Here is a 65,803-nt window from a genome sequence, read left to right as displayed (position 1 = left end):
TAGAATAACAAGACTATTTTCCTAGTGTTGAATGGAGGTTCTCATCACCATTTAGAGATTTAATGTTTGCTACTGCCCAACTTCTTACTGAGCATGGTAATTTTAGAAACTACCTGGCGATGAACCGGGCAGAAACTGCCTCTTGCTTTTGCTCTACAGAAAACCTAGACACCGTCGGCCATAAGATTGATCATTGTCCAATTTACGATGAAGATAGACTTATTCTGAAATTAGAAATCTTTACGCTTTGTTTCAAGTGGCCATACCACTCGATAAGCTTGTTCAGAAGCCACTGTTTGATGCTTTTTACAACTGTTTAAAAAATATGGAAGATAAGACTCTAATTTCTAGTTTACATTTAGTTTCACTAAAAACCGAATACAGTAGAGCGTTGTCTATCCGAATCAATTGGGACGGGTTGTTCGGATAACTGATACTGTACGAAAAAATATATTAACCTATCTCATGTTGAAATTTTTCTCCGCTGCGTGTCGCTACGAGTTGAATTTTCGTCGATGTTAAGCCTAACGTAAATTTTTTTTAAAATAATAATCGTGGCTATTCGCTTGTGCCAGTAAATATAGGTGGCGTATGAGTCGACCAAAATGGCTGTCACAAAGGGTATAGCGTGCTTGACAACTTACAAGAGTTACTTGTATGTTGTCTTTTTAATAACTTTTCTCTCTGTAGTCAAAACGTTTTATTCGCATTTGTATCCGACATTAGTCCTAGTTGATTTCGTGGTTGTTTAAGTCACGATGATTACACTTTGTGACATTTTAGAATATGTGGCTGATCGAAAAAGATGTCTTACAGGAGAGGAAATACTAAAACTGATAACTTCACATCTATCCAGCTCTTTCTCAGCAAACAATTCACTTCAGTTTCACCACAACTAATTTTACTGAGCTTAAAATTCTTTATGCTCAGTAAAAAATTCTTTATGCTCAGTTAAAATTCTCAGTTAAAATTCTTTATGCTTAATTCTTTAGCTTAAATGTTGTCTATCTAATATAGGCCATCGTCAGGTTTAATGTTATAAATGTTCCAAAATGGAACGTACCGTTTTCGAATATTTTACATATTTAAAATTCAAAAAAATAGTTTAACTTTAAAATAAATTGAAAGAAGTGTGTATATTAAATAAATAAATAAATAAATAAAACAGAAAACAAAGCTAAGTAGAAAGAAATGATTTAAAGGTTTTCAAGTGCCATTCTTTTTTCTATTATATATTTCCACGCTGTTGGAAGCGTATTAGTATCCATAGCATTTAGGTAACGGTTTTTCATTTCACTTTTATAAATTTCCACCTTTTCCATCTCCAACGCAATGGATGGAGAGTGCACCGTTTAAATGACTTTAGCCTCTTCCCATTTTACAATCGCTCATTCAGTCTGTGCCGTAATTGCTAATAGTGTTGTGTGCTTTGTCAAAATTGTATGTGTGTTCTCGCAGACGTACCGCCAGGTTTCTTCTAGTCACACCCACATAATTTTTTTCGATTCCTAACTGTTGATTTTCAAATGGAATTTTATATACCCCAGCTTTACCTTTCTTTGTTACGCTGTCTTTATTGTTCCGTAGCAAGCTACAGGCATTAGGTGCTCTTTTATAGATCATTCTCGATTTTTATAAGAAAAAGAGCATTTGATACAACGTTGACAAACGACACAACAACACAATATTATCAATTATAGCACAGACTGAAGGAACGATTGTAAAATGGGAAGAGGCTAAACTCCTTAAGCCCTTATCCCGAGTTATCTCGGGCAAGTTTCATAGCGTTACAAACAAAACGGTACTTTTGGCCCGGAAATTTTTTTTTTGGATCTTTGGAATGTTTTCTAAGTCTCCAAATTGGGCCGGATGGCCGAGCGGTCAAGGTGGCAGCCTACCGCTCTGGGGGACCCGGAATCGAATCCGAACGACTCGAGAAATCCCCAGGAATTTTTCGAGGGATGGTCCGTTCGGATATGTCGGGCCCCGTCCATCACCACCCGGTCGCCCCATTGTGGGTCTGGCCGAACCCATAATGGGCCTACTAAAAGAGGCCCTCTTAGTGCCCACAGGGCGGTTAAAAAAAAAAAAAAAAGTCTCCAAATTTTTTGAAAAATTTTTACCCGCGCGAAAAAATTTTATTGCGATTTTAATTAACCTTCAATGACGCGCGATTAACGCTTAATTGTGTTTTTTATGGGATTTTTTTATGGAACTTCATTCATCCTTCTAAAGTTCTAGTGCGCCGATTTTACTTCGGTAAAGTTATTTAAAGCTATTTTCTGATGTCAAAAACAACATCCAATAGTTTTTTAATTTTTTTAATTAATAGATTTTATTATATATACGTTTAATTAAGTCGGGAGGTCGGAAATTTCAATTAAAATCGTAATTTTAAAAAAATATTTAGAAATATACCGCCATCTAGTATTCACCCTACTTTTTACTCTTCTCCTCCTGAGAGTTTCATGAGAATGTCCCGCGAAAGAGGACACCAGCTGTTCTCAAGGTCATCCAGCTGTGTAAACAATGACTCATCGGTGTCAGATTTCGCGGTAAGGCGAGACAAAGGAAATTGTACTTTGAAGCTTTTTCTTCAAAATTAACACATTTCTTTCGTTTTTTTCGTTTTTATGTTTAATTACATTAAAATTAAAAAGTATTTAATTAGCCAAAGTCCCAAGGAGTATACACACTTCTTTCAATTTATTTTAAAGTTAAATTATTTTTTGAATTTTAAATATGTAAAATATTCGAAAACGGTACGTTCCATTTTGGAACATTTATAATATTAAACCTGACGATGGCCTATATTAGATAGGGTGAACGCTTTCTACTCTAACAAACTACTTTATACCAATAGCAGCCGCCATTATGTGGTTCGCGCTAATACCGCTAGGTGTCAGATCTATCGTTGGCACAAGCGAATTGTATCGTTAAAAATGATTTCTTTATTTTGTACAAACAAAATAAATATATTGCAAAATATAAAAACAAAATATTATATTTTGGAAGTTCAAAATATTATATTTTGGAAGTTAATCTAGTATCAAAAAGTTCTATTCAGCAGACACAGTCCGACTGGAAAGCTTTCGGTTGACGACTTTCGGATAAACAACTCTACTGTATTTTGAAATCGAATTTCTAAAATGTAGTTTATGGAGAATTCGAATAAAACGTTTTAGTTCCACTAGTAGTTTGTTAACTGCGTAATTGGATGCAGTACCCCAACAGTTATTCTGTATAGTATGTTTGCTTCAGCACACGTATGATGTAGATTCTTCAAATGAGTGATACTCAAATATACTAAATTTATTTTGTTATTCCAGTGACCCTGGCAAGAGACGAAGCAATATTATCGATGTGCCTGTTTCAGCGGAGATTATCATTCAAAATTATTCCCAGATCCTTTATCTCACTCTGCAGATTTTATCCTCATTTATTTGGATTTGCAGGTGATGTCGACAAACAATTTTATTTCTATTAGCAAAGCAAAGAAATTTTCTCTTACTGTTATTAATTCATTTAAAATGTAAAACGAAACTGAATTTTCTACATGCAATTCTTTAATATTAAAACCGAATGCATTACAAAATTAATTTTAAAAACGACATTAAATCAACGATGTCGTTCATTTGATTTATTTTACCTTAAAATATAATTACATGTCATATTAATATAATCTAAAATCAAAATTCAAAATATTTTTAATTCAGATGTAAAAAGATACATAAATTTTTATTTTTTTAATTGATAGAACGCAACAAAGAATAACATCGTTGAATTTTATTGTTATTGTTCCATTGTTGAAACATTCGATTCAGAAGTCGAAAATTAATCCAGGTGAGATTTCCAACCATTTGGTAGCGGGATGTTTGGACTTTAGCGCAGTCACCTCAGGAGAAAGCGCCGAATATACCCAGCCAAACATCGGTATTCAGATGTGTCCGTGACACACGCTTGCTTTCTGAATATCCCGCTAGCAAAGCCATATTTTCAGAGACTTTCGCTCGCGATCATTTTCTGCCACTGCGTTGTAGCGAGGCATTGATTTAAATGTGACCCAACTGGAGAGTAACGGAAGCGATATTGCGGGCCATTTGATAGCGGGATGTTTGGTCATTAGCGCAGTCACCTCAGGAGAAAGCGCCGAATATACTCAGCCAAACATCGGTATTCAGATGTGTCCGTGACACACGCTTGCTTTCTGAATATCCCGCTAGCAAAGCCATATTTTCGGAGACTTTCACTCGCGGTTATTTCTTGCCACTGCGTTGTAGCGAGCAGTGGCGTAGCCCGGGTGTCAGCCGCCCGGGGCGGAAGAAAATTTCGCCGCCTCCTTATTTAGGTATCTCAATATAAAAGACTAAAATATATAGTAATTCTAAAGAACTTTTCAGCAAGAACAATCATCATTATTGTGTATTGTACAGGTTCAAATTTTTACAAGATATTATTTTTATTTATTGTGAAATTTTGCCGCTCCCTAAAAATGCCGCCCGGGGCGGGCCGCCCCCACTACGCTACGCCACTGGTAGCGAGGCATTGATTTAAATGTGACCCAAGTGGAGAGTAATGGAAGCGATATTGCGGGCCATTTGATAGCGGGATGTTTGGTCATTAGCGCAGTCACCTCAGGAGAAAGCGCCGAATATACCCAGCCAAACATCGGTATTCAGATGTGTCCGTGACACACGCTTGCTTTCTGAATATCCCGCTAGCAAAGCCATTTTTTCGGAGACTTTCACTGGCGGTAGACTCTTACGGAGACTTTTACTCTTGGAAGTTTCGACCTGTCCGGATTCAATCTTCAAGACCGGTAGTTGCCCCAAAGCTACTCGGACAAATTCTCATCTGCATACTGTCAAACTTCATAAGTAATGTTTTTCTACCAATTATTATTATTTTCCTAAATTATGAAATGTATATATTTTTATTTTATAAAGCAAAGACACTACCTTTAGGCCAATATCTCCCTAGATTTTTTATTCAGGTTGTCCAGTGTATTATCATTTGGACTATCGGCGCTGATTGACCACAGGGATAGAGTAACCAGAAGTCCTTCGAGTATTTCGAATCAGAACAATACGATATTTTTTGATTTTTGTGAAACCGTGTTGTATTATTCTTCGAAGTACACGAATTTGTGTTTGATACTTCGACGATATTTTTTCATTGTATTTTCGAGGTATTTTCATTGTATTGTATTTTTCATTACTATCCTTATTATTTTTAATGAATCTGTAGCTCGCAAGTAAAACTTGTTTTATGTATAAGTTACGAATTCTGTCAATTTTATCAATTTGATAGTACAGTAGAGCGTCGTTTATCCGAATCAATTGGGGACTGGGTTTGTTCGGATAAATAATTTTTCGGATAACCGATTATGTGCGAAAAAATATATTAACCTATCTCATGTTGAAATTTTTCTCCGTTGCGTGTCGCTACGAGTTGAATTTTCGTCGATGTTAAGCCTAACGTAAATTTTTTTAAATAATAATCGTGGCTATTGTATCGTTAAAAATTATTTCTTTATTTTGTACAAACAAAATATATTGAAAAATATAAAAACAAAATATTATATTCTGGAAGTTAATCTAGTATCAAAAAGTTCTATTCATCACGACACAGTCCGACTGGAAAGCTTTCGGTTAACCGACGTTTTGGTTGATCGGTTTTCGGATAAACGACGCTCTGCTGTATTGATTTTATGTTTACTTTGTATCTCTGCTGTATTTTGGTTTATGTATTCTTAGTGTTATACACCCATAGGAGTAGTGCACTTATTCTAATAAAAACAAAAACAAAAAAAAAAAAAAAAAAAACGAGAGAGAATCCACCACACGGCTTTTCTCCCATAATAAAAAATGTTTCTGCTAGCGTCATTATTCTATCACGTTACACCTGATAGCGTTAGTACAACGAGCGTTCTTAACAGACCGTTTAATTCACTTCAGCCTGATTCAAAGGTTTTGATTAGATTAAGAGGTTGGAGTGTTTTTAACATAGGTTGTGGGGTGAGAGTAGTGAGGAATTATATATTTCCTGAGAAGTTTTTGTGGGGTTTTGGATGAGGGTTTCTTAGAGGTTTTGTGGTTCATAAATAATTTGATAACAGTCCTCCTAGAATAATTAGGAAAATTCTTATGATTTTTGTGTTGGTTGGTATAGGTAAAGAAACAGGAGTGTCCAGGAGAAGTCAGTTTATTGTTGCTCCAATAATAATTGATGTTAAGGTTAGGGTGCTGATGGGAATAATTATTTTTTGGGTTTCTGAAATTATTGTTGTTTTTGGACTTAGATTATTGAATCATAGTGTTATTAAGGTTAGGCGAAAGGAGTATATAATTGTTAAGCCAAAGGAAATTAATGTTATAATTAAGATTGTTTGATTGATCTGAGATAAAAAAGAGCTTCTAAAATTAGATATTTTGAATAGAAAGCGTAAGAAAAGGGGAGGCCTATTAGTGTAATGGATGAAATTATTATGCAAGTACTAATAGTGGGAGAGGAGACTAGAATAAGAGATATTTTTCGTATATCTTGGTTCTTTTTTTACGTTATGAATGGCAAACTTCGCGCACAAAAATATTAGAGCTTTGAATAGAGCGTGGGTGATTATGTGAAAGAAGCCAAATTGAAGCCAAATTTAATACTCCACCACTGAACGAGATCAAAAAATAAGAATACTACGTAAGATGAGATCTATTACCCCCTACTCCTGAGTAAAAAATCGTAAGAAATCCTTGACCCCCACCCACCCCAAATACCTTACGTAATTTATGTCACAAACATTTGAGATACCCGGTACCAGTTACGGATTGAATAAAGAAGAGATCCCACTTTTCTCACTGTTTACTCTTTCAAGGATTTGTCGAGCTTTTTTTTTTTTTTTTTTTTTTTTTTGGTAACTCTTTCCGCCCTGTGGGCACCAAGAGGGCCTCTTATAGCAAGCCCATTATGGGTTCGGCCAGACCCACAATGGGGCGGCCGGGTGGTGAGGGACGGGGACCGACATATCCGGACGGACCACCCCCCGAAAAATTCCTGGGGATTTTTCGACCCGTCCGGATTCGATCCCGGGTCCCCCAGGCGGTCCAGTTACGGATTGAATAAAGAAGAGATCCCACTTTTCTCACTGTTTACTCTTTCAAGGATTTGTCGAGCTTTTATCGATCTCTTCTTTTTTTGTCAATACAGTTAATAATTAAATCTGGTGAGCTAGCATTAGTCCACATCTTTTTCATAGAAAAGATCATCTACCATTCTTCTTCAATTGACTACTGGGATATCTACTACTATTGGTATCGCTGTGATAACATAAGGTACAGTACCAGGATATATGGGTGAAAACAAACTCATGTATACTAGCGGTGAGGACACTTTCTTGAAAAATTCAATGCAACTGTTTAATTTATTAAACTCTTGTTGTGAATTTCTTTTCTTAAATACGAAAATTGTCTTAATAAAGATTTTACATTCAAAAATAGGTAAAAACATAATTTTAACGCTACACTCATTTTCATTTTAAAATTTAAGTTATTTATAAATTGCGCTTTTACTTTGCTTATACATAACAAGAGAAACTATTGGAATTGTGTCAAATTTGACCCTTCGAGTTTTTTGCAAATCTCTCCGTTTCGAGACCTCTTGAACCCAAAAAAGTAAAAAGAAAAATTCTGTGGATGTGTATGTGTTTATGTTAGCGTTTGTTTCGTTTAATACCTTGAGATGCATTAATGATTAAGAAACGAAATTTGGTACGATAGCCTGTATATAAGGGGCATTGATTCTATTAAATTTTGGTGGTTATAGGTCGAAGGAATAGTAAGATAGAAGGGGAGGTTACGTGTCGTATTTCGATATGTTCGAATTTAATGAAGATTTTACTCGTTATTAACGTTTATAATATTTTTATAAAACTCGTCTCTGTTCTCAAAATTAAGTTTTTTGCCCCTTTATAATAATTAATAATATAAAAAGTTTTTAATAAAAATTTTTAGAACAGATGGCGCCACACACAACTTTATTTATTAATACTGTAGTATGATTAATTAATAATTTAAAAGTTATTTTTTTAAATAAAATCGTAAGCTGGAAGAGTTATGCAATTCGTTGTGGAATTTTTTATGTAAGAGACAAGATGTTCTTAATCAATTGTTTCAGCTAAAACTTCGAACACTTCATCTTGCTTTATCGCCTGGATTTTCGTTTATAAGCAAATTAAATACAGTATATTGGGAACTACCATGTCTTTGGTATTGCGTTAAATGATGACAGCCCATCTCTTGTTCTAATTTTTGCTTTTAATTCTTAGGAAATCCAAACCATTTAACCCAAATCATCCCGATTATATTATTTTCGATATTTTTACATTTACCTGATAGCAAAAGTAAGAGCCAAAAGCAATTAAATAAATATAATAAGTACGTGAATAATTTATGATCAATCGATTATAAATAATTTATGTAGTTATCCAAATTATTTATAAAAATCGGTTATCTGAAATTGTCCCTCGCCGATTATTTCAGATAATTGAAGTTCTTCTGTATTCTTTATAATATCTAGAATAACGTAAATATTATGCAAATAGTTGTTATATTGCATTGTTTAGGGAATAATGACAAGAAAAATGTTTATACATATTCAGTACCGACTAGAACAAAAGAGGAGGACATTGCACGAACATTGAATAACAGAAGAAAATTAAGTACGGTAGTTTGTTTATAAAAATTTGTAATTAACTGTAAATTATGGAAAATTAAATAGACAATAAACAGGATTTTAAACTCAATATTAGAATTATTATCAACTGTTGCACAATGCCACCCTAATTGAATCCTAAATTTTATTTTATTTTTCTCAAACTAATTAATAACCACGACACGATTGTCACTAACTCAAAAGTAGCCGTTGAATAGCCAATAGTTTTTTTTTAATTAAAATTACACTACAAATATAAATAATCACTATTGGTACGTAGTTAATACTATTGATAATATTAGTTTGTACATGTAATAATACACATGTAATAATAAGACATTATCTGGGGGTAAATTTTTATATCTTTTGTAGTACAGTACTTATTTTATATTAGATTGTTCTGTAGATTTTTTTTTCGCTCTGAATGTGTTAAAAGATTTTTAATAGATTAATTTGTTGTAACGTATTATTAATTGTGAATAACCGACCTGAAGTCCGTAAAACTTAATTTTCGTTAACTCGTCGCGTTCTCAGTCCACATTAAGTCGAGTTTGCGAGACTTTACTGTACTGTAATAAAGTAAAATTTAACAAAAATAAAAATTAAAACTGTACCCAAAAGGGTGACATTATAGATTGAAAGAAGGACGGGAGGATAATACAGCTCAATGAAGGACAGTTGACAACCCTAGTACAGTATCGGTCATCCAGACACGGGACACCTGTTGCACCCCTGCTAGGAACAGTAAATTCAAGTTTTGTTACTTGAAACGTTGCATTATTTTTTCCAAATATTTTCGATCCGCAGTCGATTAAATCAGTAAATGCGAAATCCACGGCCTCGGAAGGTCGAACTGTATTTAATGTTGTTTTTTTATTTTTAATAATTAATCTCCACAATCATTTTTATACGAATAAGTTAGAGAAGTATTAATAATTACTGATTAAAGAAAATAACTAAATTTTTAAAACAGTTATTATAAAAAATGGATTTAAAATGTACTTTTATGTAAAAGATTGAGTAAATAAGTAAATATTTCGGCTCACTGCTTTATTTTTTATGATGTTTAGCAGAGAGCTATATTTGTTCAGTTTATATGGGATTAAAATTTTATTTTAGTATTTAATTCGATTAAACGTATCAAAAGTTAATTAAATTATTTACTTTTTTACTATTCTCTTTAGAATTACTTAAATAATAATATTTTTAATTTTAAATAGTTTCACAGAATGGATTTCAGTTTCACCTTGCTATTTAAAGATCCAAAGGATATCTTTCGATCTTTCGCATATTTTATATTAAATATTAGTTACGTAATTTAATTACACAAGTTTACAGAAGGAAAAAATAAATTTTATAAAAATAATTTTTAAAAATTATAATTCTTACTTATGAATAATAAATCCAAACAATCAACTGAATTAATCCAATATAATTTTATTAAAAGACTTTGAATGTAATTAAAACTAATGTGTTTAATTAATATAAAAAATATGCTTAATTATTTTATTAAGTTATTTTTACGTTTGAAATATATTTAATTGTCTAAATTAAAACTGAATTTAAAAAATATTATGTTTAATTAAATTAGAAAATAATTAAGTTTAAAAATATTAAATATAAATCAATGTTTTAGATGAAAATTTATTTTAAAAATAAATTACTTCCATGGGGAAAAAAATCAATATCTCAATACACCTACCTATAGAATAATATTTATAATATTAATTAAAAAAAATAATTTAAAAAAAATATAAAACCAAATTCAAAGTCAATTTAAATTATTGTAATAAATATTTACTAGAAGCGAACTATTTTTCAAGTTAAATAACTAAATAAAAATTTATTTATTAATTATATGACATTAATTTGATCATTACTTTATTATAAAATATTTAATTAAATTTTTTAATTTATTAAAAAACTTAAAAATATATTGTACAATACGGCGAATTATTTAATTTATAAAATAAATTATTTATTAAAGTTATACAAATTGGAAGTATTGATTATAAATTACTTTCTGAGTTTACGAAATGATGAGAGCATGCGTCGGGGATGAATTCTTACGATATAAACCTTCACCCCTTTAAAGGTAAAGCTCAGACGGATGATAGAGAATTCTTAACTGATCGAACAGATTCGTTTCCCTGGATACGAGTAAGTGATAATAAAATAGTTTATTTATCGAAATTTTATTGCTTCTTTTTAATGAAATGTATATATATATATTTGTTTTTCTTCCTGTTACTAGATACTTTAATAAAAGTTTAAAAAAATTATATTTAATGAATGATACTTTCGCTACTTTTTAAGTTCTTAAAACGTAGCAATAATAAGTAAAATTTATAATCTTTAAAAAAATATTTTTAAAATAAAATATATTAAATAGAAATTTAAGTGTTACGGAAGCGGAGAGAAATCTTTCCAATGTGAATGTGAATGAAGAGATGATTGATTATATAATAGAATAAAAATTTTAGTAAGAATGGCGAGAAAGAATCAAACCCTTACCGGAAAAATTTATATAAAAAGTGGCCCATAAGTTAGTTCATGAGCCTACAAGGCTAGCATCTCCATATAAACCAAAGAAGAAGAAGAAGAAAAAAAAAAAAAAAAAAGTCAGTTCATCATTGTAAAAGCTAAGCTCTGTTTTTTCAAATATACCTATTTAAATCTTTGAAGAAGACGTACGCAGAGAGTAGCTCAATAGTCTGTTAACCGTAGTTTTTATTTCATGTTTCAGGTATTTATTGATATAGGTCTATTTATATAATTATTTCTTGCATTTTGTCATTGAATCACATAGAATTGAAAAATACTTTTGTAGGTGAATATTTTCTTTATCATAAAAGAAAATACATAACTTATACCGTACAACGTTTACAACGTGTATAAAGTTTCTTAGTAGTTTTATCAATATTTGAACTTGTAACTGTTGTAACTATAAATAACAAAAGAAAGAGTTGATATTTGTTTTCTACATGTTAAAAAAATAATAATGGACATCCCAATAACAAGAAAATTATTTAGAATTGTAAAAATTATATAAGAAAATAAATTAAGAATATTTGGAGATAAACAAACTCTATATAACAGAACAACGAAATTAATAGATTTCAAGCATAAATAGTAATAACGTAGGCACTCGATCAGATTCACAGGTTTGAATAAACCTACATCCCAGTCGCATTTAAAAATTAAATCCACAGTATTCGAATAAACCCACATGTGGGTCTATTCGAGTGCGTACGGTATTTCTCGTGGGTAAATGGCACTGACATTGTAGAACCTTGTGAGTCAGTGGCTGCGTCAACATGCTTACAACTTGGAGCGCTTTTTTGCCGTGGAGTATGTTTGTTTCTTTTTTTCGTTGATAGGTACATAATGTGATACACAAATTTGCCAGAAACTTTTCAGATTTCACATACAACGTACAAACTGGCAAGAAATACAACTTATGCAGAATAGAGAGGACAAATCTACATTTAAAGGAATGATTTTGCATAATTATGGATAGATCAGTATGTTTGTTCTCTAGCGAAAATTATTCTATTATTTTTTTATTCTGTCGTGTTATGTAAATTTACGTAAGAAGCAACTCTCACTGAATAATATAACAAACTAAGTTTACCAAATAACGCTCATACAGATAACAGACAGGAATAATATTTTAGCAGTTAAGTGTTCAATGAGGTTTTACTAACGGTATTGCATTATTTGCTCTCTGGAGCATAACTCTCACATGTAAGTAAAAAACGATGGACGTCAATGTCCGAATTTATTGTATCGATGATAGGATTGTTGACAAGCAGCAATTCATCAGTTGTAGGTTTAGTGTAATATTATAGTATCCGCTTTTGAATGCGGAAAAGCATTCTTTTATAGGATTAAGCTGTGGTGAGTACGGTGGTAAGAATGTGTAATTTATGGACTACTCCGTCAAATATGCTAGAGTAATAAATTTTTACATTGTCCATTATTAAATAGATTCCCGAAAATCTGTTTTAGCTCGTCACAATGTTTATATAGAAAGGACATAAATAATTCTGAATTGTATGAGCCTTTCACGGTTTTATGTTTTACAATTCCATAGCAATCAAAATAACTACGAGACATATTCCTCCCTTTATTCGATGGACAGGTGATGGTCGCATTTATTCCATAATGTCGCTGGGTGCGCAAATTTATTTTTGTTTCATCTAAAAACAGTAACGCTAACTTTAGAATATTGGCTAAGGCCCTTGCGTAACACACTCTCATTCATTATTTTTGGAACATACTTGAGAATCTAACTTTCTTCAGTCTTTTCCAGATGATGTTTGTACCTTCATATATCTGCAAATCGAATTTTTACTTTTTCGTATATTATGAGCTTCCAGTTTCGATTTTATGCCGTTGATTGTCAATGAATTGCCTCCCTCTACGATCTCATTTAGGGTGGCATAAAGTCCTACTCTGATGGTTCTTTTTTCTGCCACGTGGCTTAAAGAAATCATCTTCGCTAATATTTTCCAGAGTAATCCTGCTCTTCTCAAATTGTCGAATATATTTATAAACAGTACTTTTGCCTAACTGGGTGGCGATAGTCCAAGATGGATCCTTATTTTAATGGTTAGTAATAGAATTTTCATCTTATTGAAACTTAGCACTTTTCATCTGTATGCAATAGTTTGGTCAGAATCTTGAGATGATAATGTCATAAAGCCTATTCTGTAATTCAACACTGTTCATTGTTCCTCCATTCTTTCCTCCTTTTATTTGACTTTGCAACTGTGATATGATACCGTGAAATATATTTATAAAACATCAAGAAACATCTGCCACATCAAACTTTATACATACCAGAATTTAAAAAAAAATAAATAAGATAATTTTCTTAAGAGTAACATACTAATTAGGAGTCTTTAATTAGGAAAAATCATTAAATGTAGGATTCATCCTCTCTCTATTCTGCATGATGAGTTGTGTTTCCTGCCACGCCATACCTTGAAGGTGAAATCCTTCCGATCATTCTTGCAATCTGTTCGATCATTTTTGCAACAAGTCTCCTCGTTCATGCAATTTGTCCATTGCTTTTTTCTACCTCACTTCTGTGAAATTAATCTGTAAATAGTTGCAAGTGTTTCTGTATTTATGATATGTTCATTTATGATATGTTCATTTGTGATATCTCTTCACTAAACTCTGCGACTGAGTGTAAAAGTAGTTGCCATTTATTTTTTAAAATTATTACTTTACAGGTCTTATTTTTAAAGTATCAAATTACAGGACTATGCATTGTTGTCAACGAGCTAAAATATAGGGCCTACCACGTAGAGTGGCTGAAGCGACGCCATATTTGAGGAAAATTGAATACACGTCCGCCATTTTCCTTTTAGTCAAGAGGGCGTGTAATTTGATTTGTATTGTGTAAAGGCAACGAGCTAGAATATTCTAGTTATTTTAAAGTTTGAACTTGGCCAAGTAGCCATCTCAAAGTACGAGCTAGAATATTCTAATCCGTTGATAAAACCCGTCGTTGCCACCAAGAGTGCTGCATCCATGGTCACAGCCAGTCTATGTAGTATATTATAGCTCAAGGATGGGCAACCTTTTTATATGTAAGGGCCACATTTTAAGACTTTTGAACTGATGCGGGCTGCATACAAAAGAAAGAGAAAAAAAATGTTGATAAATCAGAATTATTTATTCATATATACAGTAATTATAAATTAGCATAGGTATATAATTTAGCTTCTGGAACTGATGTAAATGTAATATGTTGGAAATATTTGGTTAAATATTCGTCACTGCTAGTTTTAAATTAGTTTCAATGTGTCTGTTAGCCGGTTTCTTGTTTTAATTTTTACTAAATTCATTGCGGGAAAAACTATTCACATACATATGTTGTAAAAATAACGTTTGAATTTTTGTTGCTTCTTTAAGCTGGGAAATTGATATATTTATTCACATTTTATGCGTCGCGGTCCTCATGCGGCCCGAGGGCCGCAGGTTGCCCATCCCTGTTATAGCTCATTGGTTGTTGTACTATGCTGTTTCTTAAATCCTATCCAACTCGAGATATGATAGGTAATCCTTGTCTATCTCTCCACCCTCTCGAGCCTTAATTACAAAAACTTAATAGCACCAATTCCCGTAATACACGAACCTCGCTGAAAAATTTCAGAAATTTTTGACAAAAGGAACAAGAGTTATTAAGCTTCAAATTGGATGAGCAAGCTAGTGCCCCCACACACTCACTAACACTATACATACAGAAAATATTCACAACATTTTTGCATTTCTCGACATATCAAGATCTCACGAGTACAAAAAAATGTAAAAATCTTAGGGATAATTTTTTGACTGATCGCCATACTTTCCCCTATTATGTATCACAGCCTAAAAGTAAAAATTACAGCATGCTCAATTTTTCGTGCAACGAAACTTTTGCTCTTCAGAATAGGAAAAAGAGAATTCACTTACTTGGTCATAGAGCACTAAACAATCATTAGTGCGCTAATTTTTCACTTGAAAGAAACTTTAAAAATTACTGGTAATTCATTTAGTAATTTTAAAATTGATAATGTTTTGAAAATTTACCGTTATACCTATAATAAAAAAGTCGAAAAATTTGCAATCCCTAATCAAATGCATTGCAAAAATTGGTGAAGACGAATATAAGTTACAAATATGCATAAGGTGATAAACCATAAAAAGAAGAATTTAAGAAATATCATATTTAAATATTCAAATAAAATCTTTTAAATTAATCCTGAAATCGATATGTTTAAAGATTTAAATGTGATATTTCTTAAATGTTTCTTATGTGTGGCTTATCATCTTTTGTACCCAAGTCATTGAATTATAATTCAATGCAATATAATACAATTGAAATTATAATCTACTTTGTAAGGTTTGTTGCTTAAAATAGCTTCGTTGCTTAGCTACGGTGGTGGAGCAATACATATTCAAGGTTCAACACAATTGTTCCATGCTTATTCTGAGAAATACTATAGTTATCGCTACTGGATTTTCTTCGGCATATTATCATCCAAAGAGAACTAGAGTGACATTAACTAGTAAAGCATAGACTTGCTTTAAAAAATATTTAATTTAATTTCTGATTCCTTAGGGAGTAATTTCTCTGAAACTATTAAAATAATTACGTCCAATATTGAACCGATATACGCCAACAAACGGTTTTTTCCACATTAAAGAACCATAGTCCCTTCAGAATGTAACGCAACACATGGGCTATCTTCTATGGAGAGGAGTGCCTTCTGGGAGGACTTTCTATGAGAAATTTGCAATATTTAATTGTTGGAGGATATGGAGGAAAAACCCAGGAAAATCCACTTGGCCAGCCCGAAGGGTTGGCCAAGTGGACGAACCAAGTGAACCACTTGGTTCGTCAGGCGCGAAGCCGCGACCAGGTTTTCTCCACTTGTCCACTGATAGACACAATAATTGCCAAATGATGGTACAGTAAGAAATTTGATCAGATCTGGATCGAATCTAATCATACGGCACTTTTCTAACTTTTCTTCTTATTTCAAATTGGGATTCAGTTTCTATATCTTATTTATAGAATGCCTGATGTCCAAGGGTGTTCGGGCGTCAACCTATCGCTTCGCGGGACCCGAAATCGAACCAGGCGATCAACCCAGAAATTTTTTATGAATTGTCTGCTCCGGATATATCAGGCTCTAGCTACTCAATCGCCCTTATTGTAGAAGCCGAGCCCACGACTATTACAATTAACAAAGCTCTCTTTAGTGCCCACATCTACTCAATAAAATTGTACTCTATTACGTTAAAATACACAACTCAGCAAAGATGTTGGATATTTATTAAGGAGAGTCCTAGATTACGTGCCGGAAAAGTGACTGGCACGTTTGCCAAAACTTGCACGCCTAATCCTGCTATAGAGGAAGCTTAGACTTTATAAATCTAGATATAATGGATTTCTTAGATAAACAGTTTTAATTTTTGTTTCTTTCGGAAAACAGTATAAGTTTCCTTACTTTATGTGTAACGCTATTATAGAAAAATAAAAATTAATAATCCCTGCACAAACTAAATTCTCACACATTTATAGAAAATTTTTATATGTATAAAGTGGTCAAAAATTAAATAAAATATATCTCAATTAACTAATTTATTTTAGAAATGTATATATATATGCTTGTTTGATATTTAATTACTTCTTATTTTGATATTTGTGTTTTTCATATATTTAATTCATTTATTATTTTTTAAATTATTTATAACCAATTAATTTTTTATAAATTTAATTATATTTAATCTCATCGAAAATGTTTTTATTGATCAATTAAAAACTTATTCATATGTAAATTCACGTAAGTAGAAAGATTAGATTTTATGTTTCTACAATTTTAATTTCGTCTGGACAAATTGAGTGATTTTTTAAAAAAACAATATACGTAGGTCTATATAATAAATAGTGTTATAAACAAGTTAGTGTTTAAATAAGATTTTAAAATTCTATAAATACCTTTTATTTTTCTTATATTTCAAATCAATTGAGAATTTAATTAACGTTTATTTTTCTACAGATTGGCTTGAAATTAACGTTTACATGACATTTAATATAAGATAAATTCCTATTACTGTAGTATGAAAATTCAAATAAAAACAAATGAGATGTATAAAAATTGCGCCATGTAAAAAATTATGACAATTTAGCTGATAGTCAAATATTTTCTTAAGAGTTTTCTTTTGGTAAAGATAAGCTTGGCGCTTCGAAGCGGTACACACAAGAAAAGTACAAAATGACCGACATTGAGTAATTCCGAACGGGGCATTTCGGATTTAATGCGTGATCGAATATATTCTAGTAATTAATCATAATCTAGTGCTAGGTTATAGTAAAGCACGAGTGACGCCATTTAGAGTTAACATTTTGAGTTAACGAAAATATTTGAAAGCCAATAGGGGGAGGGGGAATAACGAACAGTGAGTTCGCCATACTGGACTGTGATACAAATGCATTATTTGCACTGATGAATCCATTCTGAATACATTGGATGGGTTTTATCCAATAGTAAGACCTACATTTGTGACTGTTACACAAGAACATTAGTTTTGTGTGTTTTTGTTTGAAAGTTTTTTGCAATGTTTTTATGATACTATTTTATGAATCGATATTTTTAATAAAATGTTTTCATTTTTTACATTTATTTGTTTCAAATAGTATAATTAGACTTTTATAATAGAATCATAGCCAAAATTAACAAGCAATTACTGTCCTGGCAATTTTATCAAATGTGTATTATATTTTTTATTTGTGCCGCCACCGAAAGATTTTTGTAACATTTTGCATAGTGAGGCAGACGAGTAGCCTCTAATAAAAGATTCAATCCGTCATAAGACTATTATTTTCTTGAGGTGTGAGAAAGGACAAATAAAGACTTTTTATCGTATGATTTTTAATTGTTAATTTTACAATTGCTGTTCTGGCAATTTTATCAAATACAGAATCATGAATATTTTATTGTTTACCTACTTTAAAAATTCAGCAATGAGTTGCTTAACTTTCCGTTTTATAAAAGAACTGTAAATGCTAATAACGAATAAAATCGTCATTAGATACGACCGTACTCGAGATATGTCACACAATCTCCTTCTATCTCCCCCCTGACCTTTAACCAGCAAAATTTAATAGTATCAATTCCCTTAATACACAGACCTCCCTGAAAAATTTGAGAAATTTTCGACTAAAGGAACAGGAATTATTAAGCTTCAAATTGGGTGAGCAAGATCTCCCCAAACACACATTACACATACATACATACAGGAAAACCCCGAATTTTTAAAATTTTTTTTAATTTGATATTTGAACGTTTCAAGATTTTCCGAGTCAAAAAATGTAAAGATCTTCGGGGGTCATTTTTTGACCGCTCGCCATACTCTCCCTAAGTTATATATAACAGAGCCGAGAAATTAATAATTAATTTATATTCCCTTTTGTCATATTTTTTACATAAAAGAAAGCTAAATTTTGTGTAGAGATCATTTGATCTGTTGTTTCCCTTTATCTGAGCTTGAATGCACCTAATATATTATTGAATAAATGAACAATTTCATATGATTTCTAAAATAATTAATAAACTTGTATAACTTAATTTTTAAATTATAGAAAAAATAATTTAAAATTGAAAGTATATAATATTCAATAATATAATATAAATATTTAAAAGAAATAAATTTTATATATGCTTATTTCATTTTTAAACGGTAAATTCTAAAATGTTAAATTAAAGATGAATATACTACTTGTAAATATAATAATTAATTAATTATAAAACCAATGTAAATGTTACATCATTTATTAAGTAAAACTTTAGCTGGATTAACAAATAATGATATTATTATTGAAAATAATGAATGGAACTTTTAGTTTATTATTTAAATTTCATAAATTGTAATTTGATTGCTAATATGATTAATGCTTAAATAAAGAAATAATTACATCAAAGACATTGCTATTATTAGTTATTCTTCTTTAATGTCAATTAATTTAAATGGATGAAGTGATATTGGGCATCATCTTGCCGTTCTAAGGAGGATTCGTTCCGTGCCCGAGTGGATAAAACTACTGAATTGATGAGGCACGAACCCATGAACAATCAAAGTGCTGCCTACTTGGAGTTTCCTGGGTTTTCTTCACCTGTCTAACACCTAAATAGGGCCAGTTTCTTGTAGAAAGTCGCCTTCCAGGAGGTTTTAGGATCTACTAAAAGGGTTTTAGTAGAAAGCCCGAATGTTGCGTTTTCTTACTCCATCTATCCTATCCTTTTGATGGATTTCAGATCCGGCTTTCTTCAAGAATATTCACGAGTGAGTTAATCAGGATATATTGGACTTCTTCCCTCATCATCCGTCAATCCTCCGTTATGTATCTGACAGAATCTCTAATAACCGACTTATAACGTTAAGCGAAATAAGATAACATAATTTAGTATACTGGCACAATGAAGTGACACTTAATCAACACTGGGTGGGTTTTCCATCTTTATTTAGTTAGTTGTGCCAGTATACTAAATACAAATAACAACACGGTTTCGATAGTACCAAAAGATAAAATAAAATAAGATTACAGTCAGTAGAGTAACTATAACCAATATTAGAGGACACAAAAACGTGCAAACTTACATTCACTCCTGTATCCACAGCGCTAGTGAATAAAGAGCTATTAGATATTGTATAAATGTGTTTCTAACCCTTTCCTTGTCCTCAAATAAATGAAGAAAAAATCAAATATTTTGAAAGGGAAGGAGACCCGGTTATGCTACTGAAAACAATTACTGGATATTCTGGTTTTACTGACTGACATTAAAAGGATATATTAAAACAAAACTATATAAATCGAAGATTTATTAATTATAATTATTATTATAAATTTATGTATTTTGGATATCCCAAAATACACAAATACATAAATTGTTAATTGTGGTAACATTCAACAATTAATATTGCAACATTTATAATTAAGTAAGCGGATTCTATTGCATATACTGTAACATAATTAAAATTCGTTTTTTTTAATTTCAATTTTTACGTTATAAACTTTTATTAATTTATCAATAAATAACTAAATCATAAAATATTTATAAAGTAGATTATTAAAAATTAAAGTTTCAGTATTTATTGTTATTCTTTATTATATTTAAATGTTATGATCCATTTTAAAGGATTTTGAATTTTTAATTTCCTCTTTAATAGATTATAGTGAAAAATTATTAAATTTATTTTTTACAGTAGAAAAAATAACTAAAGAGCAAATTTTTTCATTATAAAAAATAAATTCAATAGTTTATCTATTCTTGTAATATAAATTATAAATTTAAAAAAACTTGATGTAACGTTATTATTTAATAAACTTCATATTTTATGAAGATTTATTTGAAAGAATTTATATTTTCTTTATTTTCTTTTAATGCATTTTCACAATTACAATTATAAATTTTATAATTGCAAAAATATTTTTTCTATTATTTATTATAATCTTTATTTTGAAAATGTAAATTAAATATATTTATTTTATATAAATTTAAAAAATTATTATTTAATTTTTTAGCATTTTTCCATAGAGTAATTCATTTAGAGTAATTCATAATAAAATAACAATAGTTAACAATGACAAATTTAGTATATAATCATTACTAAATTTATTCGTTTTTTAACATTAGTCTCATTTATTTAAATAATGATGTTTCATTTTAAATGAAAAACTTTCAAACAAACAATCTTATTACATTGAATACAATTATGCAAATTTTCTAAAGTTTCAATTCAAAATTTATATAAATATATTTTCAATTTATATATATTTATTTTTAGAAAAACAAAAGATAAATTTAATTTCTTCAAAAGAAAATATAAGCCTGTAACTAATACATTAATAATGGCCATTACTTAAACTGTAATTTTCTTTATTTAGAATCAAAGAATTTTAATTCCATTTTCCATGTACTTTAATTTTTTTATTTGTAAGAAAAATCTGTTTAAGATAAACTGTTTTCCAGTATTTTAGTGATAACGAATGTTTGTTATATAATATAAAGCAATCTGATAAAAATTCATATATCAAATCTAAGTGCAATTATTAGGGCTACATAATCTATTTCTTTTCTGCTCAGAAGTTATTTGTATGTTTTTCTCTACTCTTTGCACAGATTTTAATATTTTTTCTATGTTCTTCTATATAACGTCTTTCATATTGGTAAGTGGAAGTCAGTTGCTGATGCTGCTTTAAGCCTCCAAATATTTTAAATTTATTTTGGGATATTGTGAAAGAATATTCCAGTTGTGATAATTTACTTTGGGCATTCTGAATAACTGTTTTAACTTGCACTATTTCGGTAACATATATGTGTAAGCTTTATAATTTAAGCTCAGATTTAAATTATTTATTATTAAAACTTATGTTTAAGTGAGAAGATTTAAAGTTTTAAGTTTTAAATTATTTAAGTTTAAAAAACTTAGATTTAAACTATTTACGTAATTATATTAAACCCATAGGCCTTAAATTTATATAATAAAATTACTCAGTGTAACTTATGGAAAATGCCATACATAATTTAAAAATGAACAATTTGCTAATATAATTTTCTACATGTTATATTGCATTATTAATAATATTTAAGTTCATAAATTAGTCTGTAGAATTGTTAAAAATAAAAAAAACAATATAAATAATAATAAATTTATGCTACAAAAATTAAATATTCAAACATAATTAAATCCATTAAACTAATAAAAGATTTAAATTAGAATATTCTTGAATTTTTAATATGCAGAAGAAATAAAGTATATTTTAATACAAAATTTTTTTTGCTTACTTAGAAAAATATTGTATCATTTCTTATATATATATATATATACAGTATTGTCATTTTAAACAAATAAATGAAAATATAGACAATAGTCGGAAATTTTTATTAGAGTTTGTAGAAAACTGAAATTCTTTTTTCTGTTAGAATAATCTATTCGTTTTAATTTACATCAATTATAAAATTTTGATAATTTTGCCATATAAATAAATCGAAATAATGTAATTTTCGTATTGTCTTTTCCTGAAAAACTGAAAAATGTTATTGTATTTTTTCCACTTCATTGAAACTATAGTCTTTCTCGCGATAAGAATGGAGCCAATTTCATTAGAAGTAGAACATAATATATGTGTTCAAACACATATATTATCGTATTTTCTCCTCTGGTTTCGAACTTATGTTCGAAAATACATCGGATTACGGAATTCAGTCTGTTAAACTCGTCGAGGATTTCATGCTGATAATTGGTTTTACCATCAAAAGACTTGTTCCTCCTTATTCAGCGTCATGCACCTGTAAAAGAATGAACAAAGATCAATATGGTTCCAGACTTACGGAACGTAGAACACAGAAAATTATGATACAATTCAAGACCGTTGGAAGCCTGAGCCAATCAGGCAGGCTTCAAAATCATATGTTACTGTAATTCTAACGTAAAGAGAAATATCTATTGATATGAATATTATTCTTATCGTTTATTTTATTTATTTATCGTTTATTAATCAATTGATATAATGGAAATGAATTTAAATATATAATAGTTTATGTATATTAAATTTGTAATACGATTCGAAATTGTAACGAAATTTATTCAATTAAATTAAATTATGAAAACTCTCATTCGCGTTAACAAATAATTAAATAAGGCGAATGAAAGTTTTTATAATATAGAATTTAGAATAAGTAAGATATAATGAATTTTTAATAAATAAATTGAAAAATTAAGAGAAAAATTCTAGAATTTTTAAAAAAAAGCACTTGAAAATTTTATTTCGGTTTTTTATTTTATTTTATTTATTTATTTTTGTTTGTTAAGAAATAAAAGGTAGATAGATGGAATATTCATTGATGATTGTTGATTCATAAGTCGTTTGAAATTTTATAAATAATACGCAGTAGGCTTATACAAGTTAGGCCATAAAACAGTTAACTTGTAAACCGCTCGAAGAAACCATTAAAAGTTATAGCTGACTTTCTTAAAAAGCATTGCAACTTGTGTAGTTTAAACAAGGATCTCATTTCGAATAATTTTTGTCCGCAAATAATTAAAAATGGTTAAATAGGATAGCAATTTAGCTTTTACAATAGTTGACTGACATACATTTTATAAAAACAAAATCGTTTTGAATTTATAATTAGAGGTTGTAAGGGAAAAATAAATTTTGCTTGTTTAAGTAAACTAATCCAAGTTTTTTTTTATGGAATTACGTGATAAAGCTGTTAAATTTTAATTTAATCTATTCCATTAAATTATTATATCTTCTGGGTTAAAAATTATTTTATTTTTTAATTACATTATCTTGAAGATTTTATCTAACAAATCAAATAAAATACACCTCTTTACGTTGCAAGTATTTTTTCTTACTTTTTATTTTTGCTGTCGGAAATTATAATGATTTCTTTTATACTTATTCTCTTTGTATTTCATAATAAGTTATTTAATTAATTTTTTAAGCTTCTTTTATATCAATATCCACACAAACGTACATTGTTTTTTTCAGGTTTCTGTTCTTAAAAATCATCAATAAAAGTAAATAAGAATTATAATTCAATTAAATAAGAATTTAAAACCAACTTGTATTATTAAATATATATATAAATAAATAAATAAATAAATATATATATATATAATATTATATAAATATATAATATATATATATAGATGCCATTTCAGGTTACATTTTTTAAAATTTTGTAAGAATTCTTTCTAGAATTTTAAGTAAGGAATTTGTGGTTAAGTTTAAGCACTTGCTATAATTAAATGGAGACCCTATAAAAAAAATTCTTGCATGATCATTTAATTTGGTTAAGGTACCTTGGATAAAGTACCGTATCCAAGATACAAGGACCATGGATAAGGTAATGCAACATATGGGCGATCTAACAAAAAGGAGTGCTTCCGAGAGGACCTTTTATGGGAAACTGACACCTATGTAAGTGTTAGATACAAAGAAGACCCGGAAAACTACACGTTACCAACCCGTTTGTGAAGCGCTAACTCAAGACCAATGTTCAGTGTTTTATCCAATTGCCCATGTGGTTCAACGGGGGTTTTAAAACATTTATTACAAATTACTCATTTCTAGGGCTGCGTTGCACTTTTCAGATTTCCTACCCAATTTCTTTAGAGATATTATACAAATACTGCTATAGAAGAAGAAATATAGTTAGTGAGCATTAAGATGAGACTCCTAAAAAGCCGAATGCATTATTGCGACCTTGCTCATTCCATTGCATTTCTTGTATTAAGAAAGAAAAATATTTATTTACTTTTTATCAAATTTTATTATCTTAAAAATATGTTCCAAGTTTCTTTTTAGTATATGAAATCTCAAAAAATAAGCAATTAGGATCTATTTCGATTTCTTACACGACTCCTCATCTTTATAAAATCCGTATAAGAATTATTTCATGTAGTGAGTCAATCCGAAAAGGATTTTAATTAATAAAATTATCCTAAATTAATTTAATTGTTGATATTATAATTTAATAAATTTTATATTATTTATTAATTAAATCCTTATTAAATATTCTCGCATTAATCTTTTACTTATCACTTCGTTACATATTATCAAAATTATGCTGATAAATTCTATACAGGTATTAAGATGCATTGAGTGTTTATTTAAGACTCATTTTAATATTGAAATTCCAATTTGAAAGGTTAAAATTCCAATATCGTGTGATAGGTCAAATTTAAAATGTCATTGTTAAGCAAAGGTATTTCCTTAACTACTTTAAATGAATAGAAGTTTATGTAAATAATATAACACTTAGAAATTGTTATTTTATAGGTTGATTTATATTGTTATAATATTATAAAATATTTATACTATGGCAATTAAAATTCTTTTATATTTTCATTTATAAGTTTACTACTGTGGTAAGTTAGTAAACTTATAAATTAAAATGCAATAGAATTTTTATTGCTTTCTTGTAGCGTATCTTGAAAGATGCTGAATTTAATTAGTTTTTATATGATTTTTTAATAAAAGGACTTAGACACAAAGGCCTCTTTAATCTGCGCTTCATGCCTAATTTTTAGTTTTCTATATTAAAAAACAATATAAAAGTAATATAAATTATTATTATTATTATTGTGTAAAGTGTTTGAAAAACATTCATTTTATTTATTTTATCAAATTTATTCATTTTTTGTGGCTTTAGAGAAGAACTGTTCCCAAAATGCCGTTTTTTGACAAGCTTTCCGAGATGAATACGGTCCATTTGTACAGTAATTTATTTGTGAGTTGAGAATACCCATATTTGTGACTGATCCGGATCTCACCTCGCACCTCTTAAGCTTGGTTACTAGATTTTGACAGAAATGAATGGTTATAAGAGTTGTATTAGGGTCATTATGTATCTCTAAACAAGTTCTAGAAGGTCTTACACTAAATTCTAGGTAGAATGAAAGACAATATGTATTGACAATATTAAAGAATGGATTAATGATGCTTTCAGAAATGTTGATGACCGGATGACGACGGCATTAAGCCTTCTCTAGTGAATCCCAGATCAAATCCGGGCAGTCGAAAAACTTCAGGAATATTTTGTGGGCTATCTGTTCCGTCCCTTCCCTCATTACCTAGTCTTCATTATTATAGGCTTGACCAAATTCATAAAGTGTAGGATTAGAAGACTCTTTTAGTGCCCACAGGGGTAAAAAACCCTCATAACTTACAAACCCAGATGCAATAACATAAAAACGTGACCTAGCTATCTTATTTGATTTAAAAGATATATCTATGAGTGCTTCAACGATTTCCAGAGAGAATAAGAGAAGAGAGGAAGAAAAACACAGATTACATAAACTGTTAGCGCGCATATAAAACTTACATTTTTAAGTATCAAAGTGTATGTGACATAATTAAACCTAATTAGAGTTCTCTCATTTTTTCGCTTCTGAAATTGGCACAAAATCAAAAGAAATGATAGCGATATATAGAAGTTTATTATTTTTATTGTACATTGTATATTGTATGTTATTTTCTCTATATATTTTTTATCTTAAATTTTTTATTTGTACATTTAAAATGCATTTGATATTAAAAAATCATAAATTTATATGTACTTCGTACATAATTTACGCACTTTTCGAAACAAATAGAAAACTTTTATTTTATAGAAAAAGCTACATTATCGATCTGATTTTTATATTTTAGAATTTTTTAAATTACTCATAAAGGATTTCTTACTCGTTAAGTATAGGACAGAATTTGTGACTCTCGACTATAGCACAATATACTTCACTAAATAACGATGTATGTAAAAATAGGAGGGCCTAAGCTATAGACTCTAAATGTAATGCCCTAGTTTAGCTTAAATACATACGCACACAAATCTGAACTTGCACTAATTTATCATGACTCTACACTGTAAAGTTCAATAAATTGTCTAGATGACTCTAGAATAAGCTTAATAAAAATGTTCATTTTTTTACTCTAACGCAGTTATTAAGCTATTAAACCCAAGGCAGTATTATTCATAAGGCTAACTAGCCTGAAGTCTAGAAGCCCGCAGGAACTGAGTCCGTCAATTTTAAAATGCATTTCAAAAAATTATGAGTATAAATATTCAAAATGGAAATAGGGCTGTGTACTTTGATCTAGTATCTATTGTACAGTACTATGGTACCAGGTTCAGGCTGTTAACTACACGAGGATGAAAGATTAAACATTGGCACTCGGCCGGCCTATTGTGGGCCTTGCCGAATCCACGATAGATATGAATTAAAAAAGGCCTTCTTAGTGTCCATAAAGGGAAGTGTCAAGAATGAAAAAGTACCGGTATATACAATCAAACCCCGTTAATACAAAGTCGAAGGGACTTAAAAATTGGCACTTCGTATTAACGAAATTTTTACATTAAAACGTCTATTCTCCTTCGCTGCAGGACCGTAAACCTGCTTTGCATTAATACGAACTTCGCATAAACCATAACATAATAACACGGGTTTGACTGTATATATTTTTTAAAAATTTTATACTAATGTTACATTAATTATTATAAAATAGATTACTGTATAGTTTGAAAATAAAGAAAAGTAAGTAATATGGTAATGAGACCATTTTCAATTTTAGTTCCGTTATCAAGATGGCGGAAAGTGAACAAGCGAAATAATGTACTGTATATTTAAGTACTGATGTCGTTTTTAAATGTGCAAAATTATTTTATTCATCAAAATTCATTTTATAGCAATGAAAAAAGCAGCCTGTTTATAGCCTACATTTTAGCATCATAATCATTTTACATACAAGAGTAATGTATGTACGAATATATACGTTTTGTCGTTCTGTGGTATTTTCTGGTCATAATTACAAATTATGAATGCTTTATTCGTAATTACCATTAGTTAAAAATGAAAACAAATTAAATTTTTAGATATACTCCTTACTTATAAATGAATGATTTTTCCATTAAAAAAAAAATACGATAATGTTTAGAACGGAGTTCTCTAACTCGTAAGATTATAAGATAAAATTATGAATAAAATAAAATATAAGGCGACTTAAAAGTTGATATTTTCTCACTCTAAAAATGTTTCTGGAAATTTTTTCTGGCTACGAACTTCTACGATTCCAAAGTTATGTTAGATCTGTAAACGAGAAATCATAATACAATGAAATTTCCATTAATGGACATTCTCGAATAGTGGATATCTCTACTTAACGGGCATTTTTACAATTCCCAGACCTTTCAAATAGGACATCTATTATATTCACTTCTAAATAGCGGTCACTCTAAATAACGGACGCTGTCGTCTAATAACCAATCTGAATTCGATTAAAATGATATTTTTACAGCTGAAAAGATAAATAATATACTCTATATATATTTCGTATTTTAATTAAATACACTACGTATATTGTCTCTGATAGAACAATATGTATTGATATTGAAGACATCAATATTAAAAAACTGTTCTTTTTGTGGTATGTAGGTAAACACAACCTGCACTCTAATAGCCTACTTTAATATTTTTCCCACTGCTGTTGTCGTCTTTTATGTGCTTGCTTGTCTTAATATGCCTGTTTAAACTTCATCTATGACTATATTTTAAACCACACTCACAGTATTCCATTTTATTTAACGTATATTGAGTTCCTTGACTTTGACAGTATGATAAACAATGATAAACGCGTTAGTTTTACTTTTCGGATCGGGCGAAAAAGTTGACGTTGCATATGGCTACGGTGCGGAAGAAATTGACATTAATGCTCGTTCAGGGTCTAGACCAGTGGTTCTTAACCTGGGTTCGACTGAACCCCTGGGGTTCGGCGAGTCAGTCTCAGGGGTTCGGCGGAAGTCAACCACCTGACGTCATCGTGACGTAGAAACCGTATTGGTTTCGAAAACTGATGCTACATAACATGTGTTCTATTGGGAAATATGCCTATATTTCCCAATAGAACACCTATTATACCTATGTTTTGAATTTGAAAAATTATATTTTATTTTTCCAATTAAAAGGGGTTCGGTGAATGCTGATATGAAACTGATGGGGTTCGGTACCTCCAGCAAAGTTAAGAACCACTGGTCTAGACGTTTGTATTACACATCACGTGTCATCTAATTGTCAACAAGATGAATAACCGCTCATCAAAACACGATTTTCAAAAGTTCTTTTGTTTTGGTAGTGTATAGGAATCTTTGCTGGAACATAATGTTTAGTAAAAACAGTTCTCATCTAAAATCAATATTATAATTATGTATTACCACTTTTCCATTAGTTACGAGAGTTAATGTGTCATTCTTGTAATAATCGTTTCCCCCCATTTCTTAAAGTTCTTGTTCTTATTGTACCTTACAGTGAATTGTCAATACTTGAGTTAATTACCATATTTGTAAATTTTTAATCTTTTGCTTACTACAATAATTTGATAAAGTACAGTGTTGTATTTTGTTTTTATATTGTCCACGTAGACATTGTTTATAAATAGGACAATATAAAAATAAAATTGAAATATTTAAGGACATAGAGGCACAAAGTGTTACTTTGTAGTATCTTTATAAGGAGTACATGCAAACTTCAGAATAATCATCTGATATTTTCTTCTTCCGATAAACTTTTCAACAAATTTCTAGTTTCTTAGTTACTATATTCGATACGCTAGCAAATTTTGACCATTATAAATATTATGGAACGGAAACGGAAACGGTACATTTCCGGACATGGGTTCCTAATCAAAATATGTACTCACTCCCCTCTACAAGTCCTAGAAGTTTGTAACGGGAATTTCCGAACACCCTGTATATACTTATTGACAAAAAGTTACACACCACGATAGAATTGTCCAATTGCTGAAAAATTACTATGCATACAACTATGTCTCAGCTGGGTATGTAAACGATTACAATTGTAGCCCGATTGCACGCCATTTAATGTCACTAGAGTGCCACTATTTTACAAAAAGGCAAATTTGTAGTGTACTTGTTTAGAGGTCTTCGAACGCCAGGCATGAATATGGCATATTAAATATTACACATAACTGATGAAATTTGAAAAAAGTCTAATCGGGCTGAGGGAATGCCTGTGTTCGCCAAACTGCCCTCCATGACTAACTTGACTATGAGGTGTTTAGAGAAATGTATACATGAGCATGGATACATGGCAGGCAGGCCCTGATCGCTTCATACAGTCGAACTAGAATAGACAATCGTCTGATCGTGAAACAAACATGAACAGTTACAATGTTGTCTTTGTTCACCATTCAGAGACAGATGGAAACCTCTATGCAGAATCCGGTCTCTAAATGGTGACTCGCGGAGGGAAATTTGTTTGCACAATGATTGCTAAGTATCTTGTCCATTAGTACCCCAACAACGTTGACTTTGTACTGGTGTCGTGGCAGAGAAGCACGAATTGTTACAAACTGGCAGAGTATAGTCTTTAGTGACTGGGTATGTTTGAGAACGGATAACTACTGATGAACACTTGAAACTCGTATTTACTGTCGAACAGCACACTGCCCTAACAGCTGCCGTGCTGATGTGGAAAGACATTTTGTATGACAGTCGATCACTTTTAATACAGGTGTGAGAGACATCGATGGGCACAACTGTACTGTACGTTTAAGAAATCCTGAGCCCTCGTGTTGCCTTTCATGGCATGGTCACAAACAATAACTTTCCACCGAGATAAATCTTGGTGCACACAACTAGCGTTCCGAAGCATGTTTCCATCACGTCCCCACACTTCCTTTGTCTCCAGATTTGATTCACCAGTGGACTAGTAGAGTGAATAGAAACTAGTAAACAGTGGTTTTTGTTCCAGATTTCTGCCTGACCAACGGGCTAGCCACGTGGAGTTTTCTGGATTTCCTTCATGTGACTAATACGTAAATAAAGGTCATTTTTCCGTAGAAAGTTGTGCTGGGAAACAGCTTCTTGGCAGATCTCTCTAGTGTTGCGGTGCAAATTCTCTTATCAATCCAGTCCACTTCTGTTTTGTCGCCCATCGAGCAGTTGTGGAACCAGATGAGACTCCAGCTTCGGCCATTTGCGAGTGTGAGGAATTTGGAACAGCAGTTTCATCATTTGGGCAAATCTGTCGCAGGACAGCATACGGTGCCTGTGTACCTCATGCATATCTGACAGATTGCCAAGTCAGGCAAGAGAAGTCCTACAGGGCACTTCTCTTGCCGGACTTTCTCTTGCAAATACCATTTCTTTTTCGTGTTCACTCTAACGAGTGAGAAAGATAAATGGTATTTGCAACGTAATTTGATTGGGTGGTAGACGAATATAAGTATTTAGGTATTTAATTCCAATTAAATATTTGAATATATTAAGAATAAATAAACTGAAGTTTTGTATAGATAAGTGTAAAGTCCAGGAAAAACGGATCAGGATAAAAGCTTCACTTTTAATTCTCTAAAGAGACTGAAAGTGAAGATTTTTATCCAGATAGGTTTTATTAAGTATAAAAAGTATAATAACAATTTCAAAGATATCCTGCATTTTTTCTAATATAGTTTAAAATACTTTACGTTGATTCCTTAATGATTTGAGAAACGATTTAGTTTTTCAAACAATATCGTATTTAATTGAGCAAAGAATAGATTGAGGGCTATCTAGTTTCTTTCTTTAAAAAGTTTGGGTTTTAAAGGAAATTATGATCTTTAATGTCGATGATTCAGAGCTTCTTAGGATAACCGATAATTATCTTTTTTGAAGTTGAGACTTTAAGCAATTAATCGTAAACTTAATAGAATATTTATAGATTAGATACATGTATACGTATATATAATCTTTATATATATAGACTATACATATAAAGATGCATGTTAGGAAGTCTGACTTATTTATTTTAAGATGAAACTCTTAATCTCTTTCTTTGACTCTTAATCTCGGTCAGTAGATGGCGTATGACAATATTATAGAAACCATTGCCTGTGTTTAGTTGGCAGTGAATCTGTATAAAATTTTACGGACATTTTTCTAACTTAAAAATTTTTAGTTTCAGGTAAGAATGTATTATTTTTATTAATTACTTTTGCCCAGGGTTTCACTGCCTGCAATGTTATATTTGTATTAGATTTTATAATTAATAATTATATAGTTTGCTGTTTAGATTTTATGAAATTTACTGATATGTTTTTACCTGTACCAAAGAGAATGCATTATCTTATATATTAAATAAATAAATATCTTTCTAAAAAACTTCGAAAATCTTTAATTGCTTAAAAAAGCTTTATTAAAACAGTTAATTTTCCTTATAAAATTTATGTAAATTAAAAAAAAACTCTAAAAATATTATTATTAATATATATTTAATTGTTATAATTATGGTGCATTTTTGATATTTTTAAATTAATTAAAATTTATAAAAATATGCTTTTCTGTTATAAACATTAATTAATTATTCAAAATGAATGTTCTAAAAACAAAATGTTATATTTTTATTTTAGTGTTTTTATAAAGATTTTCTCGGGTATAATAATTTCTTACTTTTAATAAAATTCAAATGATTTAACGTTAATAATTAAATTTTTAGACTGCATAACAAAAAGTAACTATTTATCGCATTAATATATTTCTGAAAATTACTGTTTTCGATCAGTTTATCGGTTGTTAAGCAAGCTAGAAGTTAATCAATTATATACAAGAATAATGGCGCCCATATGAAAATGCCTGAAGGGGCTATTGTCATTCCTGAGATTTACTTTATTCTTTGTTTTTTCCTCCATGGATTTATTATTCACTGTCTTAAAAATAAATGAAGATAGTGTAGGTCTAAATATGTTTAAATAGCATGATTTTAGTGAATCATTTCGAGTGTCTTTGATTAAAATTGTATATATTTTGCTCCTTAAAACGAAATCCTGCTAGTGCCCTTGTTTATATTATAATGTATTAGATAATCAATTAAGTTAATTACTCAATTTATAGATTTTAGTATAGTATTTTCTCTATTCTAGAAAATATAAGTAAAAAAATCAAAAGTATCTCCTTTCCTCACCACTCGATCATATCCATTATGGACCTTGCCGAATCCGCGATGGGTATGATTAAAAAAGCCTCTTATTTCCCACAGATCGGAGAGTTAAATACGAAAAATAACAATAATAATTCTTATTTAATAGTAATTTAGAATAATAGGGTTAAATTGTTGGAATACTCGGAAAGACTTTCTGTGGGAAAGTAGCTCCTATTTAGGTGTTAGACTTAAGAAGAAAACCTAGAAAACTCCACATGGCCAGCTCGATCAGGCACGAATCCACGACCAACTGCGAACCTGCAACCGGTGTTCAGTGGTTTTTATCAGAGTTATAAAACTATTAAAAGAATTATTAATAGTTCTTTAATTCATAAGTTGAAAATTTATTCCTCAAAAGTTTAACTATTGATTTAAGTTCATTTATAAAATAAATAAGCCTATTATGAGTGCTCGCTATTAAACAATTTTTATTATGATAATCATTATTAAATTTCAATTAAAATTATATTTTTATAGACATTTGCTCGTGTTCTGAATGAGATTCAATATATAATAGTGCTTTGATGGATGAATTGAACAAAAAATATGAACAATTTTACGTAGACAGGATGGGACCTCTCTGACAACAACTCTAGTTATATATGAAGAGTTTGACAGTGAAAGACGGACATCTCATGAATTTTTTTCTGAAATGTACAATTACTGAATTTTAATATCTTAATCTAATTCAAAAATATTTTTTAAAATATAGTCGAACGAATCGAAAATATTATTATTATTTGCAATTTCGTTTATACTTTATAAAATATTTTTAAGATATGAATAATAAAATAATTGAAAAATTACAGACGTTTTAAGGAGTGACCTAAAATATATTGAAGCCGAACGTTTGCCGGATTATACGGACTATAATATTGCTAATATTATTAATTAAATATTAAGTAATTTGGCATTAGAGGCAAGCGTTAGGCGCCATCTCTTGATAAATTTAATAAATATAACCAATTTAAAAGGTTTTGGAGTAAAGTTTTGGTCCACCAATTATTATAAAAATAGTTAAAACTGATTTGGAACCAATTACGTGTTAAAATTCACGATCCATTCACCTCCAATGAAAGTTGAATCATAAATAATAACATGAAGATGTTTTCAGTTAAACGACTCTATATTTTATATGATAAAAATTTAGAATTAATTCTAACGAGATGAAAAGTTATTTAAAAACTGAGAGGAAAATATATTAAAAAGTTTAGTAGCAATATTTAAAATAAAAGTACAAGTTTTTAATATAAGGAATTACATATTCACAATACTCGAATACTTTTATAGTTAATATCGATATCAAAAATAGAAATCCTGAATGAAAAATGTAATAAATTCTTTTTAAAAATCAATCGGTCTCTATATATACATACATATATAAAATTGGAATTAAATTTATCTGCAATTGTTTATATCAAGGTCGTTCCTTTTTTTGTTTTTGTCGACAGATGTCGATGAAAAGAATGGTGTCCTGTGAGTCTTCTTCTTCCGTGCATTTGACAAGTTGCAGTTAGAAAGAGATAGGGATGGCTTTCACCCGAAGGGACTACTTTGTCGTGACAGATGTCACTGATTAGACTTATAAAAACATCACTTTATTTCTTTTATAGACATCGTTCTCGATTTTTGCTTTTAAGAGGATTAAATCGATCGAGTTTAATTGAATAAATTGTATTTTGACAATAGAGTTACGTTTACTCCACTTTATTGTCTGTTAATACTACAAAATTGAATGCTTTTATTAGGAATTATTGGCTTGATTATTGGCAATAAAACTTTAAATTTGCTCTAGAGTTTTCTTACATTTAATCTTAAATTTTGATTCGTATTTTTTTCGATTATTTAAGTGCTCTTTTTTAATATAATATTGATTATGGGTAAACATTTATATATGTATATAGCTTATGATTTACTTCCAAACTATAGTTAATTTTTTACGTTTTTTTTAAAGTTGAGTTTTATTGTATAAGCTCACTCATTTTTCATTACTATAAGCGAAAAGTTTAGGGTTGTTTTTTCCTGTATGTATGTGTATGTGAGAGAGAGAGCACGATTCTGTTTATCCTGTTTGAAGCTTAATAACTCCTGTGTTTTGTCGAAAATTTCTGAAATTTTGCAGGGAGGTTACTGTAAAAGGGGAATTGATGCTATTAAATTTTGGTGGTTAAAGGTCAAAGGGATAGGGCGATAAAGGGGGATCGTGTGTCGTATCTCGAGTAAGATCGAACTTAATAACAATTTTACTCGTTATTAGTATTTACAATTTTTTTTTATAAAAATCATCCCTTTCTCTATAAAAACCACCCGTCGGCATTTCCAAGTACGTCATCGTTAGGAGGCATCAGGAATGTATTTCTTCATACAATACTTTGCAGATAGATCTAAAAATACTTATGTCTTTCTTAACCAATATATGTGTATATTCCTTTTCTGCTCCTCTTTAAACTTGCAAATCTATTCTCGATGTTCCTTAACAATGACACCTGGAGAGATTACTAGAAAGTATCAGGAAGAAATGCATGCATATCGTTTTTTCTTTTCTTTTTTTTTTACTTATAAATAGATTAAAGAATTGCATTCATATATTTTCATTAGAAAGAATCATATATCTTTCTAGCCCTTCTGCATTTGACTGCCTAAGCTTCCTCAACGTGTTATCATTGCATTACTAAATAAACAGTTACGTATAAGTCAGTGACGTGCAGTCCATGGAAGCTGTGGAAGCGCCGCTTCCTTTGTATTTTCTAAAATATAAATTCCTATTGTGCGATTATTTTCATAAACAAGTTCTTATATCTTTGATTCATATCAATGTATCTATTTTAAAATTGAAATAAACAAACTTTATTTTTGTAAGCAATTAAAATTAATGAAACATTGAATATATTTATTTTAAATCTATCTTTAATTTGATATAAAAAATTAATCATAGTGTATTTTTTTCAGGATTTCTTCAAGATTAACAAAATGAATATAAATATAACTGACATCTTCAACTTTAGTATGGAACAAGCATCAGCCGTTCTTGAAGAATATACCCTTAGAGATCACATATTTTCCTCTCCAATTGAGACCACTATTGTGATAAGTTACTGCATTCTCATGACATCGGGAGTGTGTAGTAATTTACTCATATCCATTGTCATTTTAAAGAATACGAAAATTCGTACTAACAGAAATCTTCTTGTAGTGAATCTCAGTATGACAGACATAGCCTTGTGCATATTTTGCATGCCTTTCACACTTCTGCAGCTAATAAGAAAAAATTGGGTACTTGGTTCAGTTCTGTGTAAATTGGTGCCATTTTTTCAAGGTTCGACTATCTTTATCATGGCAGGAACCATTATGGCCATTGCCATCGAAAGATATAACGCTATTGTACGGAGCCACATTCACAGAACTATTATTTGTAAAAAATTTTGTATCTGCACAATATCAATTTGGGTGATATCTTTAATTCTATCAATACCGGTTTGCCTCTTTCAAAAAGTAGTTCCTATTAGAATGAGTGGGCTTATTCTATCAGAAAAATGTATGGAGCATTGGCCTTCTGGACACATTAAATCTATCTACACTGTTGTCGTCCTTTTAATGCAATTTGTCATACCTACTATAATTTTAATTGCAACTCATTGTAGAGTAAGAACGTATCTAAATATAAAAATAGCTCATCCTCATCAAGAAATAGCTCCAGGATATAAAGAAAGATTACGGAAAGAGCTGAAAAGAAACGAAAGAGCCACAATGATACTACTTAACTTATCTATTGTATTTACAATTAGTTGGCTACCTTGGAATATAGTTAATTTGATAGCAGATTTCCATCCCAAAATTTTCTCACCCGAAACTCTTTATTTAATTTTTGCTTTGTGTCATATCATAGCAATGACTTCTGCTACAACTAATCCAATTTTGTATGGTTGGCTAAATACGAATATCCGAAGAGAATTGTTAAAGATGGGCGAGATTGTGGGAATAGTTTTGTCTTCACATAGTAGGCCTACCAGTAATAATGGATCTGCAGTTCAGGTTTCGGATGGGATCGAGATGCGTAACACAGCTAATAGCATTTGAAAAATCAATATTTATCCTGAATTTAATATATTTTCTCATATACCGTAGTTATACTCAAAATTTATCTGAAGCAATTATAGAGTTACTATAATTTTATAGACTCGATTAATATTAAAAGTATATTTTAAATAGCTTGTATTCATACTTATTGTGACTATATTATAAATAAATATATATTTAATATAATAATCAATTTTTAAAAATATTAATTTTGTACAAAATTATATTTATAATTTAGTTTGAAACATAAATAAAATAAAAAAAGACAAATCTAGTTTTGTTCTTCAATTTATAGAAATAGATTCGAAAAAATATAGTGGAAAAAAACGTTTGCGCAGCCCCAAATAAAAATTTCCTGTAAAATAGAATTTATGATATATTTTATCCTTTCCATCCTGATGCCCCAAAGGATGTTTTTAATCATAAGCTACCTCATCACAGGCTTTCTTTCTGACCTGTGCGCGCTAAGAGTGTTTTTTTTTTTTTTATCAACCCATCAAGGGTTGGTAAAAAAGGGTTGTTCGGCTAGGTCCTCAATGGGATGGTGAGAGACGGGGCCTGATATATCCGAAACGGACCAACCCCGAAAAATTTCTGAGATTCTCGTTTCGGACTTGAACCTTCAAGAAAACACTCTGACCCTTTGTTTGTTTGTTGTTTAAGTTATGGCAGCGCAACACTTGGGCAATCTGCCTAGGGGATGCCTTCCGTAAAGTCTTTTTAAGGGAAACTGGCCCCTATTTAGGCGTTACAGACGAGGAGAAAACCCGAAAAACTCCACGTGGCAGCTCGTCTGAGCGAGGCGCGAACCCACGATCGAACTTCCAGTGTTCAGGGAACAAAGACCGCTTGGCCATTGGTGGGCCTCTGACCCTTTGTCCTCGAGGCCGGATAGCCGAACGGTCAAGGTGGCAGCCTACCGCAAAATAAAGTTGTTTTTGTCTTCTATTAGCCGCCACATTAATCACTCAATTGATAAACCAAGGAAGATGATGCCATTTATAGTAGCTTTCACGAAAAAATGATTTATAAATCTTTCCCATGGATATGAATCCTTTCTCGGAATCATATCTCAATACAACTTTGAAATTTATATTTTTGTATGAAAGCATTTTCCTCACAGATGCTATGTAGTTAATTTGAAATAATGCCCACCAGTAGTCGAGTGGATAAAACCCTAAACACTGGTAGCTGGTCATAGGTTTGTGCCTCGCCAATGGGCTGGCCATGTGGAGTTTTCCGGGTTTTCACATTAGTAACATCTAGAATAAGGACCAGTTTCCCTTAAAAAATCTCCCGGGAAACATTTCTCTTCGGAAGATCGCCCATGTGCCGCGTTGCCGTAACCAAATAAACCTAAACCTAATTTGAAATGAAATATGAAAGATGTGAATATCATTTTGACTATTTCTATTTCATTGGACTGATTAATCTAGGGAAGAAAAGCATGTCATTCTTATGTATAGTTTTATGCTATATCAAAAACACCGCATTACCAAATTGACATGCGAACTTGTATGGCACTTCATTTCGCATTAGATATGCGATGAAATCCGGAAAACTCTACGTTGGTGAGATGCGAATCTGCGACTAACTACCAATGTTCAGTGGTTTTATCTACTTCGCCACTTAAAAATTTAAATAATATATAATTAAACACTTATAAAAAATCTAAATATAAAACTTTATAGTTTAAATTAAAAGAATATATTTAAATAAATAACGACTAACCCGTTACAAAGCTATACACCCACAAGACCCGAATTATCGGGCTAGAGTTGGCTATAATAAATAAATAATTAATAAGACAATTTGGCACTAGAGCTTGGCGTTAGGCGCCATCTCTTACTAAACTTAATAATTATAATTAAATTAAATAAATAATTTTAATAATTTGGAACTGGAGGAAAAGAAATCGGCCCGAAGCGGGACTCGAACCCGCAACTTCTGCTATCCGTGCAGACACGTTACCAGTTACGCTACCCGGACCTTCAGTCCGATCGCCTCCTCCAGTATATCTAAGCTAACACGACGACCATCGACGGTCATTACAATGCCGGCTGGGGACACATCAAGTGCCCACGTCCTCCCAAGGCACTCAACCAAGCTCTAGTGCCAAATTGTCTTATTAATTATTTATTTATTATAGCCAACTCTAGCCCGATAATTCGGCTCTTGTGGGTGTATAGCTTTGTAACGGGTTAGTCGTTATTTATTTATATTTATATGCCTTGCCGGGGTTGCGATGGCCGGTTGAGTGCCTTGGGAGGACGTGGGCACTTGATGTGTCCCCAGCCGGCATTGTAATGGCCGTCGATGGTCGTCGTGTTAGCTTAGATATACTGGAGGAGGCGATCGGACTGAAGGTCCGGGTAGCGTAACTGGTAACGTGTCTGGTAACGTGTCTGCACGGATAGCAGAAGTTACGGGTTCGAGTCCCGCTTCGGGCCGATTTCTTTTCCTCCACTTCCAAATTATTAAAATTATTTATTTAATTTAATTATAATTATTAAGTTTAGTAAGAGATGGCGCCTAACGCCAAGCTCTAGTGCCAAATTGTCTTATTAATTATTTATTTATTATAGCCAACTCTAGCCCGATAATTCGGCTCTTGTGGGTGTATAGAATATATTTAATTAACTTTAATTATAATCGAGTATGAAATTGGATTTTTGAAGAACGGTTTGACTTCAAGAAGTTAATGAAATTTTTCATAATTATTTTATACCATCGAGTAAAACACGGTATATAACATAATACAAAATAATTATAAAAATTTCATTAAATTATTGAAGCAAAGATTAAAACATTACAAAAGGGAGTGTAGGAAGACAAAATCCTCTAAACACGTGTGTATATAAATTGTTATTAAAACACGAGACAGTGTGAAGCCATTAAAGATATAAAGTGAGTTTATGAGAAACCTTTCAAATATTACTTTCACTTAAATAAATTACTAGAAAAGTATAAATGTTGTTCTTCCTCTTTTTTATGACTTAACGTATAACTGTCAAGTAGTGTTTTCTTATTCAAACTTAAGGTTTAACCTGATTATTACTTATAACAATATACGAATCGCCATCTCGGAAACACAATGAAAGCAAAAGTAAAATTTAAAACCGTTCAACTAATAACTGGCCTAAAACAAATAAACATGCTGATATGAAAAAAAAATTAAAACATATAGAGTATATAAATCTCTAACTCATAATAACCCCGTAATAAACAATTTCATATTTATTACGGGTTCATTCAGACCCGCAATAAGACAACCGAGTGATGAAGAATGGATTCACCATTTTCAGATCAAATATTTATGAAAACCAGCAGATACACAAGGGCTTATGTGATAATTATCTTATTTCATATATATATATAAATATTTATTATAGTTATCCTCTACGAATTACATTTTGAATACACAAATGTGCATTAACTAAAAAAGCAAAATATGAACCTAAATTTAAATATTTAAACAAAATGTTGCACAGAATTTGATCAAATTTTTCATGGACGTGTATATTTTGATATAATTTAAACTTTTATGAAATACAATATAAAGTTCATTGCGATGAAAGTAAATTATTGAAAGCATGTAAATTTCTTATTTAGACATTGATGTTTTATACTTCACTTGAGGGCTATAAAGTGTGTCATTATCATAAACTTCTACATGGGCCTCACAACAATCTCTGATTCTTCCAACAAAGTGATTTAGGAGTTCAATAGAAGACATTCCTATTCCTCTATAGCAGGGCAGTTTTCAGCTCACAAGTTATTCTTGGAAGGGATTGACGAATTGCTACTTACTGTCCTAAAGCATTCTATAAATACTTGATGAAATTATGGTTAGGGACTGAAATCACGGATCGCCCAAAATATCAATACAGAAATCCCGAGATTAGGCAAATGCAAATTCCGAAATTTCCGGATTGACATTATACATTAAATAATGCAATAAAAGATGTTTCTTCTAATGAATTCGTTCAGATAGCATTGAAGGCTCATGTTTACTTAATTTCTACTTAGTTTTATTGTGACTGAAAGTTTCACGGGTGACGATTTGGCAACTGTTCCTCATTTTCTCTCCTTACTAGACTCAATGAGTTAGTTATCGTGTTATGGGATCAGTATTTAATTCTATTGGCGTCAAAAAAAATTAAACATCGCTTTAAAGCAATGTTCATCCTCATTTTTGTCTGTAGTGTCAAATCCTGTCTGTGCCCTTAAATCTGTCTTCAGCTATTTTGAGCCTAACTGCTTTAGCAAAAGAGAAATCTGCAATTCTGTAATCGGTAATACTAGCTATACGATTTCGTCTCATCCATATTGCACTTGATGAAGCAAACGCAGATATAAAAGGTTTGAAAAATGTCCTATTGAGTGGTTGCAGCTTGCGAGTAGTGTGTGGAGTCATACACGACAAACAAATGTGATTATTAAGAGCATACTCTATTATTGACAACTCTTTGTGACTAGCATGCCCATCTAAGATTAAAAAAACAGGGTTTTCGTTTGTAGGATGCATGTGTTATTTGAAACGGTGTAACCACTGCAAAAATATGTCACCATTTATCCAATCACTCTCTTGTGGAACTGCGATACACTCCGGTAGAGCTCCAATCATTAAACGACCACGACTGTCCATTTTTTTCCGTGGAAAGATGAAAGGAGGAGGTTTTATATCCCCTTTTCATCTGACCAGTAACATTGATGGCAAACGTTAACATGATATTTTGTCCTCTTTTCCGGAAGTTAATTTGCCAACCTGTTTCTTTTTTGTGTGTGTAAATGATTTTGTCATTTTTGTGCATATTTGATACCGCCTTTCATTAGCATTGTAAATTTAAGAACTAGAAAATTCATATTTTTCTAGCAGTTGATTAAGCTGGTCATAAAACGATCAACTTGTACTGTACCTTATTAAACCCACCAGTTCGTGCAATGCTGATTGACTCTGGGAGTTCTTAGAACAACACCTGGATATTTTTCTTAAAGTAGTAAAAAAAAAATCTTTTTCTGCCATTTTCTTCGCTTCACTAAATTGATGAGAGATTTTTTAGACTTTCTGGTCTCCTTGTGTGTCCGAACATTGCCGAATGTCAACAGGTTTTTATGTTATATATAACAGAGGGAAAGTATGGCAATCGTTCAAAAATGTCCTCCCAAGATTTCTACATTTTTGGTCTCAGGGGACCCTGAAACGTCGAGAAATACAAAAAAAAAAAAAAAAAAAAAAACAGTTTTTCTGTATGTAGTGTGTGTGGGGGACGATTTTGTTCACCGTCTTTGAAGTTTAATAACTCCTGTGCTTTGTGTCGAAAATTTCTGAAATTTTGCAGGTAGGTTTGTTTATTACGGAGATTGATGCTATTAAATTTTGATGATTAAAGCTCAAAGGGGTAAAAGATAAAAGGGGTCCTGTGTCATATCTCGAGTAGGATCGGACTTAATGACGATTTTACTGATTATTAGCATTTACAAGTTTTTATAAAATACACCCCTACCCTAAAAATTAAGCTTTTTGCCATTTTATAATAGTTAAAAATAGAAAAACTTTTTTAATAATAAAATATCATAACAGATGGCGGCACTCATGTCGCCGGGAAACTCGTTGATGAATTTTTTAAATATGATTATAATATTATGTTTTATATAAAGTTAAAAGATATAATTAACTTATAAATTTATAATGCCGCTTTGCTTTCCTTAAAATTTAAATTAAACTTAGATAGACTTCTACTTTTATATATTTTTAATCCGATTAAACATAAAAAGGTTTTCTTATGTAATTAATTAAATTTATTTCTGAAAAGTAATTTATTTTTAAAGACGACCGATTTTAATCCTGGGATTTTCCATTTCTGTCTTGTTGGCCAATACAATAAATTGTTGCAACTGTAATTTTAAATTGGACAATTGCATATTAGCTTCAGATTTCTGAACATTCGCTTCTTTCAACTGCTCATTTAATTGTCTCACTTCTCTTTCTAACTCTTTTAATTTGTTTTGCAAATTTTCGATTACATTTTCGAAATATTCTTGTTGCCTTTTCATCTGCACATTTGCGCGTTGTTCTTCTTCCTTTTTTAAATTTTTAATGGCTTCTTCTTTTTCTTGTATTAAATTTTCTTTCAATACTGCCAAACATTTATCTTTTTCTTCTTCTGCTATTCGTTTTATTTCTCGCAGTTTTTCGTCAAATCCACTTTAAATAAATTTACATATTAATATACTTTTAAAAACACGCGGCCAGAATTAAGTATAATTAAATCAAGCTATAGATTAGGGCCTCGAGTTACAAGAGACCTCGTTTTCTTCTCCAAACTATTTTATTTCTATTACCAATTATTATTTAAACTAAAAATCTTTAATTTATTTCTCTTAACCGAACAATATGATGAAAGTTTATTTTTATTAAATTAATGGCATTTTTATAAGATATAATAAAGTTACAATGCCGTAAAGAAAGCCTTTTACGGAATTTTTCTATATATAATGTCTCAGAAAGGCCGTGCCAAGGCTTATATTTTGACCTTTGTCTTTAAAGTTAAAAGATCAAAGTATTATGCAAAAGGGCGATTTATAGAACTTTTGACTTAATATTCCGAAAATTTCAATTTTTTATATCATACTAAGACTAAAAATGTAAGTCTGGTACAGCCTTTCTGAGATACTTTGCAGAACAAGACTGGTCAACTTACAGTGGAATGTGATCTATTTTCAATGAGTCAAAAGTGCCAATGATCCGCAGTTTTACTCTTTTGTAAAAATTTATTAACCTACTCTTATAAAATAATGGATTTAAAGAGCACGTTCCAGTTTCTTGTTTCTCATTCAGTATCTCACTCTCTCTTTTCATTGTTTCCAAATCAGAAACAAAGACAATTACATGTTATCTCATACAACGCAACTCTAACAATTAATAGTGACAATTAAAAGATTTATCTATGAGAAATGTTATGAATTTATAATTTCCATGGAAATTACAAACGTCTTTCACGTTTTAACAGGTCATACTGTCGCGATCGACTTGTTGGCCATACTTGCCGTATAAGATAATACATAATTGATTATTAATTGAAACAGTAAAAGAAAATAACACGCATATTGTATTCTAAAATGTTTATTTTCTTTTCTATAATAATAACTATTTAATAGAATAAATATATGATTTATTAGATTAATTAATTTACCTTCTCATCTGTTTACATTTATTCTGACCCATTTTCATTTCATGCTCTTGAGCTTCACTCACCGCTTCTTTTAATTGAGTTTTAAATTGTTCTGTTACATCTTTCACACTTTCTTTTATTTTCTCTTCACTTATTCGCTTTTCTTCTTCCACTTCATTTTCAATTTCTTGTTGTACTCGAGCTTTAACTTTAGCTATTTCATCCTGAAATATTGATTATAGACACCGTTAAATTAATTCTTCTAGTAATGTAAAATATATGAAAATAAAGTTTGAAATTATATGTAATCGTTAGATATATTGTATTCATTAATTATTCTAAATATACAACAATTTGTTTTATTTTATTTTAACTTTCTTACATCGTGTGACGACTCAAAAAAAGCGTTTACCAAGGTTTAAAGCATTATTACAACTAAACTGCAAGGTAATCTTACTCCAATATCATTTAAATTAGCATTTGGAACCATTTATATTAAAATATGTTAAACTTTTGCTCTCAAATTTAATCTGGAGCTTCCTCAATCCAATTTAACATCACATTTTGAAGTACTGTACTGTACGTCTCTAGGAATAGCGAAGATAGCTCAATGGATAACTCAAGCTCCCGAAAATCGTTGGGCTGATTTAATACTATTCTTGATATATCTTTAAGAAAAGAAGTCTCAACGGTTTGTTATTTATTCTTGAAGTCTCGAGGATTCACATTGATGCAGATTAACCAATTCTTTCCACACCAATCCACAACATAGAAAACATCCAGGATGCTTTCTATGTTGTGGATTGGTGTGGAAACATATGAACATGTATTATAAATGGCTTCAAATTGCAGATGTTTGCATTTGATTAAGATTTATATACCTTGGGGTTCAGGTGTAATATAACATTAAACTTGACAGATATCTTTTGTGCTGCCCTATAAATAATTAATTATAAAAAATTATATAAATGATATATAAAATTAACGCACTTGAAGCTGCTTCTGAAACTTCATTTGCATTTCTTTTATATATTGCTCATTTTCTGCATTCATTGTTTTCAATGATTCCTCTACGGCCTTTTTCTTTTGTTTTTCAACTTCTTCTTTTATGATTTGAATAGCTTCTTGTAAGCATTTATTACACTCATCTGAATACTCTTGCAAACAATCTCCGTATAATTTTCCTCCTAAACCAGCTATAAAAACATCGTATATTATATAAAAATATTGAAATCACAGATATTTTACATTATAACATGGCATTTACATTATATAGACACCTCTCATATAGACACTTATATAGACACCTCTCATACGACCGTGATATAAATATGTGAGGCCTGAAATTGTAGGACTATTACAAGAAAGGTCCTGGCCTCATATTTATAGGGCCATTTAGAGGGAAAATCTCATATTTAGAGGGAAAAGGTATCGTAAAAAATATCTCATTGTACACAAGAGGGAAATAATCAAAGAGGAGCTCAAAAACTGTACACACAATTAACGAAAGGCCTTCTAAAACTACCAAATTCGAGTTAAAAAATAAATTTTTTAGGACTTATCATTAAGTAATAAGTAAATAAAACTAAATAAATAATATATAAATATAAATCTACTGTATAATAAAGAAATAGAATTATAAATGTAAAATTTCTTACATTCGCAGTCTCCTAAAATGATTTTATTTTTGTATTTATTCAGAATTTCTGCAAGATCATGAATAACTTTTGAAGAAATATCCTCTATTCGCACGTTGAACTCATTAGAGAATAGAGATTCTTGGATAGCATTTTCCGATGAAGGATTCTTACTTTTTATGCTGGCCTACAAATTAAATTTCCAGCTTATTTATAAATAATTTTTAACTTATTATAGCATATTAAAAATTAATTAAGATGAATTCGTACAGTAAAACTGAAATGATGATCTTTAGCGGGAGAGAGATCTTCGTTTTGTTCTTTGTCAGAAGAATCATTATCTTCTAAGTGAATGAATGTTTCCAGGCTTTTAGCCAATTTTCCAACATTTTCTAAAACTGTTAAATGAAAAATATTATGTTTTTAAGTAAAAACAAAGAATAAAAACCATTCAAAAGTTGATTGATCCAAGTTGAAAAATGAAAGTTGAACAGAAACAAAATTTGTAATCACATTTATTTCATGGTTTAAAAACTATTTTTTTTTTAATTTTAATAATTTTATATATTTTTTAATATATATTTTTAATAATTAAATAGAAAAAAGAATTTCTGATTCATTTAATAAATTTATAATTAAACTAAACTTTTGCCATTAAAAGTTTTGAGATTTTCTCTTCGAAATTGCTGAAATATATTTCCTAAAGTTTAATTAATGGGCTAATAATAACTTTATTTTTAATTTTTTAAATAACATTTAAATTTATTTTATAATTATATTAACATTAGAGCCGTCCATTAAATACATGAGCCAGTTTTGACTCTCTCCCTTCTTGTTGTGTACAATGGTGTACTTTTGACAAACTTTCTTCCCCTTTAATTACTTGTACAGTACATTACAATAGCTTACGAAATCTTCCTGATATTCTTATAAGACTTATAAAAACAGATACCTATGCCACTAATACCATTAAAAAGTCACGTAAACAATGCCTCGATCTCTCTCCCCATCAGGGCCCTAAGTTTGTAAATCCGGCCCGACTCCCCAGTACAATGATTACTTTTCGCCACCCCACTTAAACCGTGCATGTAATTAACGGACGTTCCGCTATAGGAAATCTTGAAAGATTTAAAAACAACGTAAAGAATATTTTATATTAATTTATGATTAAATAAATTAGCGTATTATGAATACATAATTTTAATTAAAATGAGCAATTTTTTATAATATATAAATTATAATAATTTTAAATTACCTCCTGCCATCCTAACCCTGTCAAAACTGCTATTTTTGTTTTAAAGATGGACTACAGTTTGGCAATGGGATTAAGATGAAGAAGCGAATGGTATTGTTAAAATGCAAATTACTGTATTATGATAAACTGTTATTGTTAAAAGCTATTGTTTAAGGATTTTTTAAAGTAAATAATATTAAATTAATTTTTAATGTAATAATAATGAATGATTGATTGAATGGTGTCATTTTTTTTTATCACATAGCACAGGAGATACAAGGGCCAATCTGCATCTATTCAAAAAGATAGAACAAACAAATCAAGTAGCCTATACATAACCTAAGCAGACAATAAATATTAAAAAACCGACTGTATATATAGGTTATAGACATGTGAAAATAATAAAGCATGAAATATAATAATAACTGATATATATATTATATAAAATTAACATAGAATGAGTAAAGAAAGTCTCATAATTTAGCTTTCAAAAAGCCAAGAATAGAAACTAAATATGGTCTATGACCCAATACGTTAAACAAATGAATTCCCCAGCATTTTAACCCATTTGAAACGATATATAATTTATTATTAAACAAACAGGAATCATAAACAATGTTTATTTTTTCCGTTAAACTCATTATGAGTTAAGATAAATGACTATTTAAGTAGTTATTTATTGTTTTTTGGCACAAGAATGTAGTTAATTTAATAGACTCTTGTGACAAAAGAAAAAAAAATATTAACTAACTACATTTATTTTTTGAATGTTCTTTACGAAGCTTATAAAGAAAAAAAAGGAAAAATATACCCTTAAAAATTATTATCTGCAGATTTAAATTTGCGGGCCTAAGCTTAAACGTGCAACCTAATAGTGAGGCCCTAACCTAAATTATAACCTACCTGGAGATTCTTTCTTTATATAAGTTTACACTGATAAGGCCCTAAACTGTATCCTCATAGCGTGAGGCCCAAGCTATATATACGAAAGGTCATTCCTCCTTCTAGTGAATGGAACAGTAATAAATTTAAGAGTGTGAGGCCCTAACCTAAAACATAACACGAGATTCTTCCCCTGCAGCAAATAGTAATAAACATAAAAGCGTGAGTTCCTAAATTATGCCCACGTTGTTTAATTTATGTATAAATCCTGATTTTACCAATTAATTTATTATATAATCATATTTAAAAAAATTTATAATGTATTAGTAGTTGCATTAAACCATTATTAATAGGAATGAAATAGGTTAACGACGTAATAAAACACTCAAAAATTATAAAATAATGCATTTATTGTTTTAATAAAGTTAAAATTTCTTACAAAAGGTGGCAGCACGAGAAACATGTTTTTGATGGATGGGAGAGGCGATCATGCGAACAAAAGATAAAACAATGAACTGTCTATGGAGTCGCTGGAGTGACTAACTTAAGTAACTTTTTTTATTTTTTTTTTTTTTATTTTTGACTGTGAAAACTTATTGAAGTGAATGTTATTCTATATCAAGCAGAAAATACACGAAACTTGTGAGTGACTTTAAAAGGTTTTGGTTGATTTTTCAAAGCTTCCATCAGCAGGGATGGAAGTTTTAAAACGCAGTATATACTTTTTATTGTATTCACTTAAGTTTTTGATGTTTTAAAAGCTGTTAGGGAGTTTACAGTTGCATTAACTTGATCGAATGATAAGTAAAAATATCTTTTTCATCGACTTAAAATCTCAAAAAAAATTACAAAAGACATCAATTTATATGCAGAGTTTCACTTCTTTAATACAGTTAGTTCTATACAGAATTTGTGTATATTTAGTAATTTTGTCTATGTAAAAGAAAAAATTATGCACATTCATACTTATATTAATTCTTAGAGTTAAAAAAAAAAAATAGAGTTATTTGAATCTAATAGGTCATATTTGACGTTTCTAGAACGATTTGAAAATGTAAATTAATAGTATTCAAGTAATGTATGATAAAAATTTGGGCCTTTAAATAAGCTACAGATTACGACCTCATATTTTTATATGAATCATTATATGCTTGAGAGAAAGGGCCTATTACATGTTATTTGCTTAGGACCTTAACAAGTCTAACGTAAATCCAGTCTTAAGGCTTTAGACTATATTAGATCATGCAAAAGGTCACAATAATATTTCTAACAAAGTATATTTGATATTTCTAAAAAATGTAAATTAACAGTACTCAAAGTATAGGCCAAATACTTCATATAAAGTCCATTTCGGTGAGGAAATACAGAAGGCCGAAGACTATAGACTTATAGAAATGATATATAATAATAGAAGTTATTAGAAATGCGCGAATAAAAATAATTGCTTTTAAATAATTGTAATGTTAATATAATTTAATCATTAACTTAAAACTAAAAATAAAATTATTTATAAATTAAAATCAACATAAAATTATATAATTAAATTAATATAAAATAAAATTAAAATATTCTTAATTCCATTAACTTAAAATTAATTAATTAGTTTAATTATTCTTATTATAGTAATTAGTTAATTGAAAATGGGTTTATATAATTTATTATTATGAAAACAATAAAAAATTGTTTTGAAAGTTACTTTTTAATTTGTACTTTTATTGTTACTTTTAATGAATGAAACAATATTCTAACATTTTACTATATTGCTTTGAAGGTAAAAATTACATAAACTAATAAATTTTCACTCTGTCTATATCCTTGTCCTTGACCCATTTCACTTAAATCATAACGATTTACGGTTTATTTCTCAAGAGAAATTACATCAGTTATCATTGTTCTTTGATCAATATATTAATTTAATTAAGAAAACTCGTGAATCGTGAACCTCTGATAAATACGAAAGTTGAAACATGAAATGACCTACCAGTGACCGAGTGGGTAAAACCTCTGAACACTGATAGTTGGTCACGGGTTCTCGCCTGTCCAAAGGGCTTAATATGTGGAGTTATATGGGTTTTCTTTGTATGTGTAACACCTAAATAAAGGCCAATTTCCCATAGGAAGTCCTCCCAGAAAGCAACCTCCTTTGCACGTGTCAAAAACTAAAATAGGGCCAATTTCCCACAGAAAATCTTCCCAGGAAACAATCTCCTTGACAGATCGCCTGTATTTCGTCCCAGAGATACGCACAAATCTAATATAGTGAAACAAGCCTACACACAGTAAGCTCAGAGAGTAGGTAAGTGAAAAAGGTTGAAAAAGTATCAGTGTATCACACACACACATCAATATAAGCCAAATCGGGTAACAACTACAAATAAGGCTAAAGAATTATTTGATCAGCATTCTTTATCATCTTTAATATTTCTGATTATTTTAATAAATTGGCTGTCAGTGCTCATACACCTATACAGTGTATATGTCTTGTTCGTTATTAAATTATGCATTTTATTCTTACTTACCTGTTTACTAACGCCTAGTGAAGTTCTTTGTGCAATTTTACTATCTAAAAATTTACTTTTATCTCTTTAAATTAATCCTCATCATTAGAATTAATTCATCAGATTAGAATTATTTAAAGAAATTGGTTTATTATTACAACTTCTTCGTCGTGACATTATCTGAAATATAAAATGAAATATCTTATATAATAACTGTGAAAAAAAAATTCAATTAAAAGTAATTAACTTTTAAAAAGTAAAGTTCACTTCCCGTGGCATAATCCTTTCTCACGGTTTAATTTCAAAATGAAACGAGAACAAATTCCCTGATAGAGACAGGTACATCTATGTTCAATACGTTCTCGAATGTAATCAAACGATGCGTGTTAATAACGAAGGTCATAAAATAATATCAAGAAATAAGAGAAATGACTGTATTCAGTGCGAAACGAGGATAAAATACATAAAAATTCATAAGTTAGAATCAGAAAAAAGTGAAGAAAGACAACCAACATCATCCGTCTAATCAGAAGAAACAAACCTCCGCAAAGGCCAATGAATCCAACCAGCTTCCCTCCCCCGGTAGGCAGTATTACTGGTTCTCGCAATTCTAAGACCTATTTTAATAGTTTAAGCGGTTAAAGTTCAAGCGTCTTTGCACAAGTCGTCATTCAAGTCTCCCCTTCTAAGTAGGACAGAAGTCTATGCCTAGAGATGGACAATTACTTTATACACATACTTCTCACATTCTTATTATTTGTTAAATATACAGGTGAGCAAGATTTTTTCTAATTTCGTATAGTAATTTATCTTTTCCTTTAATTAGTACTTCCGGAAGTTAGTATATTATTTTCTAAAAGACTCACACTAAATTGAGTATTCTTTTAGACTGTGTAGCTAGCTACAAACCAGTAATTCAATTTTAGATTTCGTGTTCGAAGTCTATAATCTTATAAATGATAATAAAGAAATATATTTTATTTACCTCTAGAAACAAGTATTTAACTTAAACAGTTATATAAATGATTTCTATTGTCGAACATAATATAAACCCTTCATACATTATAGTCACTTTGCAGGTATGATTATAATTTTCTGACATCTTGAACTACAACGTATGCAAACTGGTGCAAAATTTTAGTTATAGAAAATGAAAATTAATTATTTAAATTCATTATAGAACTTTTATTAGATTAAAAATTTAATTTAATCTATTGTATACCTTCTAGTTTTACTTAAATGTCTTAATATAGAAAGCAAGTTTCAACAGGGATTCCTTATAGCTAAACAATTATATCGCTACTGAAGCAATGAAATTAAATCGCAAAATTTAAGAAACGCCTACATACTTGGGTGTAACGTCTTACTTATTATTATGTACCCGCTTTTTGGGTGTCTCCCTGGAGTTTGTCTAGTTACTTTAGTGGATGAAGTTACGTCCTTGAACTCGCCCTTTCTTGGTGACCCTAAAACGAATCCAACACCTCTTTAATTTTAAAGGGACATTAACCATTCATTTGTTTCGTATTTTAATTCAGAAACTTCAATAAATATCTAGAAAATTACTCAAGTTTTAATGACTTTAAAGTACTCTTAAACTTAATCAAATTAAACTAAAACTAAATTAAACTAAACTAAAGTACTCTCAACTTATCAAAATTAAAGTCTATTTTATATTTAAAGAATGTAACCTTTTAACAGCTATTAATATCTGACAGACATTATTTAAACAGAAATAATTTTCTAAAATAATAATAACTGTATCTATATATAACTACACTATTTATTTATAGTTTCCGTCGCATCTTTTAATTCTTAATTGAAGGAGAGATCATCTATTATTTGTTTCGATTTATTAAAAATAAAAAAAATAATTAATTTAGAAACAATTACTTATTCCAGATAACGAGTCAATAACCTTTAAATGATATTTCTTTTTCTTAATGTTATTGACCAAGTGAGTATTACATATAGCCTATTGCTTTCAGGAACTGACCTATATATGAGTACTGTCGTAATTCTAAGTTCCTACTTTAATTTTAAAAGAAAGAAAAAAATATATATATAAGAAAAAAATGATTTAAGTACTCCAAACTCTAAATATTTAATTAAATTTTAAATCTTAATTTATTTAATTAATTTAAACACGAATTTATGTTAAGTTTGATCCATGACAGGAAGAGAACCATTATTAATTGGGCGTTGACATTCTGTACTCTTAATTTTTTTTTTTTTTTTTTTTTTTTTTTTAAGAAGGACAACGTGGATTGATGTCATTGATAATTCTAAAATCAGAACAAAATGGCATTTCGATTTTAAGAATATTCATTCGACTATTTAGGTTACTTTCATTTGTTAATGCTGTCAATCATGCTTTATGTAAAAAGAATGAATGGTTGTAATTATTACAGACAAGGTCTTTATTCATAATAAAATACTTTAATCAAGATATAAAGATTTATTATATAGGCCTATATATATATATATATATATTTAATGTTCGTTCTTTAATAAAGTAGAAGTGTTGAGGGATTCAGAAGGATATAAGTAATAAAACGTTATTTTGAATAGAGTATATTGTTGATAAAATAATTTTAAAATTATCTTATTATTTTTCTACTTTTGAATTAATATTTTTTTGTAGTTTAACAGAGAATAAAATTTCTATTTATCCCCCTCAATTAAGCCATTTACCATTTATCACATCATTTTGATGAATGGTTTCCTCTGACCTTTTAATGGAAATTACCATTTAATAGTATTTTTTCCATTTATATTTCAATTCCATCACGTAAGTAATTATAATTATAAACTGTATTAATTTAAATAAATAAATATTGAATATTGATGATTCTATTTAACCTTCAAGCATTAGTTTATTTTCAAATTTTAAAACCTTGAAATTTAATGATGTTGATCTTTACACAAATATCATTAAGTAAAATGATTAATCAATATCGTTGACTAAATTTTTATTTAAATATTTAAGAGATAATATAAATATCTCTGCTACATTCTCAAGAACATTTTCAAAAAAAGAAAAGATACGTAAATAACATGCATGCTAATAAATGAAATTAATTGTACTTAAACACCATTAATTTTCGATGAATTCAATTAATTTAGCAATATAAAAATAAATTAAATGCAAGGTTAAATGTAAAAGTGTGTGGCCCACTGCCCTATTCAGATATCAACTTTTTAGGTCAAGCTTGATCGGAGGAACAAGATGGCGGAATTCTAAATATTGACGAATTTCATTTAATTTTTTCAGGTTTTTATATGTCAAAAATGATTCATTTTACTAGCTGGTTCGATAATTTTTTTATTTAAGTAATATTAAAACTCGTTAAAACATTAAAATTTTAACACAAATATCGTTTTAATTAATATCGAAGTATATGCACAGCTTTATACTGTATAAATTAAGAGAAATATACCAGGAAATAACGAATAGAAAAACCAAGAAGGAAGTTAGGCGATTGAACGAATTCTTGGCAATGGTATAACCGTAAACAGCACTTTAACGATGGCCTACAATTGACAGATGGCCAAAAGCATTTAGAAACGGGTTTCTTATTCTCGGGAATGTACCGTTAGATTCTTTTTTTTTTAATAACAACTCTCATTATCGTGCTGATCATTGTTGACAGTAAATGTTTTTAGGCACTTTAATTGTAATGAAAAGTGAAAAAATATATAGATGTATATAAAAAGCCAGTTAACTACTGTAAAGGCTAAAAAGGTGCTTTTAATTGGGGCCTCTGACATGCATGAACCTATGCTCATCTTGGTGTTGTTGTTGGAATCCAATCCTAGATATTGACGATGCTTAAGATCCTAGCAAGAATTGTGTAATAAGAGTTCTATATTCGATAAACTTACATAAAATGGGCCTTGCATACTTAAGGCCTCACACAAGGTAAAATAGCTATGTCTATATAAAAAATGCTGTCATTTTTAAATCGAGTAATGATGCTTCTTTTCGATCTATATTTCCATTTTAAAAAAGTGTTTATATTAAACTAATAAACATCACCTACTCTATATCCAAGTATTACAAATTAATGATTAATGATAGACTACTACATTAGGAATAAATAGTCAAATAAGGTTGTAAAACCTGTTAGTGAACAGAGTGGAATCTTGACAAAAAAACAAAATATTAATAAGCTGAATCATAAGATAAATATTTACTTGTATAAACTTTGCATGACTTCACAGAAGCGATCATGTCGAAATAATTTTATGAAAGAAGAACTATTTCTGTATCTTGTTTGTATCCTGTTAAAAAGTACTTATTTGCTTAATTTATTAAAGATAATTCGTGTAAATATATTATAAATTAATTATAATTATTAATAAATTGTATACAATTAAACGATTCTAATATTTCAGTGCCTCAAAGTACCCCAATAGGACTTGTTGCTTCGATTAACAGCGGAGGATTATTAGGAAATGTAGAATTTAAACCTCATCCATCCGGAAGAAATTTGACAATTCGAGTGTTTCTTCGAGGTGGAACGTACGGAGAGAAGTTCAGATGGAAAATTCATGAATTCCCCGCAATAGCAGATACATCAGTACCTTGCAGTCAGGAGAAAGTTGGAAGATTGTAAGTTGATTTTTGACAGGATGCAACAACAACATTTTTAGAAAATTAGGGTGAAGGTCTAAGTCGTGTTGGCATATTGCCACGAATAAAACTCAGGATAAATTTTCATTTTATGATCATGGTTTTACCCCGCCGTGTAAAGGGGACAAACGATCATCCTTAAAATTATGTATGATCTGGTTCCTGTTTTTTTGACCTTAATGATTCATCTTGAAAATAACAAATGCCTTGCACATTTGAAGAAAAATGAATTGAGAAAAACCATATGAAATTTATATGAAATCACGACTAAAATTCTAATGGAAAAATAATTGATGTCATCTTTTCTGTTAAACTGTATTAAACATTGAATATAGGTCAACTATATAAATTTAAACTTAAAAAATTACGATATTAAAACATTTTAAATCACTTTTCATACATATATAATTACCAAAATTCGTCTCTAAATATAAATTTCAATATAATAAATCAAGAATAAAATTTAGGGATAAATATAATGCAAAAATAAGGTTAAAACTGATAAATAATCCTATTTTATTATGAATATACAAAAGGAAATAAATGAAATAAGTTAGGCTATGTGTTTGCTTTAATTACAATCAATGCCCTACAAATAAGAGGCCTTATAACATAGCTGTGAAGCTTCCGTAAATATGAGGCTAAGTGAGGACCCGAGTCTCATGACAGGTCCTAATTACAATTATCTAAATAGTTACTAATTGCTAAGATCATTACTTTTGAATTTCTATAATATCGAAAATTAATCATCTCATTATTGTTATTTAGTTATATTCAATGGTATTATTTAATATGGTACAGTGCTAATGTTAAAATATAATTGTAGATGGACTCTTTTTTTCTATGTTTAAATATTTTTCTAGACTAAATATTCAGCCGGATTTCCTCATTCTTGGCTATTTCTTTTTTAAAATAACTTATTGTTATGAATAGATTAGGTCTTATTACATATATATTCACATGGATAGATTTATTGTTCAATGACATTACTGGTTTTATAATAAAAAAAATAAGTAACAATTATAATGTTATTCAGCTATACGAATAATTGCTTATACTTAAGTTTTCAATAGTAATATTTTCAATTTTTTTGTTTTAAAAATAGATCAGCTCAATAATTACTAAAAGAGCTTAATGGATTTTTTACTTGATATTTTAATGAATTATATACTTTATAACCAGTGTCATTTTTTTACTTCGAGCAAATTTCATCTTTAACAGAACTAGCTAAATAAATAAGAAATTGTTAATGCTTCCAGACTAGAACTAAGACACTATAGTGCCCTAGAGAGACGAGATAGGGCTTAATTGTTGTCTCTTATCTCTGGCTCCCTTCCTTATATGTTATCCCATTTCTGTTTCTCATATTTATCTCTTATCCCTCCCTGTCTCTCATCCCTGAAACTTATTTCTGCCTCTATATAGCCCAGAATTCACATTAGCATTCAAATAATCGGATTTGAATCAGATTCCTCAAAACTGTATTTCTTTACTGTGTGGTTGTCTAACCAGCTAAGTAAAATTGATATTTCAATTTAAAATTTACTAAATTATAAAACAATATCATCTGTCCTTAATAATAAACAAAATAGAAAATTCTTTTTAAGTTTTAGATTATTTATTTTTATAAATTACCTTAACATGAAACAGAAGATAGACATTACAGAATTTGCAAATAACAAGAATCAAAACATTGTTAGAGTCATTAATAATTTTATGTCTAAGTTATTTGATAAATAATATGAAAATAATATAGTTATATAAGCTATATATTTATATAGGCCTATACATGCAGTATATAGCCTGTAATTTCTTAAACAAATACAGTGGATTGATTGTGACGAATTTTCTACATCCTTGCTGCTTTTAATGTAACTTATATAATGAACTCAATATAGTGAAGGCCTTCAAGTGTTCACTGTATTTAGAATTTAAATATGAGAATTAGCCTACTCACGTTTTATTGGTTAATGCTGTTACTTTGTTTGCCCACAACAGCAGCTATTATTATAAAATTGTAAAATATAATAATTGCTGTTGTAGACAAACCCTCAGAAAACAGAATAAACTTGCGGTTTTTTGGAAAAAATGTTTATTAATTTAACAAATAAATTTCTTTTTTCCTTTTCTAGTTATTATTTAAATTATTTTTATCATTCTGTATTGGTTCTCATTCTCATTCATCCGAAACCAAGGAAAATTTAGAAACAATTGATCTGTGTCGGTACATCCGAACTTTATTGGCTCATACAATTTTCAGTCTGTAAAATAGAAATTTAAAACTGTTTCGTTTCTTTAAGAAAACCTATTTGTTCAACATACAATGAAAATCTAGTTTCTATTCTGTAAATATTCAGTTTTCTTTGTAAGCCCCATTAATGGCCGAGTATATAAAACCACTGAATACTGGTCGCGCCTCACAAACGGGCTGGCCAGGTGAAGTTTTCTACGTTTTCTTCACCTGTCTAACACTTAACAAGGAAGTAGGGAACAGTTTTCCCCGCAGAAAGTCCTCCTCGCCGGTATGTTACTTTACCATTTCGCATCAAACCAAACCAATTTTTTTAATAAACTTATTATCTATGTGTAATTTACGTATTGTTAATTTATTATCTTATTATAAACGATTGTCTTTTAAAATATATTTTAGCATACGAGTATGAAGCTCTTTCCTAAATTGATTTTTCATAACACGAGTTTAATGTACTGTACGTCATACAACTTCTTGACGATATAATTTTTAAAACAGTGTGTCCCAAACTGTCTTAAAGGAATATAACTTAAAAGAGACTACTTCTAACTATTTTGTTATCTTAAAATATCGTCAAATATTCTTGATTAACTGACTTTTTGGGCCACCCTGTATTTATATTTTTTGAAATTATAATTTATTAAAAATTAATTATCTTTTCAGATATGTTGATTTGACTCCAGCTTATGGCCAACTATCTACGGGTAAAGATATATCTGTGGTTTCAACTCTCAAGCCTGCAACAATTTTGGGCCGGACATTGGTACTCAGAGGTTCAGAAACAGGTAGACTTTCTTGTGCCGTGATTCAGCCCAATACTCGAGTTAAAACGTATAGATCCAGGTTCCATAATCCTCTCGGAGGTGAGGTAGTTCTGAGACAGAGTAGCATTGGAACTAGCGTGCTTTCACAACTTTACTATGTTAATGGTACAAGAAGAGATTCAGTTCATAGATGGGCTCTGGTTCATACTCAGAGTCAAGATACTCCTGAAACGACTTATCATAATGAGATGACACAATGTTCTAATCTTCACTCCACTCCACTCATTCAATTGTCAGAAACTGTGGGATACGCTGCTGTTGGAAGGAAGCCATCTGCCATAACTGGGCGTACTTTTTATACAGTGACAAATTTACAATTTCTGGACGTAATCCAAGGCACCGTCTACGTTATAGTGTATTCAGAATATGATACAAGCAAAATATTAGCATGTAGTCGCCTGTATTTGATTCAACCCAAGCAAGCAGTAGCCAAATTCCAAAATGGGCTGACGGGTGAAGTATCATTTAGACAGGAATCTCCTTACGATCCAACGCTTGTAACTATCAATTTAGATCAGTTAGATAAGAAAGCTTACAGTTACGGCGTAGATGAGCTTCCTTTGATATTTAGAGGAAATAAAAGTGCTGTTTGCCCGAACATTAAAGCCGTCATCTATAATCCTTTAAAGGTAGTTCCAGACGGGGTACCACCACCCGGTAAAGGAAGTATAGATCAATATGCAGTAGGAGACTTAAGCGGAAAGTATGGCACTTTACAATATAAAGATAAGCATATACAACAAGTTTACGATCCCCAATTATCTCTTTTTGGGGTTAACAGCGTGGTGGGTAGATCACTTGTAATATATTACGCAGACGGTCGTCCTCTAGCGTGTGCTAATATAGAATTAAGTGGACACAGAGTCATAACTGCATTCGCTACATTCTATCAAGTTATACAGGGCCAAATCATATTGCGACAGAATCGTGACGATTTGCAATCAGATACTTCAGTGTACATCGAATTATCATATCCCTCTGGAACAGCCGAAACTAAAACATATAACCATCCTTGGCATATTCATGAGCGTCATATACAAACCGGATCCGCATTCAGTACTACAGTTTGTGATCCAGCCGGTCCACATTATAACCCATATAACGTAACCGTAGATGGAATATATAATTGTCACTGTAGTGGTATCGCTCCTTCACGTTGCGAAATGGGAGACACTTCGAAAAAGTTAGGATTCTTGGACATTCCCCCTTACGCAGTGAAGAACAATAAACAAGATATAGCCAGATATTTTTTCACAGATCCTGAACTTACTCTTGCGGGACCAACAAGTATTGTTGGAAGGTCTTTGGTAATTCATGCAGAAGATTACGGAAGTCCGAGAATAGTCTGTTCAAACATTATGGAACATCACGGATGAATGATGCATCCATCGACAAATTGTATCAATTTTGTCACAAAGGATTATATATAAACTATATATAAAATAGCCACTGCAGCTTTAGTTTTATAAACTGCAAAAGCTTAAAAAAACAGAAATACTTTTCCCACATATAAAATTATTTTTGAAATATTTAAAACCTATTTTCATAATCAATCAAATCACATTTAATTCTTCATAACTTATACTTAAGAAAAAAATTAATTAAATATTTCATAACAAATAATTTTACAATATTATAAATAATAAATGAAAATGGTATGAAATACCGAAATTTTGTAAGCGAAACTTTTATATTTAATTTGTGGTAAACCATAAAAATATTGTAGAAAACCATAGCAACTAGGAACACAGAAAGCCATAGAAATCACCAAAACTATAAGACTATAGAAAAAAATTATTAACTATTAAAAAGTTAATAAAGTTTAAACAGGAACCAATTTAAATTCAAATAACTTATTTGATTTTCTTTTCATTATAAAACAAAATAGGAATTCGATTAATTTATCTTCTTTTAATGTTGTTCCAATTCTAAAAAATTAAAAAAGCCTTAAAAATCCATAAAAAGACTACACATTTAAAAATATAAACTGTAAATACACGAAATGTTGGGCAAATTTTCTGTATAAACAAATAATATTGATCAATTAATTTAGTTAAAACGATTTAAATGGGTCCTATAAGGTTATATATATTAAAAAAATTAATATTTATTATCTTCTAGAAAATAGTTAAAATTATTCCCTATGGGAAATTACCACAAAAATAACAATAAAACTTCAAGGAGACTAAACATCTACGAATGCCATACAACGAATATAAATGAGTAGTTTCAGATATTTCATTACTATAAAAACATAAACCAAGACCTATATAAAATAATTAACTGTTAATATAAACTAATTCTATATAAAATAATTTTTTAAATTAAAATTTTTAAATGTGTTCTCATATGTGACATACATTTACTGTTACTTATATAATGTCCATTATTTTGTATGCTGTAAATAGAAAATAAATGGTTTAAATAATATATATATATTATTCATTTTTAAGTTTTATTTTTTAATAGTAATAATTTGATTTAGCGAAAATATTTGATAAACACGTGGTCATGGCCGCCATCTTGTCCCCTTTCTTGTATCTAGAAAAACAAGTCTTACCACTTTTAAATACATAAAAGGTGGTGGTACAAGTATTAGGAATGTTTAGTTTTCATGCAGATGAGATCACTCACACAATATTTTACATGTACTGTACAAAGAAATTTCTAAGTAATTTCTAAACCAGATTTTCCAAAAAATATATTTTTCTTATACAGTTTAACACTTGTTCATTGATATGTATAAGAGAAATCGTTTTAAATAGAGCATAAAAGTGTTTAACTGTTGAGAAAATCTCTTTATTTTGTATGAGGAAAAGTGTGTTGTTGTGTTAAAAATCATATTAACCAAACAAGATTTTTATTACTTTATAAAATAAAAATTTAAGGAAGAACTTTATTATCGTAATAATAAAATGTAATAATTAGATAATAAATTTCATTATAAACTGGTTTAGTAATAATTAATTTATTAGCTAAACAGTTATTTAATGGTCTTTATAAATAAAATTAATTAATTCAGCTTTAATAAGAGCAAAAGAAAGAATTTTTTAGATATTAAATACATGTTTTATTATATAAAATTTAACGATTTTTTTTTATTTTTTAAATTTTTAAAGCTGATAAAATGAAAACACGTTTAAAAATTTATATTAAATTTTAATTAAATAGTAATTCAATTATTTTAAAAGTTATTTAAAGCTTCAGAATATCAAATTAATATTTTCTAAAATTTTTTCTCTTTTGTCCAGTGCCAAATTTAGATTTGTAGATAAATTTAAAAGCGTGAGGTCCTAGCAATAACTTGTTTAACTTGTCCCTCATTCTTCATTTCTAGAATGGTTTTTCATAAAGAAAACATTAATTTCTTTATTTTTATTTGAATAAAACTAATATTTTTTATATATCTGTTTATATATTTATTTTAGATTTAGTTCTTTTGGTTAGAATAATTTTAAGTTAGACACTTTTACGACAATTTGTCATCATCTCTTTCGATTTTACAATAGAAAATTTAAGAGAATGATGTCAAATTTACGTAAAACGTGCACTATTTCAACCAATAGAACAAACCTTTATTCAGATAATAATTACGATGAATAATTAAAAATCTAAATCTTGTATTAAGATTCGAATTTACTATATATTTATAAATATAAATTACACTCATTTTCTCCATAATAAATATTAATAAGAAAGCCAAGAAACTAAAATCTAATAATACTATTTTATACAGTATTTTCCTTTTATATATATATATCCTACAAGAAAGTGTTTCCTTTTTTTTTTTTTTTTTTTTATATATATATATATATATATATATATACAAATAGCCAATAGGAAGGGCGCCCGACAATAACGTCTTGGAGGGAACGAATGTTGATTGGACGAGTTGTTTATTTTAAATTTTTTTTTTAACTTTAGTTCATTTTTTATTCACCAGATGATGCCACGTGTCTGCAATAAAGCGTCCAAAAATTGCACTGTATATAAATGTACTGTACTGTACTGTACTGTACAGTACATCTACCATATTTTTCGATACAATTTTTTTTTTTTTTTTTTTTTAATTTGAGTTTACACTCTCTGACGAATCTTCTTGTCGGCATATTGAAGCAAATTCTTCGTCCAAACTTTTATCTAAATCTTCTTGGTCTGATACTTCTTCTTGATTTAATTGTTCGGCTTCTGTGTCGTGTTTCTTTTTAGCAGTTGCCATTTCTGCGGCGTGCTTTTTCCTCCATTTCGTTCGTCGATTTTGAAACCACACCTTTAAAATAAATAAATAACTAATTAAAATTAAATTACACATTACTTCTTATAACTATTTTAAAAATTGAAAATTACTTAATACGATTTAGAAAAGTGTTTAGTTTAGAACACGAAAGATGGCGCCACATAAGTTTATTTATATTGATATATTTTTAATTAAAATATAATTTATTTATTTTTTAAAAATATATATTTTTAATGTTAATAAATTTATTTTATGAATATTCAATTAAAAAATAAATTTTTTGTTATTTTTAAAATAGTCAAAATTACATCTTGAAAGAGGACATCAGTTATTACACAATTTCAGTAATCAAACAAAATTAATTTATGTTTATTTTAAGTAATTACCTGTTTGTTAGAACAATATTTAATTATCTCAATTAAATAAGAACAAAAATTTATTCTAGATAAAATTATTTGTGAAAATACTTTTTTTTTACACAGAAAACGACTTTAGACTCTTCTTTCTTAAAAAAAAAGAGTGAAATATTAAATTAACTTTTCTTAAAACGGCTTCAATTAGTTTACTTTCATTAAAAGCACGAAAAACCAGATTCAATGCCTTTAGGACATTAAATAACGCGTTACAATTGCAAATTTGAAAGATTGTGGTAACATCAACATGAGTATATAATGAAGTAATAAACCTGTCTGTTGATAGCTTATCTTATCGGCTTAAATATCCTCCTATTTAACATTTAAATACCCCTTAGTCATGACTACACAAACATTTAGTCTATTTAGTCTCTCCAAATCATTCTAATAGATCCCCCTAATTGGAAACATGACAGGATCGAGTGTCTTGAAAAGACAAGGTTCGGAAGTCGTTCCGGTTCACTTCTCACGAGACATTTTCAGGGGGATGTCGTAGAAAATGATAATATCACACAAATAAATATATCTATAGTGTTAAATTCTAAATACTGTATTTATAATGAAATATTATTTTTAAAAAAAAATCATCAATTACATCGACATTACAAGAACAAAATGTCAAATTTGTCAACATGTTTTCTTGTTTTTCTCAGGTACTATGATGCATTTACTTATAAATATAACAAATATTTTACATTTTTACATAATAACATCAGTATAAGTGGTTATTTTTATTGCTAATTGTGTCAATATTCAACATTTCGTACAGTTTATTGGAAAGTAATCAGTTGTACTGGTTATACTGGAGTAAATCGTTAATTTTAAAACTTATAAACGTTATCGCATGCATATTTACATATAGAATGAAACAAAATCTAAAGAAACAACGAATTTTCTCCTAATTTTACTATAAGAATAGACACAACTGTGTAAGGAAAGGGAAACACTTTTAATATCTAAAGAACAAAATTCATTAGTTCCGTTCAGTTTTGTTCCATTTTAAATGTAAATATATGAATAAGCTTGAAAAAATAAAATAAAAATATCTCAGAATAAAACTTTTATTCCATTAACATCGGTACAAGGGCGATTTTTTTAATAAACAAAATTATTCTAAAGGCCTATTGTAACGTTGCTTTTTATAACGGTTGCGCTCATAAAACAGCCTGTATTATTTAAGCAACAATAAATCGATATATTTACTTACCTTAACTTGACTTTCGGACATTCCCAGTGCATAAGCAAGTTTTGCTCTTTCCGGTCCAGCTAAATATTTAGTTTGTTCGAATGTCTTTTCGAGTACATAAATCTGATGACCAGAAAAGGTAGGTCTGGTATGTTTCTTCTTTCCGTCTTTATCGAGGCAAGAATTCACTTTAAAATAAAGAATTAAATTATATTAAGCTTAATATAACTTCAATTTTAACTTTAAAAATTTATTTACTTATCGCTTTAAATTACTTAATAAATTTTACCGTCTTATCATTTAATAGATATTATGTACTCTTAATTAAAACTGACTTATATACCAATTAATTTTAAGAATTGTATAAAATATTTTAAATAAATAAAGACTGTATTTTAAAGTTCATTAAATGATTTATAATCCATCTTCAAAAATATAATAAGTTTAAATTTGTTAAACCTTAAGTATTCAGTTATGTATTTTTCTGAACATTTAAAAAAATATTTCTGTGTTTTTTGAATAATTTTAATATAAAAATATTTAATAATTGTATAAAACAGTTATCTAATTATTTTAAAAATTAAATCATATATAATCGCTAAATTTATTTTGCAATTTAACTTTCTTGTATTTAATTTGTTACTTTAAACATTGAAGATTAATAAATAATTAATTAACTGAACTTAAATATATTCTTAATTTATTTTTATTTATTTCTAAAACAATGTATAGTTTTCAGTAATAAAAAGATAATTTTTCATTTATAAACGAGCGTAGTTTGCACTTATTTAATGCTTAAATGTATGTTCAATTTAAATTCATAATTAATCTTCTATAATCAATTAATTATTGTTTGAAGAGAAAATTTATATAGAGTACTGTTAGAACTTTATATTTAGCCATAATTTATATATAAAATTCTATATATAATTCATAAATACATCATTTCCTAAAGGAAATAAAATTATAATTTACAAAATTAAATTGCACGATCCAGAAAATACGAAACAAAAAATACATTTCTAAAGTTTTCAGGGTTAAATAATAAATAAAACTTTTTATAAAATTTCTTGTAAATTACTTAATAAAAGCTCAGTTAATATTAACTATTTTTCTAAGCAGCTTATAGGCCTAATCATAAAATAAGACATTGATAATTAAGTCTAATCATAAAGCAAATCATTGCTAAAATATTTAATTTACATTTAAAATGAGAAAAATTTTTAGAATAAATTTATAAATAGTAGTAAGGAAAATGCTTATAGGCCTTCTAGAATAAGATAAATCTGATCAGGTCGAAGTTACTTACTGGATTGAGTGGAAAATCTCTCTCTCCAAATATCCGGATTTGGCCAATAAACGGCAGATCTTCCGGGAAGATCCGAAATAGAAATTTTATGCAATCCATTATTAGAAGCACCAAAGTATACGCCACTACTCACACCGATGGGAAAATGAGACAAGGGTCCTAACGAACCTAACGGTGCAGAAGTTGATAAAGTGGTAGGTCGATTGAGAATATCGTTTATCCCATGAGGCGTCCCGGAATTGTTCGAAATTCCTATAGGATTTTTGATTATGCCGTATCTTCCTTGATTCTTAACGTCGGATATATGCTGTAAAGATCCAATTTGCGTATTACCCAATATTAAAGCATTCTGACGGGAAGCTTCTAAATTAAACATGGAAAACATGGAGTTATTCGAAGACATAGGAGAGTTAAATTCCAACATCTTAACTATGATCTTCCATTTGTGTTTCCGGCAAAGTGGCAAAGTGTAATATAGAAAATAGAACCCTAGTATTAGGCGTGGTTAATTTTCTAACATTCTATTGGCTCGATTCCTGTTCTTGCTCGCCGCTTACGCTCTTATTGGTCGATTTTTGAAAATATAAACCAACCTATAAACGGTGTTCCAATCACACGTAAGAACACGGTTTAACTCCACCCACTTTATGTCGGAACTGCAGTATTGTTTGAATCTATTGAATCAAGTGGTTTGCATCG

The 65,803-nt window shown here is 29.6% G+C and overlaps 4 protein-coding genes and 1 pseudogene across 4 annotated transcripts; 2 read left to right on the top strand and 3 right to left on the bottom strand.

Moving 5' to 3' along the window:
* Positions 1 to 6,097: 6,097 nt before the first annotated feature.
* On the bottom strand, positions 6,098 to 6,628 carry LOC136975467 (NADH-ubiquinone oxidoreductase chain 5-like; annotated as a pseudogene).
* A 4,108-nt stretch (positions 6,629 to 10,736) lies between these two features.
* Positions 10,737 to 36,888, top strand: LOC136975500 (neuropeptide Y receptor type 6-like). Its single transcript, XM_067270560.1, has 2 exons — positions 10,737 to 10,863; positions 35,695 to 36,888. The coding sequence occupies exons 1-2, from the start codon at positions 10,762 to 10,764 to the stop codon at positions 36,820 to 36,822; spliced, it is 1,230 nt and encodes a 409-aa protein (XP_067126661.1). The 5' UTR covers positions 10,737 to 10,761; the 3' UTR covers positions 36,823 to 36,888.
* A 5,760-nt stretch (positions 36,889 to 42,648) lies between these two features.
* LOC136975466 (uncharacterized protein PF3D7_1120000-like) lies at positions 42,649 to 46,979 on the bottom strand. The gene is made up of 6 exons (XM_067270526.1): positions 46,890 to 46,979; positions 45,905 to 46,032; positions 45,656 to 45,821; positions 44,988 to 45,193; positions 44,019 to 44,221; positions 42,649 to 43,030 (listed from the first exon to the last, which is right to left on the bottom strand). Exons 1-6 carry the CDS (start codon positions 46,897 to 46,899, stop codon positions 42,649 to 42,651), a joined length of 1,095 nt encoding a protein of 364 aa, XP_067126627.1. The 5' UTR covers positions 46,900 to 46,979.
* A 3,882-nt stretch (positions 46,980 to 50,861) lies between these two features.
* Positions 50,862 to 59,454, top strand: LOC136975424 (uncharacterized). Its single transcript, XM_067270478.1, has 3 exons — positions 50,862 to 51,020; positions 54,647 to 54,863; positions 57,799 to 59,454. The coding sequence occupies exons 1-3, from the start codon at positions 50,963 to 50,965 to the stop codon at positions 59,333 to 59,335; spliced, it is 1,812 nt and encodes a 603-aa protein (XP_067126579.1). The 5' UTR covers positions 50,862 to 50,962; the 3' UTR covers positions 59,336 to 59,454.
* A 2,518-nt stretch (positions 59,455 to 61,972) lies between these two features.
* LOC136975499 (homeobox protein Nkx-6.2-like) lies at positions 61,973 to 65,531 on the bottom strand. The gene is made up of 3 exons (XM_067270559.1): positions 65,105 to 65,531; positions 63,817 to 63,983; positions 61,973 to 62,229 (listed from the first exon to the last, which is right to left on the bottom strand). Exons 1-3 carry the CDS (start codon positions 65,526 to 65,528, stop codon positions 62,026 to 62,028), a joined length of 795 nt encoding a protein of 264 aa, XP_067126660.1. The 5' UTR covers positions 65,529 to 65,531; the 3' UTR covers positions 61,973 to 62,025.
* Between the last annotated feature and the right edge of the window lie 272 nt (positions 65,532 to 65,803).

The sequence above is a fragment of the Centruroides vittatus genome, unplaced genomic scaffold, assembly GCF_030686945.1.
Source record: "Centruroides vittatus isolate TY-2023 unplaced genomic scaffold, ASM3068694v2 contig_371, whole genome shotgun sequence".
NCBI classification, from domain to species: domain Eukaryota; kingdom Metazoa; phylum Arthropoda; class Arachnida; order Scorpiones; family Buthidae; genus Centruroides; species Centruroides vittatus.
This window is presented reverse-complemented; position numbering and strand designations above follow the sequence as displayed.

Excerpts from the sequence above, each read along its gene's own strand:
- LOC136975500 (XM_067270560.1), top strand. The coding sequence starts at position 10,762 with ATGAATTCTTACGATATAAACCTTCACCCCTTTAAAGGTAAAGCTCAG. Across the intron at positions 10,864-35,694 it reads ATTCGTTTCCCTGGATACGA|GATTTCTTCAAGATTAACAA; the intron begins GTAAGTGATAAT and ends TATTTTTTTCAG.
- LOC136975466 (XM_067270526.1), bottom strand. Across the intron at positions 45,822-45,904 it reads ATCATCATTTCAGTTTTACT|GCCAGCATAAAAAGTAAGAA; the intron begins GTACGAATTCAT and ends TTTAATTTGTAG. Across the intron at positions 45,194-45,655 it reads CATTTTAGGAGACTGCGAAT|CTGGTTTAGGAGGAAAATTA; the intron begins GTAAGAAATTTT and ends ATGTTTTTATAG.
- LOC136975424 (XM_067270478.1), top strand. The coding sequence starts at position 50,963 with ATGGACAATTACTTTATACACATACTTCTCACATTCTTATTATTTGTT. Across the intron at positions 51,021-54,646 it reads ATTATTTGTTAAATATACAG|TGCCTCAAAGTACCCCAATA; the intron begins GTGAGCAAGATT and ends CTAATATTTCAG. Across the intron at positions 54,864-57,798 it reads CAGGAGAAAGTTGGAAGATT|ATATGTTGATTTGACTCCAG; the intron begins GTAAGTTGATTT and ends TTATCTTTTCAG.
- LOC136975499 (XM_067270559.1), bottom strand. The coding sequence starts at position 65,528 with ATGTTGGAATTTAACTCTCCTATGTCTTCGAATAACTCCATGTTTTCC. Across the intron at positions 63,984-65,104 it reads GAGATTTTCCACTCAATCCA|TGAATTCTTGCCTCGATAAA; the intron begins GTAAGTAACTTC and ends TTTATTTTAAAG. Across the intron at positions 62,230-63,816 it reads TGTCCGAAAGTCAAGTTAAG|GTGTGGTTTCAAAATCGACG; the intron begins GTAAGTAAATAT and ends TTTATTTTAAAG.